The 72,089-nt window shown below is 34.5% G+C and overlaps 1 protein-coding gene across 2 annotated transcripts; it reads right to left on the reverse strand.

The window, feature by feature from the left end:
• Positions 1-17,227: 17,227 nt before the first annotated feature.
• Positions 17,228-52,374, reverse strand: LOC137398607 (nose resistant to fluoxetine protein 6-like). 2 transcript variants are annotated; one of them, XM_068084775.1, is made up of 14 exons: positions 52,171-52,374; positions 50,332-50,529; positions 44,671-44,834; positions 42,203-42,366; positions 36,832-36,995; positions 34,609-34,779; positions 32,963-33,164; positions 27,294-27,474; positions 26,019-26,098; positions 24,768-24,890; positions 22,175-22,304; positions 21,071-21,272; positions 19,492-19,634; positions 17,228-17,629 (listed from the first exon to the last, which is right to left on the reverse strand). In XM_068084775.1, exons 1-14 carry the CDS (start codon positions 52,298-52,300, stop codon positions 17,411-17,413), a joined length of 2,271 nt encoding a protein of 756 aa, XP_067940876.1. In that variant the 5' UTR covers positions 52,301-52,374; the 3' UTR covers positions 17,228-17,410. The 2 variants fall into 2 exon arrangements, with proteins under 2 accessions (XP_067940876.1, XP_067940877.1); XM_068084776.1 differs by having other exon boundaries at positions 17,487-17,629; positions 19,586-19,634.
• Between the last annotated feature and the right edge of the window lie 19,715 nt (positions 52,375-72,089).

The following is a 72,089-nucleotide window of genomic DNA, read 5'->3' on the forward strand; positions in this document are numbered from 1 at the left end:
TGTGTAGACACCTGCGACCAGAAAGGTACTTATTTTCTTCATATTTTGTTCCATGGTTTCCTGTACTTTCTAAAGAAAGCAATAGCCTCTTAATAACTTTGTATTAAGTAAATCTTCATGTAGGGCTAGCTGAATAAGGCCAAAATAGCAAAATATTACTAACCAATACAGATTAAATAACTTTAAAGGAACTAGATAGTTTTTGTCTGAACACTATCAAAAAGATTATAGAAAACAAAAAATTTTATTTTGTATATTTATTAAATTAGTGTGTGTAATGTAAAATCAGATGAAAATATTGTTATACGGCATTAATATGCGTGTTATTTAAATATCAAATAGAAGTGTTTAGTATGGAAACAGTACAATCATAATATAGCACAATAATATTATAATATACATGTATAATAATAATATAATACAGGTATTTGGTTTAAATTTTTTGGCTAACTTCACAACTATTTGCATAAAAACAAAAATATAAAAAATAATACAAATGTGGTATAAAAATAATAAAATGAGTTGAACAAGTATTAAAAATTTGCTTTTATCAAAAAACAATAATTTAGTTTTAAAACTTTTACTGTATCAGGTTTTACCAGAAATACATCAAAAATACATACGATCGATTTCATATGTTAATGTTTTGTTTATTTTTTTTCATGTGGGTGAGCTGCATTTGTTTTTGTCGACCGGTGAAATGAGGCTAAGATCAAATCAAATCAAAAACTGACATAAAAAGATTTTGATACTGCCATTTAAGTTGATCAAATAGTTACCATAATGACAGATAATATCAATATTGCTTTACAATATTGAACTAAACGTAGGGCTTTATTTTCTTGTTTTTTAATAGAGTGAATGAAAAATATTTGGAATCGTCTCCCTTGAAATACCAATACAAAACTCAAGCACTAACATATTAAAGGTTGTATGTTTTTATAAGTTTTTATTATGTATTTTTTATATTTTATTATATTTTACTGCTTGATGCTGTGCTGTATAATAAGGAAAAACTTTCTGTACCTTTTACAAAGCCTTTTTTGTTGTATTTAAACCGGTAGATGCAGTTTATTTGCAATTGTCCAATCCATTCCAAGATTTTTACAAAATCACCCATTTTATATTATTTCAGAGAAAGAGACAAAAAGTTTTCTTCAATATCTGTAGTATGATAGGTTTCTATCAACAACTTTTTTCCTTTTTCTTACAACTTTTACTCGGCTCATGGCCAATAATGGTAATAATTTTACAATGAGTTATGTAGAACACACATCTTCAATGTCCATTTATCTCAAGTCTTTCTTTTATTCTAGGCAGCAAGGCCTTTTTTGCAAAAGCGAACCAACTAAAATGTTTCATATGTCTAAAATAAAGTAAAACAAAAGAATACTTTTACACTAATATGAGCGCTGTCTATCTGTCGGTTCACCGATTCATCGAAAAGGTTAGATTTATGCTAGAAGATAGCTTTTGACACGTGATAGACTCCAACACATGATTTTCAGATCAGTAAACCGATACTCTAGCTAATTGCATTTATTATCTGTGCTTTATCGACACATCATTAGGAGAAAATGACACAACACAGGAATCAAGTCCTGATAGTCAATCCCTGACATTAAAGGTTGACTTGCAACAAAATTCACATTACAGTTATTTGATATCAAAAGATTCACCATGTCTTACTCTGTTGTGTTGTAGGTGCAAAATATGTGGAAATGTGATTGCAAGCTCTTAAAAGCTCAAAAACAAACAGTTAATCGCAGCCACACGAGACCGCCGTAGTTTGGATTCTCTTTCCAAAACGGCTCAAATGTGACGTATATAGTTGTGGTAGATGGTTTCTGTTAACTTTCCTGCAACCTTATTTGTCGAAATATTTTCACAAATATAACTCACGCATTCAATAAAACCAAGTCTATTGTTCTTACGTGTCTATTTTATCGTCATTGCAATGCTGTTTATTTTAGCAGCGATATCTTATAACTTACCGTAAAAATTCGTTTAATTTTTTAACCTTATTTCGAAGGAGTACATATCATTGTCTAATAATCATGATGAGCCTGTTGGTCACCTGTGATACTCGAAAAGTGCTGCAGAAATTATTTGCGAAGTATTGGGTCACATGATCAGATTACGACTTGCCGATTAGACCAAGCCAAAACAAAACTGTAAAGTAGCGAGCATCTATATTTGATACGAAGACTGCGGTGTAAAACCCGAGGTGTTTGTCATAAACTAGTGCTACGATAAGTTTTATATTGAGCTTTTTATTGGCCTTTCAATTCACGTGAGTACATCACGAGACAAGACAATAACCAAACTGTAATGAATACGTCAGAGAAATAAACAGATTCCAATCTACGGCTGCTTTTCGTTTTTGAGCTTTTAAGAGCTTGTAATCACATTTTCACATATTTGGCACCTACAACACAACAGAGTAAAACATGGTGAATCTTTTGATACCAAATAACTGTAATGTGAATTTTGTTGCAAGTCAACCTTTGAGGTTTGCAGCCAAGCGGGCTATCACTGCACTACTCAAACACCTTTCCACACTCAAAACTGATTGTGCACATAGTTAGGTATGAATTTTCATGGCGAACTAAGCTGCCAGGAAACTAGTATATATAATAGGTATAACCCTATACGCCTTTTTCTCACTCAACTACAACTAGAGGAAAAATAATACATTTTTATGGCTGACCAGAAGATTCGGATTATTCAAATCAAATTTGAGAACTTGGGCTGACTTCACATTATACGTCATGTAGAACTTTTTACGTAGTACAAAGCAATAACTTTACATAAATTCTATACGTTATGTGAAATTCATGTTATAGGAGCATCTACTGTGTATTGAACAAAAGAGGTCTCATCTTAAATATAATTTGGTCCAGTAGGCATATGAGCTAAAACCAATGAAAAGTTATTCTTTGTTCTGTAAGCTAACCTGCATGCTTGTTCATGTTTAAGATTAACTCACAAGATGTGCTATCAACTGTTTATAATTCATTTGTCTAAATCTTTTGGAACTTGATGTACTTATTATATGCTAGTAATACTCGGTCTGTTCATTGGGATATTTTGGCTGCTTATTTTAGCACAAATTTTTCATTCTGCTAACATTTTAATTGAAAATTTCTAAGTGTTTTGTCACTAATGTGATAGAATTTTCTTTGTTCAATGAAAACAAAAAAAAATCGCTGGAAGCAAAAATAAACCAAAGCAGCCTAAAGTACGCAATTCTATTACTTATTATAATGCATTATCTTAATTGGAGAATAAAGCATTGACAATAGTCTGGCGCATAGGTGATGGCTTAAAATAATATTTTTCAAGGTGCATGCAGTTTTGGATTTTCCGTTTTTTGGTAATGAGAGTTACTCTCCCTATAAAATGGAAAAGGAAACTTCAAATGTTTCAATAAAAATGCTCTTCAACTAATCGCAAAATCTCAACGGATGCCTTAGTCCGAGTGTCACTATGTATTGCGATGTGTAATCCACTTTTTACTATAAATGATGTCATCCAGTTAAAAAATAACTTATTTACTCTGCTTTTTAAATAAACACTGTAAGAAAAACTGTTATTAATTCTTAGGTTACAGATATGCTGGCTTAGAATCTGGGACCGGATGTTATTGTGGAGACAACTACCAAAAATTTGGAGCAACTATTGAAGCTGAATGTAACCAATCATGCAAAGGAAACATCTCTGAAATTTGTGGTGGTGCGTCAAGGCTTTCAGTCTATGCTGCTGACTATGACCAAGAGATGACGACACCAGCAAGTGTACTTTTGATCAACTCAAGTAATGGAGAAACCACAACAATAAAACTTGTCAGTGAAACACCAGAGCTGGAGGGGACTTCTACTTTAGCTAAGATGAGTGCACCAAAGTCTTCAAATGGTTGGTTTTAGTTTGTAGTTGTTGATTGAAATAATGAAATTATTTTTGAAACTAGATGAATTCACAAAGTGAGGCCAGTTTGTTAATCGTTACGTGTGGCACAACATCGTTGTGCAGCACATAATGATTACCAGCTGACTTAAAACAACAAACTTATTGCACTGCACAGCATTATTATTGGCTTCATTACATCTTAACCAATGTAATGACTATCTTTTCCATTATTAATGGTTATGCTCAGTTTAAAGTTGTACCCTAATGGGTAAGCTCGAGGCCTCCAAAACTGGAGATTCCAAGATTTAATCTAGATTCATTTGAACTGCGCAAAACACTTTTCTCATGATATGAAGTTTAAAAGCTAGAATGGTAGATGTTGCATATGGTCAATAAAAATAAATTTTATTTAGAAAAACTTTTTTGTTACGTAGACAACATGGGTAATCAGCTAGTTTTATCATAGCAAGGGAGATAGGGATAAAGATGGATATACAGACAGCCACCTAGACAAGTTAATCTTGGCGCTTAAGAAAGTGTATAGGCAGTTATATAGACAGGTGTTTAGGAAGGTAGAGTGTCAGGGTGGCCTAGTGGTAGTGTTTTTGCCTGTCAACCATGAGGTTGGGGGTTCGAGTCCTGCTTAACGCCGATTTGACACAAAGCTCTCCACAAGTTTTCAGCCCTAATAGCTGAGTCTTTCGGATCTAGACCATAACTTGGAGGTCCCGTGTACCACACTGACAATGTGGGCACATTAAAATATTCAGCTTTGTCCTTTCCACATTGGGCAAGTGAAATGGCTACCTGGCTCTGTCAGACTGGGCATATTGCAAAGGCATCCCTTCAGGTTAATCTGGTAGTTCCAGAAGTGGTAGATACTGCGAACTGGGTCACCTCTTCTCTACCATACTGCTTGACCCTTGCATCCCTAAGATGCTAGTCATTGTCAAATTCTGACAGACAGCAAGCCAGTAGGTAAATAAGCAGGTATATAAACATGCACACAAGAAAGCACATATGCATATAATACTGTATATGTCTATCTATGCCATAGTTAATGTAGGTACGTGAGAGGAGATGGTTAAGCAGTTAGCTAGTAAATAAGTAGAAATGGACAAGTAAGATCGAAATACGGGCAAGTACCCAAATACATACTATATAGGTATTTAAATTGTTACCAATTGATATATAGATATATAAACACAATTGGATTAGCAAGTATATACATGTAGGTAGGTAAACGACAGAACAATGAGGATTGGCTGCTTGGTAAATAGAGAGATAATTAGGTCGAACTGTACATGAACTTTTGAGATTTATTCAAGTATTAATTTTTTCAAATTCTTGGTGATCCGCTACTCGCAGAACTTTTGCAGAAGGGAAAGGAGTCTATCTCGGTTGCTGGAACGATGCAGAAGATCGAGCTTTGAGATGGAGTCAGGGAGCTGCAGGAAGCAACACTGTGGAGAGTTGTGTGGATACCTGTGCTCAGAAAGGTAAGAATATTTGCTTAAAGCAAACTGCTTAAATATCAAAAACTTTTTTAAATATGAAGTAAGCAAAAAACTATCAGAGGCAAACTTTAATTTAAATATACAGTCAAACATGAATAACTCAAACTTCACGGGACCGAGTAAAAGTGTTTGAGTTACCAGAGCATTCAAGTTACCAGGGCACTGTCATAAGTCCATGTATTTATTAGTAGACATATGTACATATACAAACTATAATATAAATCAAAAGCATGAATGGCTTGCTTCAAATTAAATGCTTCTAATGTAAAGTTTAAAATTTTTTATCAGAAAGTATAGAGATTTTTCTATCATTTGAGATTTGTTTGTTGTTTTATGTGATGCGACTGCCAGGACGTTTTTTATATTAAAGTCGGCAAAACTTGATCGCTATTGAAATGCTCAGAAGAAAATACATCTTTTTCTTTTGAGCAATTTAACCAAGATCGATTTGCCGATGTTTCTTTAAGTTTATGCGAAGGTTACTTCACTTTTCCTAGCCTTTGAAGGACTATCGCTAAGCGGATGTTTGGTATAAATCAAATTTCACCAAACCTTTAGAAAATTCGTTGACAAAAATATTTTGCCGATGATGGTAATAACGAAGCCTACGAACTATGAAAGTTGAGGTTTATCTCTATGGCTTGAAATAAAGTGATATTGTAAAGTGCTAACAACCGTCTCGGTAGTCGTTGGGCAAAAAATGTTTGAGTTAACGAAGTTAAGGTCGAGTTATCTGAAGCAATTTATCATTGCGTGGGAATGAACCAAACAAAACCGTTCGAGTTAACCATGTGTTCACGCTATCTGAGAGCGAGTTATCCATGTTTGACCGTACTAGTACCCTAGTAGTCTAGTGTGCTGGGAGAGACCATCAGGTGTGTAAATAAAGCACAGACAACAAGTATGTGCACACTTATTCAGAAGTACTGGGAGACAGCTGATTGGTGCATTTGTTAGAGGGTCGGTCCACAGAGCTGAATATCAAATGTTTCAGTTCTGCTGAAAAATTATTTTATGTAAACCACCAACCTTGGTTTTGAACAGATAAATAGACAGTCAGCCATGGTCTTAGTATTTTAAATATTGTCAGATCTGTACTCAAGGCCGTTTGAACATAAATATTTCATACTATGTGAAATTCTCCCAAATTTTTCACTTTACTTCTGAATTACTTTTCAAAAGATTACGTTTTAAAAAGTGTTTAAAAACCGCAGTTTTGTTTAAAAAAACAAACAGGATGATAAGATTTAAATAGAAATAAATAAAATTTTTAAAAAATTTATGCAAAAATGATGGTTCTAACTTCATTTTTTCTAAATGATTTTAACTTCGCTTAGTGAAAGTAGAAATAACCCATGCAACATACACATTGCCAAGCCTACATTTTTTATATTTCTAAAGTTAACTAAAAATAATAAACATATATCTATTAATTATCTTTATTAGTTTAGTTTTTATTAATATAAATTACTTTTTATATAGAGTTTTTCACATAGATTCATTTGATTAATTTGTTTTACTTCAATGTGAAATTACCTGCAGGTTTTACTGAAAAGCTATGATAGACTTATGAGCCAATTAAACAAAATTAATAAACAGCGAATTAAACAATTTACAGTGTATTCATTTAAAAATATGTAATTATACTGTTAATAATTCATTTTTCTGAATATTATGGGACTTGATGTGCATATTGTATGCTAGTAATACTTCTGATCATTGGGATATCTCTGCTTTTACTTTATTTTATCTTTCATTTCACTAACATTTTAATTGAGCAATTCTAAAATGTTTTTTACTACTAGCATGATAGAATTACCTCTGTTCAATAAAAACAAGCAAAGATAGCTAGAAACAAAAGTAAACCAAAGTGACCTAAAACTTCCAGTTTTCTTGCTTATATTATGTATATATTATATATAATATTATAATCTATTTCCTCTTTTGGAGCATAAAACATGGTCAAAATTTTAGCATCTATGCGATGGTGTTGAAATAATATTTTCCAACGTGCATGCAGTTTTAGACTTTTAGCTTTTCTTAATGAGAGTTATCTCCCTATGAAATAGAAAAGACAACTTCAAATATTTCAATAAAATCGTTTTTCATATAACCTCAAAATCTCAACGGATGTTTTGGTCCAAGTGTCACTGTGTATTGCCATGTGTAATCCACTTGTTACTATAAATGATGTCATTCCGTTAAAAAATAACTTATTCGCTCCGCTTTTTAATTAAACACTGCAAAAAAAATGTTATCAACTCTCAGGTTACAGATATGCTGGCTTACAATCTGGGACCGAATGTTATTGTGGAGACAACTACCAAATGTTTAGAGCAACCATTGAAGCTGAATGTAATCAACCCTGTAAAGGAAACATCTCCGAAATATGTGGTGGTGTGTTAAGGCTCTCAGTCTATGCTGCTGGCTATGACCAAGAGATGACGACACCAGCAAGTGTACTTTTGACCAACTCAAGTATGGTTGAATCGCATAATAGAGAAACCACAACAACAAAACTTGTCAGTGAAACAACAGGGCTGGAGGCAACTTCTACTTTAGCAAAGACAAGTACAACAACTCCTTCAAATGGTTGGTTGTCGTTTGTAGCTAGTTCTTGATTGAAATAATGCAATTGTCTTAGAAACTAAATGAATTCGCCTAGTAAGGCCAGCTGGTAATTGTTACGTGCTACACAATATCGTTATACCATATTTCAAGCAATATGATGGCTATCTTTATCATTATTAATGGTTATGCTCAGTTTAAAGCTGTAGTCTGATGAGTAAGCTCGAGGCCAGTAAAACTGGAGGTTCCAAAATCGAATCCAGATTCACTTGAACTGCGCAAAACACTGCTCATGATATGAAGTTTAAAAACTAGAATGGTAAATGTTGCATTCGGTAAATAAAAATAAATTTTCTGTGCACAAGTTTTTTTTACGTGGGCAACGTGAACGTGGGCATTCATCCAGTCTTATTATAGAAAGAGATATAGGAAAAATATGGAAACGCAGACAGTCACCCAGATAAGTACAAATGCTGGCACCTAAGAAGGTACATAAGCTGTTATACAGGTACAATCATCCTGGTGTTTAGGGAGGTAAATAAACAGGTATATAAACAGTTACACAGAAATGTGTATATGAATGTATATAGGTATCTGCGCCTTAGCTAGTTTCGGTACGTCAGTGGAGGTAGGGAAGTACTTGGCAAGTGATTTAGTAATTCGGTACAGGTGAACAAGTAAGATTGACATGCAGGCAAGTACCCAAATACATACTATATACGTATTTAAATACTTGTGAATTGATATATAGATATATAAACACAATTGGATAAGCAGGTATAAGTACGCAGGTAGGTGGATAAAAGGTAGAAAGGTGAGGATTGGCTGATTGATAAATATAGAGGTAATTCAGTAGATTTGTGCATAAATTTTGGAAATTTATTCAAGGTTTAATTTTTTTAAATTCCGTGCAATCCGCTGCTCGCCCAACTTTTGTAGAAGGGAAAGGAGTCTACCTTGGTTGTTGGAACAATGCGGAAGATCGAGCTTTGATATGGAGTCAAGGAGCTGCAGGCAGCAACACTGTAGAAAGTTGTGTGGATACCTGCACTCAGAAAGGTAAAAGTGGTTAATTAAAGTCAACTGTTTACAGGTGTCACAAACTTTTTTGTGACACCTGTGAACCGTTGTCACAAAAAGTATGAAGTGAGTGAAAAACTATCAGAGGCAAACTTTAACCTAAATATACTAGTACCCTAGTAGTCTAGTGTGTTGTGAGAGATTATCATGTGTAATAACTATGTGCACAATTATTCCACAATGTAACAAGATGGTTGTTATTATTAATACTAGTACCCTGGTAGTCTAGTGTGTTGTGAGAGATTATCATGTGTAATAACTATGTGCACAATTATTCCACAATGTAACAAGATGGTTGTTATTATTAATACTAGTAACCTAGTAATCCAGTCTGTCATGAGAGACCATTATGTGTGTGAATAAAGCACAGGTAATAAGTATGTGCACAGTAATTTTAAACACCAGAAGGCAGCTGATTGGTGCAGATGTTAGAACGTCAGTCTACAGAGCTGAATGTCCGAAGTTTCAGTCCTGCTGAAGAAAATTTTTTATGTAAACTCAGAACTCTGGTTTTGGGGAGATGGATAAGCCAATAGCCTATTTAGTATTGTAAATATTGTAAGAGTTCAGCTCAAGGCCGTTTGAAAATAAATATTTTATATTATGTAAAATTTTTGCAAACTTTTTGCTTTACTACCAAATTAATTTTCAAAAGATGATGCTCTAAAAATTTTGAAAAATTGCACTTTTGCTAAAAAAAAAACTAGCAGAATGATAAGATTTAAATAGAAATAAATAAAATTAAAAATTTTTAAACAAACATAATAATTCTAACTTCATTTTTTAAATTGATTTTAACTTCTTTTAGTGAAAGTAGAAATAATCCATGCAACATGCACATTGCCAAGCCTACATTTTTTATCTCTAAAGTTAACTAACAATAAAAAACATATATCTATTGATTATTTTTTATCAGTGTAGTTTTTATTAATATAATTTTCTTTTTATATAAAGTTTTTCACATAAATTTATTTGATGAATTTGTTTTACTTCAATGTGAAATTACTCGCAGGTTTTACTGGAAAGCTATGGTAGACTTATGAGCCATAAAGCAAATTAAACAAATTACAGTGTATTTATTTAGAAATATGTGATTCTACATACGAAGTGGTTTTTTTAAACAAACTAACCTCATATGTATAGGTGTTATTGAATAGAGAAATGTAGCATGATCACATGGCAAAATTCTAACAAGATCGACTAGAGAAGGAAAAGTGTTTGGACAAAAGTTTTGAGATCTGGTTTTCTAATTTCAAGCCAGAAACTTTATAAAATTTCAAAATTACAGGTTACAAATTTGCTGGGCTTGGAAAAGGGACATACTGTTTCTGTGGAAATGAACAGCAAAAATATGGAGCTGCAAGGGAATCCCAGTGTAACCAGACCTGTGATGGAGACAATTCTGAAACCTGTGGCAGCACATGGCAACTTTCAGTTTATGCTGCCATCTACAAACAGGAACCTACAGATGCTCTTACAATTCTTACAAACACAAAAAATGACGATAAATTTAGTAAGCTGTCAGCCAATTTTGTCTCTCCATGTATTGTAAGTTATAGCCTTTATTGACTATCTAGTATCTGTTCGTTTGAATGCTAGTATATTCTGGTTGATAGTAACTTCAAATAAAATTAGTTTAGTATTCCGACATGAGAATATGTTAGTTTTTTGAATAATATTAAGAAAACTCAAATAAAAAATAACATTACAGACTAACAAAAAATTGAGTGTTTGCCAGCACACTTTGGTGGTCAAGCTTTAAATAACAGGTTTTTTACATCTAGCAGTCAATATTTTCTGTTATAAATCTGTATATTTTGTTGCTCAATATATGGACATTCAATAAAACAAGATTAAATGTGAAAATTATTGAAAACTTAATTTTAAACATTTTGGTTTAAATAATTTAACATTTAATTAATGAGAAGTCATTTTAAGCCGCAGAAAATGCTCGATCTTTTTACTCAGTCTTATCTTACGTTTGTAAAATTGTTATAAGATGTATTTTTTTATTGTTTCAAATTTCAAATAGTGTCGCATATAAATTTGATAAAAAAAGAATTTTGTGCATACATCTAAATATTGAATGTAGGTCTGGCATTTCAACAGTACCTAAGGAGGTGCAAAAACACATAAATTAAATCAACTAGGGAAAATCTATTACATTAGAGTTTTTGAATGGCGTATGTCTGCAGAACATCTAAAACAATTACAGCTTCCAATAAGTAATAGAAAATAATTAATTTAAATCTTTTGGCAATTTTTTTATCGTTTGCTTTAATTTACTTCAACAAAGTTGGGATAATAAAAGTTTACTAGATATGATATCTATATTCTTAAATCTCACTTGGTCATTGTGTGTTTGTGTTTTTCTGTTCCTGTCTGTTCCTGTCTGTGTCTGTCTGCTTCTGTCTACTTCTGTCTTTGTCTGTCTGCGTTTGTCTGCGTCTGTCTGCATCTATCTGCATTTTTCTGCATCTGGCTGACTCTGTCTACGGTTTGTTTGTGTCTGTCTGCATTTGTCTGCATCGGTCTGTGTCTGTGTGTGTCTGTTTTGCCTGTCAGTATCTGTCTGACTTTCTGTTTTTGTCTGTCTATGACTGGCATTCGGTGTATGTTTGTTTATTAGTAAATGCTATGAGTTTCACAAATCTTTGCCTGATTTTATATAAACTTCCCAAGCATGCTTTGTGCCTTCCGCCTGGTAGATAAAAATAGTTGGTTTTAAAATAAAATTAAAAACTTTCTGAGACACAGCCTTTTAAGCAACCACCTGCATGCAGTTTTTCTGATTAAAAATTAAAAAGATTTTGGACATCACTAGGCTTAACACTAGTTAAATATATAATTATAATCAATATAAAAAATAATTTTTTCCCACATAGTTTTCTTTCTATATACTTGTAGAACTTGACCGAAAGTATATTGGTTGCTACATTGACCAAGGTGCAGGGGCCCTGGCTATGCCAGAGTTTCAACAACTCTTCATTGGAACCAATACTATTGAGAAGTGTTCAAGGACATGTGCACTCAAAGGTGGGTGTGTCCGAGAAACATGTGTGCTTAGAAATACAGGGTTTTGTTGTGGTTTAGGTGACACGCATAACAATACGAGAAGGTATAGACAGATATAATATCATGTTATGGCTTAGATGATATACATGCCAGTAGTCCCAGGTAAAGTATCATGTTATAGCTTAGATAATATACATACTAGTAATTATAGGTAGAGTATCATGTGATAGCTTAGATAATATACATACTAGTAACCATAGGTAGAGTATCATGTTATAACTTAGATGATATACATACTAGTAATTATAGGTAGTGTATCATGTTATATCTTTGATGGTATACATACTAGTAATTATAGGTAGAGTATCATGTTATAACTTAGATAATATACATACTAGTAATCATAGGTAGAGTATCATGTTATAACTTAGATGATATACATACTAGTAATTATAGGTAGAGTATCATGTTATAACTTAGATGATATACATACTAGTAATTATAGATAGAGTATCATGTTATAACTTAGATAATATACATACTAGTAATTATAGGCAGAGTATCATGTTATAACTTAGATGATATACATACTAGTAATTATAGGTAGAGTATCATGTTATAACTTAGATGATATACATACTAGTAATTATAGGTAGAGTATCATGTTATAACTTAGATGATATACATACTAAAAATCATAGGTAGAGTATCATGTTATAATTTAGATGATATAATTTTTATACTTATAGAAAGAGTGTGATAAAGTAGGTTATGTGATACACTTACTAGTTGGCATACACATAGCCAAAGTATTGCCGTAGTCTATTATATAAGTCAATGTTGTTTCTTAATACCATTTTTACAGGCTATAAGTTTGCTGGAATGCAGTGTGACAGTTGCTTCTGTAGTGACACGCCTGACAGGTACGGACAAGTGCATAATGATGAATGCTCTATCCCTTGCCCCGGCAAAGTTCTTGAAGAGTGTGGAGGATACTTGAAACTTTCAGTGTACACATCTGGTTACATGGGCAAGTCTTTTGTTGTCTAATCTGCTCTTCATAGTGTAATAACAGTCAGCAAAATCCGTATTCACCATGACGTTGTAAATCTAATTTGGCAAACAATTGATTCTAGCCAACTTTTAACCTACTCCCTTCGTTCTTTTTTTACAAAGACTGCTGATTTTTTTTGTAATAACATTTTGAATTATATTATTTGCTAGTTGATTGCAAATAATAAAAACCTAAAAATTTTGTACCTTTTATACAGAAGAGCTTTTCAAATGTGTTTGCCTTTTAACGATTCACATCATAGCACCATAAGCGATGCAGCCGGTAGTTTGAACATTTATGTGTCCTCTCTGTTACGTTTTGAAAGGTTACGATAGTTACGAGGTATATCATATTATATCACGTTATACCATATAATATAATAAAAATGGTATTTTATGCTATGTCATACTTTATTTTGTTATATTATATTTTATTCTATTATCGTATATTGTAATATATCATATCATAGTAAGTTAAGCTATACTATATAGTAATACATTATGTTACTGTTAAGACATTAAAACGTACGGCACAAGTATACTAAGCATGTATTTTAATGGTAAGTTTGCTACATTTGGTTATAGAGCTTTTTAACACGCTTTTATGAAATAAATGCTTTTTGCTATTAAATTCAAAATGCTATCAAGCCTTTAATTATATAAGTGGGATATCTTTTTACCATTTCAGAAAGCACTCAGTTCGGCATACTAAAGCAATACAAGTATCTGTGAGAATATTACATGACATTATTTCATTGTTATGCCATATATCAAATATTATTTATTATATATTAATTATTGTATACCTTAAATATTTTATTTATTAAATATAATAAAATTGTATATAATATTACATTATTATATATAAAATAAAATATTACAGTATGTTATTGTTATGCTATATGTTGCGCAATTTATGTATTACATAATAGTTATCACATTAATTATCTTATGCTGTTTATTATATATTATTTGTCATATTATTGATTATGATATTATTTCTCCATATCACCTTTATAAGTTAGTGTAAATAAGAGTGGTTGATCCACAACTGGCATCAATTGTGATAGCCATGTTTCTGAATTGTACCTCTATGAACTTGAAACTGCCAGTCAGATTTATCTGTATTTAAAGGTTGCTGGCAGGATAACGGAGACAGGGCTATGAGCTTTTCAGCTAACGAAAATGCTCCTGATCCAGCCATGACTGTGGAGAGCTGCGGAAAAACCTGTGCTAAGGCTGGTAAGCTAATAAAGTGTAATCTACCATTGTAGCAAGGCTTCTTAGCATTTCTAATTAGATCTGCCATAAATTGGCTTTTATCGTTGTCATTTGTCTAAATTGAATTAAAATTGACACATAATAAGTTAGTTATCACTACGTTTTCATGATGTGCATGATCCGCAAATTTGAGCCAATCCGCAAGTTAATGGTATCATGGAAATGGCATACATCTGCAAGCTAAGCGAATTTTGCGATTCGCAAAACTTTGTCAAATCCATCGTGCTTGGGAATCATGAAAACAGCACTCGCCAAAGATATACCGCGATATAAAATACCGCGCTAGCTATTAATTTAAACATTTCCAATATTTTCGTTGTCCTTTCTCAATCGAGTTTCACATGTTTGCGTCGCTAATTATTAACTTATAGCTTACAGTTCCTTACCTTTTTTCAACAAGGCGCCAGAGTCAATCTGCGCCATGTGAATGTCCATAGAAACACTTAATTCACACGGTAATGCAACTTGCACACAACTCCAAATTCTTAAATCCTGAATTATGAAAATTAATAAAAATTATAAAAAATTTTATAATAAAATTATAAAAATTACGGAAACATAGTGTATAAGGTAAAAGCTTCATTGAAAAATGAAATGAGTGAAAAACTACCAAAGCCAAACTTTAGCCTAAATATTCTATTACTTTAGTAGTATAATGTGCCATGAGAGACCATCAGGAGTGTCAATAAAGCAAAGGTAATAAGTATGAGCATAATAATTCTAAATAATGGAAGGCTGCTGATTGGTGCAGATTTTAGAGTGTCGGTCCACGTAACTGAATGTCAGAAATTTCAGTCTAGCCAAAGGGAAGCTTTTATGTAAACCCTAACCCTGGTTTTGGATAGATAGATAAATACTAAATAGATAGATAGACAGACAGACAGACAGCTATGGTCTTAGTCAGGCTATGCAAACCTGCTACAGGTAACACATGTAACTAGGTACCACCTATGTGTGGGTTGAGCTAAAGGCCCATGCACACTATCTTTCAAATCAGTGTTTAGCTGTTCGATGAGCTGCAACGATTAGCTGTTTTTTAACAATGTTTTATCACAAGTAATTAACAATTAGCTGCTAACCTCTGCTGTATACCTGGCAGAAATTTATATTGTTTTATCAGGAAATGGTTTGCTCATAGAAAATGGGAGCAGTGATTGAAGGGCATTTATTAGAGGCACAAAACAGATTTTAGAAGTTGGTCCCCACACATGCAGGGGGCTTCGTACTAAAGATGAGCTTATACAAAAAGCATCAATATTTTCTATAATTTGCAATAATTTTTGATGCTTGAGGTGATCCGACTGTCAGGATGTTTCATGATTAAAATACACCAAGCCTGATGATTAAACATCCCTCAGATAAAGCAAAAGTGTGATTATGACGTCTTTAGTTGCAAAAGGACTGACAGAATAGAGACGCGTAACGCTGTAACTTGAATGCAATAGCCAGTATCAACTATCGTGACGATAACAACTAGCGATGTCATTTCGCACGTAGTTTTCTTTGGAGCGTTTCAATCGTGTTAAAGTTTTCTTGATATTAATCTTAAAACATTCTGGCAGTCAAATCGCCTCAAAAATAAAAACAATCGCAAATGATAGAATGTTATTGATACCTTTTAATAAAATCTACTAAAATTTTGTGTAAGTTGATCTTTAAAGGGTGCACTGTCAATTTAAGATATAATTACAAATTTTAATTGCGCCTTGCAGAACAAAAAATACAAAAAATTTTTTTCAATACATACTATTAAAAGCGCTAGATGTTAGCCATAGCCAGACCGACAGAAAATTCAGTCCACACAACTTAGAATTTTACCATATCTGTTATCTGCAAATAACTTCAACCAAACTATTATCTGCTGTAGGATATAGCTATGTTGGCCTACAGAATGGTAACCAATGTTTCTGCGGAGATGACTACACCAGGCACGGTGAAGTCGCTGATTCAGGTTGTGCCTCTCCTTGTGCTGGATCGCCAGAAACAATCTGTGGTGGATCGATGAAGAACTCTGTTTACAAATTGTATGATCCATTTTACCCTGTTTATAAATCCATTGACTTTGATTTAGACAAGCTTGATGAGTTCTAAGTCTACAACCTGTTAATTGTTTTGATAGTTCTATGTATGGCAGTCGCATCACAAAAGTGAGCCTTCTGGTCAAAGTTTGCTAACATTTAGTAAAAATATATCTCTGGTAGTTGGTAAAACACAATAAAGTTTCTTAGTTGTGATTCTCAGTTACTTGGGGGGATGTACAAGTCGCCCATCAACCGACATGGTAAATCGTTTCGACAACATGCAAGTTAAGTTGCTTTTGTATCATGCAACTGTATCAAATAACTAAACTTAAAGAGTTTATTAATTTTTAATTTATTTCAGAAATTTAGACTATATTCAAATTTTTATTTTTAATTTTCATTGGTAATTATTGGTCACGCATTATAACATTATAACAACTATGCTCTACTGTTGCAAAAAGCTCACTTTAAGTTTACCGCGATTTCATTTTCAACCAAAGCGCCTGCAGATGGGGGTTCGAGAAACTGGTTTTCAAGTGTAGACATATTTTTCAACCAAACACTTTATCAACCTGGCAGAAGTCATGAAGCATATGGGTTTCAAGTTGGTATGAAATCGGGCAAAAATGTAAAAACACAACGTTTACACAGACAAACAGACAGACACACAATAACAAAGAGGGATTTATTGCACTAAATAGCTTAAAGTCAAGGACAATGCAAAAGTTACAACTATATATTATTTAATTTATATAAGATATAATAAAAATAAATCTATGGCAAAAATTTGAACTAAAATGTTTGGAAAAGGAAATTTTTTGGGAATTGAGCAAAGACATATCACTGTTAACACTATGCTTCCTGATTTGACCTCTTTAGAAAAAGCCAGACGTGTGAGTCATAGCCGTTCAATTTTGCGGATGCATAGCTCTTGAACCATAGAAGCATCACAACCATTCTATAGATTTATGCATCCGGTTTGCTATAAGTAGGTTCATCCACCATATTTTGGGCAGACGTGCCATGTGACCTCTCATCTGCAGAATGCCTGGCTGGTTTGTCACTTTTCAATGACCTTGGCGACAAGAATAACTTGTCAAGTCCAATGAAAGGATATTCAAAAAGCAAAGAGAAAGGAAAAGCTATAAGGTAAGCCAGAGTGATGATCAGGATTATGTCCGTCGCCTGTGAACAGAAAGAAAAAAATTGCATCATATAGGATTTGAACTTGTGACATTTAGTTTCAGAAAACCTAGTTCAGATCGGTAAATATGTGAGGAGCGATCGATGTACAAACAGAGACAACACTTTGATCATTCTACAGGCTGTATGGCCATGTGTCAGGGTGGTCCTTTTGACTATTATTAATAGACGTTGACCGCCGACACCGCCGAGGCAATGCAGAAACATTGCAGCAGTCAAACGTTTTTGATGTTTCACAGTGCACCCGATACAGCTCTTGCTGTGTGCACCATTTCTGCAATGAGAATTGGCTGTCACAGATTGGGTGACCTGTATTTCTTTTCATGATTGTTGCTGCTGAATTAGTATTTCAGCGACAGCATTGTATAAAGAGGACGATGTGTCGTAAACTATTCAACAATGTCAACGCAGATATGTTTGTGGTATTGTGAACAATTTCGTCACAGACGACTACCCATGTAGTGTGGGATTATCGCCAACATAGCGTATACCAGGCTTGATTGGTAATTGGTAAGGCACTTTGTCTACTGACTGTAGAAATCTTGTGGTCATGCTCAGAATAATATGTAAAAAGAGTAATGTAACCAAGGAAACAGGAATGGACCCCAGAGGCCTCCTTATACTTCCAGTGACATCACTATTTCCATACATTGCTTTGTGAAATTGTAGTAAAAAGAAAGAATAGCAAAGTTTTTAACTTTATGAAATTATGAAACAAAATATATTCTAAAGAGTAATTTTTAAGCTAACTACGAGCAACTCCATTTTGAGCAGAAAATTTAACTGCATGGTGTTTCTGTAAACATAGTTCATGCCAGAGCAAATACAAAAAAAGTAATGCCATTGGAAGTACACAGGAAACATAATATAACCATTTTTGTTCTTTGGGTGGCAACACTCTCTTTATTTAGTGAGATAGTCAAGTTTTTTTTGACAGCAACAAAATTGAAAATATTTTGTAAGGAATTAAATCATGAAAAGGAATGCAGGTCACCCAATCTGAATATTTTTTAAGGAAGAAATACAAAATTTGTCATTAAACTTGGTCAATCTAATAAATAAAATGCTGACATATTCTCATTTGCTGATATAAATTTATTGTTCTGTTAGAATGAAACGTAAATAGCATGACTATTACACGTGTGTAATCAGAATACAGTAGATGCCCCTGTAACATAACTTGTCTGTTTCAAGAACGCTTACGTGTTATGGATTTATATTATACAAAGCGTAAAATACATGTAATTGCCTAATGCGTTTAGAGATTTTTCAAACACTCTTTTTCTCCTTCAAAATAAGAAAACTAGACACATCCTTTTAATTTAATGGCTGCACAGAAATAGTCAAATTATTAATTGAGTTTTTGTTTTCTTTACTTGTCACTTACGCTGGTTTAGAGTCTATGATTAACGTAATTTTACATTTAGTTAAGGGAGGACACATGTTCGACGTGAATTTAAATCAATTTTTTAAACATGTTTTTCTTTGCAACAAGATCAATGCTGAAAAAAAAAATTTTAAATGCCTAAAATGAAATAAAAAATATAATAGATGATCGTATGTCATTTTCTCTCTCTTAGACAAGTGAAGGTACCAATGCAGCCACACGGCACCTCATGACACAAACCAAAATAAGATGACACATACCAAAGAAGTGACATGACACCTAATGACACATGTCAAAGGAGTTACATGACACCCACTGACACATGTCAAAGCAGCCATATAGCATCTAATAACACATGTCAAAGCAGCCATATGGCACCCAATGACACATATCAAAGCATCCACATGACACCTATTTGCACATATCAAAAAGCCACATAATGTCTCATTGCACATACCAAGGTAACATTGGTGTAATAAGCTCCACTTCGAGCTGAAAATACAAGAATGAACATGATAGGAAGGTGTATAAGGTAGGCACAGTATGTCAACCTGCTCAGTGGAACAAATCCTCTCCAAGACAGAAAGTCATTCACCCAGCCTAAAAAAAAACAACATGATAGTTGTTTGGTGGTATGAATTTCATATATTTTTTGTGTTTATTATCACTATTGATTACTTTAATAATTAATACTAAAACAATTTATTATTTTTAGTATTAATTATTGGCGGAAGATCAGCATGACCAGGTCAGGCTGCCTAGCTGACATCGAAGCGACCGACGTTATGACCGAGCCAAGCCTCAACTCTGCAGAAAAGACGCCTGCCGGTAAAACTTCCGGTCGGCCGCCAAAGGTCGGCTGCCAAGCCAGTCATGCTACCAATGGTGCGGAAAACGAAAAAAAGATATAAAAGGAGCGCATGAAGCGACTATGAGCAGAGATCTCTGTCAGTCTCTTGCTTGTTGTTTATTGTACTTTTACACATTGAATTACTTGTACTCTTATAAACAATATGAAATACACATATCTTATTGCCTTGTACTCAGTGGTTTTGGTTCTTGTGGAGCATGGCAGTTTCCTTTACAGTATCAGAAATACGAGAAACCTATTTTCTTAAGTAATGTAAATGGATACAATAAAAAACATGAAGCAATCAGATCACTGAATAAAATAATTTATGATCATCAATATTATTCAAAACTTAAAGTTTAATTTGAGAAACAACACAAAACTTAACTTTAACTCTTAGACTTAACCAATAATGTAGTTTTAAATTAATATTCGAACAAAGAGCTAAAGTTTTTACTGTGATTGAAAAAATAACAATATATCATTTAAAAGTAGGCATTTAACGGAGGAAAGAAATCATAAAAGTTCACTATTTTCAGTTAAATTAAAACTGAAACTTGAATGAAAATTTCAGTTAAATTATTAAAGTTATTATTAATTTAATTAAATTCAAGTATTTAAACATTTGATAGAAAAAGTTTACAGGCTTTGATAAAGCTTGAAAAAATAACTAAATTTGAAGTGTTCATTAATTTTTAATTTAATTTAAAAAATTAAACTAAACTAAAAAATTTTAAATATTAATTTTGAAAGGTAAATATTGATCAAGCATTATAACATTCAGTAGAGTAAGCACCAAGAACTGTTTTGGCTTATGATAGTTTTAGGCAACAAAATACCATGATTTTGTATTTCTATGGTACGAAACATAAACATTAATAAAGTAACAATATAAATATTTACACCGATGTTATACGCATTTCATAGCCTTAATTGCAGTTGACAAATATTTCTTGTCATTTCCAATTTGTAAAAGCGTTTATTACAAAAATAATTTGTTCAGCTGTAGAACTATTTTACCATACAATAAATGAGTCAAACAGTTTTCCATAAATATATTATTATATTGAAACAAGGCAGCAGAAACCATTTTCGTATGATTTAAAATAAATTTACTTTTAGTAGAGCCTAATAGCCCTGAAACACTGATGACAATTTAGCACATTGAAAAACAAGTTCTTCTCACCTCCATATCCTAAGGTACAGGAAATTATGAGGCAGGAGAGGCCGATAGACCATGTAACTCGAGATAGACCATTGTACGAGACAGCCTCTGCTAAGTGTATAACATGATGTCCCTGCTCAGCATCATATGTCCCATAGACAACAGTCATACATAGAACTATTGCCATAGACCATAGAACAGCATTCACAGCGAGTGCCACGATCTGCAACATTAAAATCCATTTACACATAAAATAAATTCGGAGTCGCTTAATAAATATCCTAAAAATGGTTTTAGGGCACAATATTTTTAGAAATACTAAATTTTTGGACCTAAATTTTACAAAAAAAAATCTTTTTAATCTGAAACAGACATCCAAAAAACAGATATTTTGGGTTTAAATCATCAAGTTTCATTTAATTTCGCAAATTAAAATGTTTTGTAGCTTTATATTGCACACAAATACTATATATAGTATTTATACATAAATACTATATATATATATTACATAAACACTATATATAATATTTATACACTAATAGATGAATGCTCAACATTTCACAAATAATAAAAAAGTCTTTGCACGGATAATGACAACAAATGCACAACTACGATGTGTTACGCGCAACGTCACTACAGCTGGCTCTCACAGCTCTTATTAGTAAGTTCACCAATATACTAGCTCACTCAAATTAGCCAATGCAACTACAGCACCTGCCACTGTTTTAAGCTGTTTTTATTAGCTCTACGATGTCAGGTATTCAGGGCGTATTAATTTAAAATCAAAGATAAAAGAGATAATATTCAAATAATGATTTTAATGCAATTATAGGGTACTTCAGCAATAGATAGAACAGTTTGTCAGCACAATTATAAAAGAAATAATATTTGATTATAATTTTATTTAGTTTTTTTATTTAGTAACAAAACTTTGTCTCGAATTGGCTTGAAAAATTATAAAGAATTTTATCATTGCTATTTGACGTAAGATTAGAAATGTTTTTGAACTTTGTTCAGAGAGACATTTTTATATGATTGAGAAGATAGCATAGACACGTGCACTATACTGGATAAGTTACCATAGAGATGACCTTGACCCTTTGTTAAGTAATGCTATGCACCAACCTTTGACCATTTTGATGCCTGATCTTTCAGTTCCCAAATAACATAACCAGCCATGATTCCCACTCCATAAGATTGATAGCGTGTCCAGGGCGAAGAGTAGAGACTTAATTCAAATGTTCCTCCTGATGTGCTGCAAAGATCAACTAGAGATATATGTCATACGTTATAATGCATATAAACAAAACAATTAAAAAGTAAAGAAATAAACAAGGAAAACAATAAAGAAAATTTATATATGTAAAAGCAAGTCTTTTTGGTTGTCATTGGATAATTAGGTGCAACATCACCTGCAAATCAAATATGGCTTGCCAAAATTCTGACTAAAGTCAATACAAGTTGCAGAAAAAGCTATTAGGAACGGTTTACATCTTGAGGCAATTGATCAAACTTACAGAATTTTAGTAAGACACCCAAGTTGAGTGGACATTACTACCCATTTGGATTAATCAGGGTGAAGAAGCAGTTTATATTTATATATGTACAGTGAAACTCGGATAAATCGCCCTCGGATATATCGAACACATGGTTAACTCGAATGGATTTGCTTGGTCTGTTCCCACGCAATGATAAATGGCTTTAGATAACTCTACCGAAACTCCGTTAACTCGAACAGTTTTTTGACAAACGGCTACCGAGACGGTTGTTACTATCGCTTTAGAATATCACTTTATTCCAAGCCATAGAGATAAACATCGACTTTTAGTAGTTCTTAGGCCTCGTTATTACCAACATCGGCAAATATTTTCATTGACGACTTTTCTAAAGGTTTGCAAAAATCAAGTTTTACCAAACATCCGCTTAGCGATAAGCCCTCCGAAAGCAAGAAAAGCGAGGTAAAATTTGGATAACTTTAAAGTGATATCGGCAAAATTGATAATGGGTTTTTAATAGTAAAGCAGTTTTGTAATAACTGACTTACTGCAAAATTGATCTTGGTTAAAACGCTCGGTAGAAAAAATGCGTATGTTTTTTTTCTGAGCGTTTTAACCGCAATCAAGTTTTGTCAATTTTAAACTGAGAACGCCGTGGCAGTCACATCACCTAAAGCAACAAACAAATCTCAAGTGATGGAAAAATATCTATACTTTCTGATTAAAAATATTTAAAACTTCACACGAGAAACCCTTTAACTTGCAACAAGCAATCTATGCTTTTGATTGATATATAGTTTGCATATGTACATGTATCTACGGATAAATACGTGCACTTATGACTGTCCTGATAACTTGAACGCTCTAATAACTCGAACACTTTTGCTCGGTCCCTTGAAGTTTGAGTTATCCGTGTTTCACTATATATAAAAAATATATTACTGAATGTATAAAATAAAATAAATATATTACGAATGCCTAAAAGTTGGTTGTTAGCATATGAAATAGAAACATTTTTACTGCAACTAATCTTCACCATAATAAAAATGTGTCCTTCCATATGTCCATAGCCACGGTTGAATGTTGGAAAAAATATTGCATGATACAGGATGTGAACACACAACCATGACCTTCATGGACTTAGAAACTAACCTATGTACCAATTTTACATCTTTCATATTTTGAATTATTGCGCATATACTTATTCCTTGTGCTTTATTGATCCACCTGACAATATCTTACAGCCCACCAGACTGCCAGGATACTAGTGCTAATTAAAATTGAACAAAGATTTCACTTTACAATAATAAAGTTATGTAAAAGTATTATAATACTCCAAGTACACAACATATAGTTTATTTATTTTCCACAACACGTACAAGTATAATAGTAGAGTTGTGCAAAATAAATAAACTGTATGTATAATATATTAATATATATTTACATACTATATATAAATTACATAAATTATATGTAGATAGTTGAAGTGTCTCATTATTCTAAGCCTCAGTTTGAACATTTGATAAATAAATTAAAAGCTTTTCTAAGTATGCAAATATTATAAAATATATTTCCTAATAATTCATTTTTGATTCTGTTAGCCAAAGTTTTTAAATTTTTTACTTCTACAAGCTATGCTTGATTTTCAGTTTTAGATGGTCATTCTGAATAATATTTCAATGCTGCCTTTATGTCAAAAGGTTTATATAGACTAAAATATTATTTAATTTCCTAGTGCTTTGACTAACGTTTAATATACATTAGCTTTAGAAATTTTCATTTTGAAAAAATATATTTCATTACAACTAAAAACTTTAAAAATGTAGCCATAGTTTTTACAAACAATAAGAAACACTTTCTTTCATTATTTCTTAACTATTATTATTTATTTATTTCATTATGCAGGTGTAACCATATATATAATAGAAAACAGCTTAGCAGAACTTTTACAAATTTTTAAAAATTTCTGAAAGCTACATAATATAATAAAGAATAAATTTATTCACAAGTTGTATTTAGCACAACAAAAAATATTTTAATTTTTTAACTAGAGTTTAAGATAGTTTTTAGAATTTTAATTTGAAGAGAATATATTTCTGTCAAATTAAAAATTTTAAGGATGTAGTATTTGCTTTCATAAATAATCAGAAAATATTTTTATCAATGTATCAGGTGTAACAACCGGGTGTAACAAAACGAAAATAAAAAAGTTTTTTACTCACAAGTTGTATTTGGCAGATGTTGAAACTGTTATATAAGTGCGCTGCTCATCAGCAACGACGAGGGCTGCTACCACGCTGCCGAGTATAGAAGCAATTCCCATGATCAATCCAATCCATTTATTCCTGAAAATTAAACAGACATACACTGTAAGTGAATTCTTAATAATAACCAAGCTAAACATGAATATAACACACTACTATCTATGAAGAAGCTAAGAAATATGTATTTATATAAAAATTTTGTATAAAATAATTTGTAATAATAATTTGTATAAAAGTATTTATGACAAAAAGAAACTAACTTGAATCATCTAGCTAGCTTACTTTTGTAAATCTCAGCATTTATATATTTAACAAAATTTGTTATATTAAATGTATTTTATTCAACAAGTTTATAAATTAATTAGTTTAATGCCTGGTGTTTCAGCGCCTGGCGGGGCAATAAAAAATATTTTTGCACAGAAGTTTATTTTTAATCAGCATATACAAGGTTTATCGCTCTAACTTTTAAATTAAGGTGTGTGTTTATTTCTGTGTGTGCAATAAGTTCAATTAAGTTTATACTATATATACAAATACATGTATTTATAGCATTTTAGAGGAAGTCTAGGCACATATTTTTCGTTTAGCAAAATTTCTCTTCTACAGTGCTAGATGAAGCATTAAGATGGGGGTTTTAACCAAATATTGGCAAGTGTAATAAGTATGCGCACAATTATTTCATTATGTAGCATTGTGACTGGTTGGTGTAGTGGTTAGCTCGCCTGTCTACCAAGCTAGTGGTTCTAGGTTCAAATCCTGTGTGAAATGGTTTTGTTCATTTTTTTCGCTATAAGGAGGCATATAAATAACAAACACATTTATATATAGATGCAAAGTATACATATATATACATATCTATATGTGTATATGTATATATATATATATAATTATATAGTGTTATTTGTATTTATTTTTTATGTGTTTTATAAAATATATAAAAAATAAACTATAAATTTTTTATATTTTGTCATAAATTTTATAAAATATATAAAGCTTTATATTATAAATTTTTATACATTTTATGAAAAAGATATAAAAATTTAAAATTTTTGAAAATATAGTTATTATAAAATAACTTGTTTATAGCATTGTTTAGCAAACCCGGCTTGGGTATGACCAACGGCAATTGGTTGCAAACATATAAGGCTAGTTTGACTTCCGATAACCACTCCTTTAGTGATCTATGTAACAATGTCGAAGCATACTCACAAGTAGAGAAGATAGACAATAAAAGGAGCAACAAGGAAGAACTGTGTATCATTTGCTAGATACCATCCCCAGCCAGCACACTGCAATAAAAGTACATTGGGTTAGCAGTCGTAGCCTCATTTCCCTTTTTACAAAGCCGTTTCTGCTAGAATAAAAATTCTTGCAGAAACTGTTGATTATCTGTAAAAAAAAGACTAAGACCACCATTCTGTATTTAAAAAAAATTTTGATTTAGCTCAGCAGAATTTACCTATATTAAAAGACATAAAACCTGTTAGTTTCTTTACTTACAATGTAGTTTCTATGACAATAAAAGTCTTTCTAATATAACAACCCACTAGTAGAGAATAGTAAACACTGCCGATTTTGTTGCTAAAATCTTGCGAATTCTAACAGCCAGCTTAGTACAGTACAGCAGCATGTTAGAGCTGTGTCTCAACACACAGTAAAATTTTTAAATCTGTTAAATGTTTGTGGAGCATAAATAGGTTTCTGATGTGAAAAGTAAATTAACTTAGACCAAGTTGGTTAAATTACTGTCGGTACAAAAGTAATTACTTGAAGAGTCCAGCTCTAGTTCAAGCTTATATTGGGCTAGCAGAATGCAGTTGCACAAGTAATAAAGTGGTTACCCAATGAACTTGAGTAACCTACCTCAAAAGCTAGTTAGTAATCTTTACTAAAACAATTGCAGTGTTTGCAGACGGATTAATATTCGTTCCGTTATGTGGAATGATCAACTGTGCTAGTTACTAACCCCAAGCGTTTTAAAGGTGAGTATTTTAACTGATCTAATCACAAGCACTCATCGCTTGGGTATCGTGGAGTAGTGGATAAGTTCGCCACACTATATACCGAGTCGATCTGAGATTAAGAATATTTATATATATTTACATGCATTTAAATATATTATATGTAAATACATATAAATATATATTTAAATACGTATAAATACATATTTGAATATATATAAATATATACTTAAATACATATAAATATACATTTAAATACATATAAATATTTAAATATATATAAATATATATTTAAATACACATAAATATATACTTAATTACATATAAATATATACTTAAATACACATAAATATATATTTAAATACATATAAATATATATTTAAATACATATAAATATATATTTAAATACATATAAATATATTTTTAAATACATATAACTATATATGTTATAGTACCATATAGTATTACACAATATTATGTAATACTTATATAATATAAGGTGAATGTAAAACGGTTAGAGTACCTGGTGTTGGGTGTCAAATAAATTGTTGACATAAAGGATGTTGAGGTACCAGTTTTTAACGCAGCTTTGGTCCATTGTGTGATAAGGAGGGCTGACAGGGTTGGGCCACTCTGGTCCATTAGAGACATACCAGCCTAGGGTTGTGATTATTAGTATCATAAAAGCATAGGCTGGAGTCAATCTGAAAGTAAACAAAACAAATAATTACTGATGGTAGAAAGGTACATGGTGGGTTATTCATTTATATACTTATGTATTATTTATTTATTTAAAAAAGCCATCTTAAATATATGAATGTATAGCATAATATAAAGATATATATAATAATAATATATAAGTACTTAGCTGTTAATTTATCGCTACAAATTTGTTTCAAGCAGATACGGGTCTGATGATAGTGAAAAACAATATATATATATAATATGTATTACATATATTTATTATATATTATTATGCATGTATCTAATGCATTATAATATATAATAAATAATGAAATATACCGTAAAACCTCTATTTGAACGCCAATGCACACTATTTTTAAACCCTTGTCCTGTTGTGGCATTTAATTAGAGGTGACGTTCAAATAAAGGGTGGCGCTGTATATTTCAACTAGCTCTTCGGATTTTGGAAAAATAAATTTAACCCTTTTGAGAGACAAAACGATGCAAGTTTCGTCAATATTTTACACTCTCTTTTGGACAAATTGACATTAATGCCAACGGTCTCGGCATTTTTCTAAACCTTTTTTATATAAGTCAAATTATCAGACTGAGGTAAACAAGAAACTACATTGATTATAAAATAGTAGCTTGGTGCTGTTAAGTATTTTGGTGTTGCTTTCAAAGTTTTAAATAAAAAAATTGTTAAGATTTGAAGTTAGGAAATTTGCATAACGTTTTTAACTTTAAAAGCCGCTTTTAACATTATAATATTAGAATACGCTGTAATAATGACTGCTATTACATTGTACAGTGTTATAGTAATCCAAAAGAGTATTCTCATTGTTTTACAAAGAGGTTATTGAGTTGAGATTTTAAACGGCATTATGGACAAATCTGAAAACAATAGATATGATTTAGAACTAGGCGACTTTGAATTAGAGCTGGCGTTCAAATAAAGGTTCTGCGGCATATCAATAAATCCCACATATCGTCTAACTTTTGCACAAACATGCTCGATGCCTTCTGCAACCAAAATATTTGGTTGCAAATCTTCATCTGGTTACTAAAAGCCAGCCTTTTAAACCCACCTGTAGGCTATCCAAGTGAAAATGAAAAATTAGCTAGCATTTACTGACAGCCTCAGATCACGGCATCAAACCCTGCAAGTTTACTTACAATTTCATGTTATTTTTCTAGCTAACAGAATTAGCCAATAAAAATATGAAATACATCAAAGCTCCAAATAAACACAAACGTTTTGGACATTGTTTTAATCTTATTGGATGCATGCTTTAAACACGACAGCACCTCTACTGCAACATTACTAACACTGATCCAAACTGATATAACTAATAATACATAATATTCATGTATAATACTATATAACATGTATTATATTATTGTATGGTATTACATAATAGAATATTATGTGATATTATAATACATTAAGTACCTTAATAATATTATATTATTATATATTAATATATTATATATACTGTATTATAATATTATATAGTAGTAATAATATATTATATATATTAATATAATATTAATATAGTATTAATGTTAATAATATTATTTAATTATTAAATATTTTATTGATATTATATTAATACATTAATATCATGTTAATATATTAATATAAAATCATTAGGCTATCCTGTAGGCTATCCTACCTGTAGGCTATCCAAGTGAAAATGAAAAAACCTCTGGCATCATCGAGTTTACTGATAGTACTAAATAAATTAAAGTACTTCCAGAATGCCAACCAGAGTGTTGACTGAAAACTGAGGTACAAATGAGCATTTGTTTAATAGATCTATAAAAAATAGATTCATGGATAATACATCTATGGATAATAGATCTATTTCAAACACACAATACAAACTAGAACTTTGTTCTGGTGGAAATGTTTTGCTAGTCCTGACCAATGAAAACTTGATTGAGTCTTTGTGCAAAATTGCGTTAATTTTGTTCAATTTAATTTAATGTTAATCATTCTAAATATTTTAATATACTTGAGGGCGCTAGACACAATCTAATTTGTTGAAATTTAATATTTTGGCATTGAATTTTATTACCATTCTTGCAATATAAATTGTATATTTTTTAGTCTTCAATTTTTAAATCTTGATTAAAAAATTTTCATCTATATTGGTGGGATGTTTTTTTTTAAAATGTGGATCATATACTATAACTTAAGCTGTATTCTCTTGGTATGTTTGGGTTTTGTCTTTGAACGTACTAGCAGCAAGCTCAAAATCTTGGGTTTTTCCACTTTCGATCGTATAACCTGCAAGTGAGGGTTTAACTCTTTCACTACCGTGAGCCGATGTATCGGCAATCGCGGTTATAGAAGTACAGACCGTAAGACGATAAATTGACTAATCAATAAGGTTTTACTTTTTTCTCATTACACATTAGCTAAACCAATAAAAAATTTTCTCCCACGAAATATTCCAAATATTCTTGTTTCCAATCACGTGCAACCAATTAAAAATCTGTTCGCTAAACAATTCTATTTCTAATCATTTTTCAAAACGGGCAAACCAGATCGCTATTGTCATGGCAATAAGAAATTCACTGCGTTCGTTCAAAGCAAAGGAAGCATCAAAATTTTTGCGAGAGTGGTATTCATTAAACAATTATACACTTATCTTGTAGAAAATGTTGTTCTAAATAACATGCATGTTACAGTAAAACAATATTTGCATTGATTTTCAAGATATTGCATAAATACTAGCAATATTTCGATTTTTCGAAAATCCATTTTATTAATTTGAACAGAATAGCGCAGTAGCAAAAGAGTTAAGAGGCTGGTTTCCAGGAACCACAGGAAGTTTTGAAACCTGATGCCTAGCGACTTGGCGTAAGGCATGGACCATCCGCGTGTCAAGTTTTGGCAGAATCGGCTCGAAATTGTGGAAGAACACAGTGTTTACACAGACTCACAGACAGACGGATAAATTCTCTGATGATCTGATTGCCAATCATGACAAAGCAGCAGACAAACATATCGAACATTCCCTATACATGCAAATTAGCTAGCATTCACTGACAGCCTCAGATCACGGCATCAAACCCTGCAAGTTTACTTACAATTTCATGTTATTTTTCTAGCTAACAGAATTAGCCAATAAAAATATGAAATACATCAAAGCTCCAAATAAACACAAACGTTTTGGACATTGTTTTAATCTTATTGGATGCATGCTTTGAACATGACAGCACCTCTACTGCAACATTACTAACACTGATCCAAACTGATATAACTAATAATATATAATATTCATGTATAATACTATATAACATGTATTATATTATTGTATGGTATTACATAATAGAATATTATGTGATATACATTAAGTACCTTAATAATATTATATTATTATATATTAATATATTATATATACTGTATTATAATATTATATAGTAGTAATAATATATTAATATATTATATATATTAATATAATATTAATATAGTATTAATGTTAATAATATTATTTAATTATTAAATATTTTATTGATATTATATTAATACATTAATATCATGTTAATATATTAATATAAAATCATTATATAGCAATATATTAATACCAGGAATCCTTGAATGTTGAAACGTGACAACTGGAAGCCATAATAAAACAACTTATATTTCAACTTTCTTGCTTCAGTTTTTAAGCTGGTAAATCAAAGCAGCTAACCAAAAACGCTGATCAACTAGCCTTTAGCTGTGCCATCTATTGCTACTCTGACAATGTTATCTGATCAGCGGCTCCGACTAAACCAAGAGATAAGCCTAAGATAGCTACATATTTTAGGTCTACAGTCCTGTTTGCTTTACAATATGCATTCTCGCCTACCCCAGCCACCCCTAACTGCCGTGAGCTAGTTTTAATGAACTAAGTTTATTAAAGGCTAGCAATTTATCTTTGTGTAGTTTCAAGTATTCTAACGACAAAATCTAGCAGTTGTTGGCTATAGCCTTAGAGCTTAACCTAGTAAGAAAACTAGCCCTAGAGCTTAAAGATGAACTTACATAAAATTTAAGTAGATTTAAAGGCTGGCTCCCGTAAATGCCGCAAGCACCGGTGACAGCACCACAGGCTATCAGCGGTGAAATGTGAACCTACGCGCCGAGTATTGCCAGTAGTGGCCGGCGAATACCACAAGAGTTCAACGCTGTGCAACTTTTGCGGAGAGTCGCAGGCAAAAACTTTCCTGAAATGCATTGTACAGGTGAAGGGCAGCATTGTCGAAATGACATAGCGAGTGAACATTTTTTAGAGATTATTAGTGATGCAGCTTTATGTGAACAAAAGCCGCCGAGCCTAGCGTCACGGGTGTTTTGCTGCGCAAGAATACCGCCGGGGTCTTGCAGCTGATATGGAAACCAGGCTTTATCAGAAAGTATCAGTATTTCTCTATCTTTTGCAAGGACTTTTGATGTTTAAGGTGATCAGACTGCCAGGATGTCTCACGATTAAAATCGCCAACACTTGATCACCGTTAAAATGCTTAAACAAAAAATATGTGCCAGAATGACATCACTAGTTGCGCAGCCGCTCATCTCTCTCCTTATTGATATCAGCTATTGCGTTCAATTTGTAGCGTTACGAGTCTTTGCTTTGTCAATATCTTTGCTACTATATGCATCGTAATTGCACTTGCACTTGATTTGGGTGTTCCAAGAAAAGATCTCATTCAAGCTACTGTATTTCTAGACGGTGTAAGTTTATAAAACTAAATTTACATCACATTGAAGCTTAATGTATTAGCTTTATATTGATATAATATTTTTATTTGCATTTTCAATAGTGTAAGTATAGTAATACTGTAATATTGTAGTTCACAAGTGTAGCTTCAATAGTATAAGTTCACCTCTAAAGGTGAACATTAATGAGCCAATCAATCGCAAATTAATGTTCTAGAACACTGCACTTATTATCCTTGTTTTTAACAGGTGTTCTAGAACAATGTACTATTAGCATGATTTTTAATTAATGTTCTAGAACACTGTGCTATTATCCTGATATCTAATGGATGTTTTAGAACGCTGTACTATTATCCTGATATCTAACAAATTTTCTAGAACACTGTACTATTATCCGGATATCTGATGAATGTTCTAGAAAACTGCACTGTTATTCTGATATCTAACGAATGTTCTAGAACACTATAATATTATCCTGAGATCTAATGAATGTTTTAGAATGCTGTACTGTTATCCTGATATCTAGTTTGCGCTCTAGAACACTGTACTCTTATCCGGATATCTGATGAATGTTCTAGCCTACAGTACTATTATCCTGATATCTGATGAATGTTCTAGCCTACGGTACTATTATCCTGATATTTAATTAATATTCTAAAACATTTTATTAATACCTTGATTTTAATAAATGTTCTAAAATAACTTACTTGTATCCTAGTAAGTAATGAATGTTCTAGAACAGCAAGTTAAAACAAGCTTAAATCAGCGTTGAATACTAATTATGCAAATATTACCTCACATATCTATGAAGATAGATGACTGGAAGAGCCTGGAGAAAGCCTATTGGCTGAACTTGTCTTCTGTGGAAGTCTCGGAGAAAGAGGTAAGCTACCAAGAGGCCACTGAGCACGAAGAATGTATCAACTGATAAAGTTGCACTGAATATTGCTTGAGTTGAGAAATTTTTCATTAAGTCTAGTGCAAATGTACCGTTGTCTACAAATATTCAAATTTTTATGTCAAACATTTTATTTTTAATAAAAATCCAAATAAATTAGCTAAAAATTCAAAAACAATCAATTTTTCATAGACTTTTTAGTAGAACAACTGAACCAAGAAAGTTCTGTAGCGGATTCAACCAATTAAGCTATGCAATCTTGCAGTCGAGTGTTCTTATTGGTGAAACGCACTCGCCGTCTAGAGTCAAAACCAAGTCTCGACACGAGAGACTGAGGGTCTAAAAACCCTACTGGAGTCGACCCTAGAGTCAACCTTAGAGGCGACCCTAGAGTCGGCCCTAGAGTCGAACCAGAGGCGACGTCAGGTGTGACCCTAGAGTCAAACCAGAGTTAAGACAGATTGACAATTTCAACTCACATCTTTGCAATGAAAATGTAGCTCGTTATTGTGAATACAGCTACTAATTAAAAAAATTGGTCTTTATGGCGACGATCACCAAAAATTTTGAGCTACGCTTTCTTTCGAAGGTAGAGCTTATGTTACCAGTAAAACTGAGCAGTCATGGGAAAACAGGCTCCGCCTAGGATTGGAGAGCAACGCAAATTAAGCAGAGTTGAGATAGATGAACAAACTCAATTTACCAAATCAGTTGCTACTTTGATATTCAATGTTTCCATGACAAGATGTGGCAACTCTACATGCTTGCGTCATCCACAGGATGGAAACAGCAAAAATCCGCAAATTAAATTTTTACCAAATTTTTAATGCTTGTAAAAGATATAAACAGCACTTGTGAATGATGGTATTCTAAAGTTATTCCATTTTAACATCAACTGTTTCTATTTTGATTTGAGCAGTTCCGAATGCACTATGATGACCTCTGGCATAGAATCTGTGTTTTTAATAAAGCGTCTAGATTAATCTACAACATGCGAATGTCCATTCAAAGACGTTTCACTGTGCGATGGACCACAACGACTAGCAGCTACATGTATGACTTCATTTTGCGATGAGCGTGCTATGTAATTATTGTTAGCGATGATATGATGAACGTTCAACATGTTAAACTTTGACACTGATAAACGCAACAGTTAGCATTTTGATAGACTGTTTGTGGATCGCATCGGATTCAGTTTTAACAGTTGTGAAGATCAATCTCATTCGGCAAGCATGACAAAAAACTACGCTCATGATGTCGCAAAAATCTACGAAAAAATAACAAAAGGACTCCCAATATTGAGAATACCAATTCATAATTTCTATTGGTTGCCGGTTAGAAGTCATCGACAGTAAATCGCTCATAGTGTGTACACCATATTGGTTGTCATGATGTCACAGCAGCTAATCATTGTGGTCTATCGTACAGCTAACTGTTAATTTTAGTGAATGTACACGAGCCTTTATCGCACAGGAAGTTAATGTGAGCACAACTCCAAATTCGTGTCATCTGCACAATCGAAACAAGAGATTTTAGACTGACCTAGTTTTTGAGCGCTGTAGAAAATGATGCAGTGGCCAAGGATAACCCAAGTCATGGAGAAGAACCTGATGCCATGAAGGCAGGTTATAGCACTCTTAGGCTGATCTGTGTTCAGAATGCTGGCAGCGTTGTTGTAGAAGGAGAAAGTTAGAATCGCTTTTGTGAGCACCCCTAAAGAGAATAGAACCATGGCTAGCACAACTAGTTGCAACATAAGATTGTAGTGGCAATAATAAGTATAAGGCTTAAAGCCTGGTTCACACTATATTGCCATAGGTCCGTGTTTTCCTTTTGGCGTTCATCGTCAATTATGTGAACTGTAAACCGATGGCATCGATGAAGCAATGCGGACACGTCGGGAAAGTTTGCGGCTGTCAAACTTTTCCGATATTTCGCCGAGCATCGACAATTGCTTTTCAAATGTATGCCATTTCGGCGATAGTATTTTGCGGCTGCGGATAGCGTGATTAATTTATTTCCGTTTACGACCGTTACTGCGGGACTAGTATTTGATTTCAGGGAAGCGAAAACAAAGAAAAAACAAATTCGCGAAAGAATTTTCTTTGTGAAACTTTAAAAAGAAAAATGAGAACACTATGTCACTGATGCAAATAGGGATGAGTTTTTGATAGTGTGAACATAGTTATTATTGACAATCACCAAAGTATTGTGGGATCTATGGCGAGATACGGCGATATAGTGTGAACCAGACTTTAGAGATTAAGAGATTGCTTTCTCCCAAAGATCTTTCCGATTGTACATTAGTTAACAAAGATTAAATTTAAGCCCTCAAGTGTTAAGTTCAACACAAATTAATAAACTGCTTTTAGAACAACAATGTATTCATAGAGGTCAATCGCCTTTAAGGCTGGTTCACACTGTATCCCCGTATTTCGGCGCTGATGCCACAATACTTTGGTGATTGTCGATGATAACCATGTTCACACTCTCACAAACCCATCCACGTTTGCATCAGGAAATACTTCGTGTCATAGTGTTTTCATATATCTTTTTAAATTTTCACGAAGAAACCCCTTTTGTTTTCACATGCTGGAATAAAAAACTAGTTCCGCAGCAACTAACATAAACGAATATGAATAAATCGCGCTATTCGTGACCGTGAATTACCATCGCCAAAATGGTTCACATTTGAAAACTGGTCATCGATGCTTGGTGAAATATTGGGAAAGTTTGACAGCTGCAAACCTTTCTGACGTGTCAGCGATGGTTTTACATCGGTTTACGGTTTACATACTCGATGATTAACGCTGAACGGAAAAAGCCTGATTAACGGCGATATAGTATATGTGAAGGCGCATTCTTGAGTTTCAAATCAAATAGATTGTAGAACATTTATATGGAAAATGAAAGTTCTAAGATTATCAATTGAGCCCGGCATTGCTTGAAATAAAACTACGTTTACACATTAAAGAAACTGTAGTGAGTCTACCCTTATAACTCTTCTCTCAGTTGAGAATTTAATAACGTCACCACACCACTCTTATTATAGCATGGATTACTGTGCAAGCTTTAGTAGTGTAGTTGGTAGAATTTCGGTCCAAGAAACTGAATATCAAGAGTTCATGACCTGCACAAAGCAATGTTTTATAAAATGCTGCAATTACCAACCGTATTATTTCTTCACCGTGATGATTTCAAACAAAATCAGAGTTTAAAGCATATATATATAAACTTTTCAAGTATAAGTATATCCATGGTTTTTTTGATGTCACCAATCCGTTTGCACATGCGCTCGTTCGAGAAAACGCCGCCATATTTGTAGAAAACGATCGTCATCCTCTTATTTAATAGTATTTTTAGCGTTGTTTTGATATAATAAAAAATTAAAAAGTTGCAAATGAAAGCATCGTTCATGAAAATTAATTGCAAAAGCTTCTATTTTTCAATGATAAAAGTTGTCTACAAAGATGGCGGACAATGATAGAATGGCGTCACAAAAAAAACGAAAGATAGGTATATACATGTAGATAGATCGACAGAATTAAATGGCAAAAGTGTGTAATAATAATTGTTGTGGATAAAAAAGATTATGTACTAGCAATATAATGATGCTTATAATAATAGAGAGCAAAATATACAACCTCATATAAGATTTGACTAGGCAGATTTGGCTTTGTCAGAGCCACACTTACGTCGAAAGAAATGCATGCCATTTTGCACTTACAACTAAACCGTATCCTTACTGTTGGTGAATGCACTGACCATTTTCTGTTTGTTTGCTAGCATCGGGAAGAAGAAATTCTGTACCATCGGCGCCATTAGTTACCAGAGTATCATTGCTGCCGCACCATGTCTGTATTAGCTGAAGTCCTCCTTCATATATAGTTGCAAACAGGCATATTGCAATCATCAAAATCACCACAACCCTGAAATAAATTGCTTATCGGTTATGTTATTCATCTTGCGACTCTGAGTCTGATTATTGTTCGTGTTACCACTACTACTGCTACTACTACTACTACTGTTACTACTACTACTGTTACTACTACTACTACTGTTACTACTACTACTACTACTGTTACTACTACTACTACTGTTACTACTACTACTGTTACTGTTACTACTACTACTGTTACTACTACTACTACTGTTACTGTTACTACTACTACTGTTACTACTACTACTACTACTACTGCTACTACTACTACTGTTACTACTACTACTACTACTACTACTACTGTTACTACTACTACTACTGTTACTACTACTACTACTGTTACTACTACTATTACTGTTACTACTACTACTACTACTGTTAGTACTACTACTACTACTGTTACTACTACTACTACTACTACTACTACTACTACTACTGTTACTACTACTACAACTACTACTACTACTGTTACTACTACTACTACTGTTACTACTACTACTACTGTTACTACTACTACAACTACTACTACTACTGTTACTACTACTGCTACTACTACTACTACTATTACTACTACTACTGCTACTACTACTGGTACTACTACTACTACTGCTACTACTACCACCACTACTTTTACTATTACTACTACTGCTACTACTACTGGTACTACTGTTGCTACCACCACTTCTACTAAAATATATATCATGCTAGGTGAATGCCCGAAATTGCACAGCTAATTTGCATTGCTAATCTGAGTAAGCTTGTATATTGATAAACTTACTAACAAGAGCTGTGAGAGCAAGCTTTGGTGACATTGCGAATAAAACAGTGTCGTTATGCATATTTTAACCAATCTTATGAGTATCGGCCTAACGAATTCATTGTATCCCATGTAGCTTAATGAGTTAGACGGTCACCCTGTGAACAGGTGACTCGAAGTTCTAAACCAGTGTGATGTGGATTTTTTTGTTGCTGGATTTTAAGCTGATTTCATAGTTTTCAGAGATAGATTTCATAGCTGAACACACATACACACAACACACAGACTTTGAGACTTATATATAGATATAACATCTATTGAAAGGCGAAAGATTTGTTTATAAAATTATGCTCATGCACATACATAAACCGACTGAAAAAGAACAGTTAAAGTTTAATGTACTTGTTAAAAGTTAACATTTACTATTATAAAGCTGATCAAAAGTAAAAAATGAGAAAAGGTGGAGAAGTACATCACAGTGTAATTAATCTACCCTAGGACACTTATGTATTCGCGGCATCTAACTTTCGCGTTTTCGCGGCAACAGCCTCTCGCGAAAATTTCATGAGCGAAACTAAACTATCATAACGAACGAGCGAAAATAAATGGCTTTCTTCATTGATATTCACAATAAAATCATCATATTAGAAATGCAGGCAATTTTCGTGTGTGGTTGGCTCATTGGACAAGTTTTGCTAAACTCATTATAGCTAATACACCGACTGAGCAGCTTGGCAAAACAAATTAAGATAATAAGTTTTTTTTGGAAAAGCCTAGACAAATGAAGAAGATGATGATATTAGTTTAGTCATTGAATTTGTAACTGATGAGGATGACAGTCTGGTAGGGAAAGTCATAAAATTGAATAATAATTATTGTGGTGATGAATTTTATTACCAACCAAAAGCAATAACAACCCGGGGCCATGGCCATACCTGCCAATTCTCACGCATTGGGCGTGAGACTCACGCAATCACCCCAAAGAAAAAATGAAAATGCGTGAGAAATGCGTGAAATTTTTGCCCCAATTTCCACAATTTTATATATACTTTCATTGATACATTAATTGCCCCAAAACCAAATCTCACGCATTGCCCCACTCTCTGGTTGGCAGGTCTGGCCATGGCCACCGCGGCACCGCGTGCTATAAATACTTGAATTCTAATATTGGTACAACATCAGTCACTGCAGCAGGGACCTTGACGTCATTGATAGTCCAGGAGACAAACTGCAGCAAGCGATCAAATTGCATTATTGATCTCGCCTACACATTCCTACCTGCGGTTCACAAATACAAACTACCGTACTTTTCAGACGATTAGCCGCTACTTTTTTCTGATGATTTGAGCCATGCAGCTTATAGGTAGGCCTACAAGGGTGCGGCTAATCACTGTGGCTTATTCTGTGGCTTTTTCTTTCACCGCTAGGGCGCACTAACGGGAATCTCCAATTAGTGCACTTCTAGCTGTGAAAGAAAATATGAAACAATGCCTCACGGTACTGTCCCGTTAGGCACTAAGTTAAAAAGCGTTGGATAATACGAAACTGTGCCGTTCTGCACTGTTCCGTTTTAAATGGCAAAGTTGCTGCCACGTTAAAAAGCACATTCCTTAGTTCTGCGGCCTATAGTAAGGTGCGGCTTATGTATTGTTTTATTATCGTTTTTGGAAAATAAAGCACATGCAGCTTATATAAAGGTGCGGTTTATAGTCCAAACAGTACGGTAGTCCCAAATTGAAAAATATTTCGTACCAGTGAACTGGACCTGAGGAATCTAATGTTTGTTCCACTGCATTTATTTTCACATCACTATATTTTCGCACTCATCAGAGCTGCGAAATTAAGTTCCAGCGAAATTTTACTCTGTATGCTACTCACAAAACTAAATACTAGCAAAATATAAGTGTCCTACTAAGCCAGTGGCTTACTACCAAGTACAATGCTTATAAATGGAGGCTCAAAGAGGAGTTCATTCAACGATGGAACCGTTTCATTAATTTATCTGAATAACTTTTAATTTAAACTACCACGGCCAGGCAATTGTCCGATGTGATCATTTTTGTCCAAAGAATGACCATTTTGACCAATCAATCATTTTTTTATGTCATCAAGCCGTGTGCACATGAGCATGTTCACAAAAAAGCCGCCACATTTGTAGAAAATGATCGTTTTTCTTTTATTCAATAGTACTTTTTGGTGTTGTTTTGATACTATAATAAAAAAATTGCAAACAAAAGCATTGTTTTCAAAAACTCATGGCAAAAGATTTGTTTTTTTAACGATAAATTGTCTATAAAGATGGCCCGACAACGATAAAGCGGCTTCTTGAAAAAAACGAAGGATAGGTGGTTCTTGCTACAGACGACATGAGCGATATGGGAGTAGGTTTCCCTCATGTGGCCCCTCATGTGGACGGAATGTGTGTGGGTTTGTGATTTTCAACAAAATCCTTAACACAATTCTTAACATCAGGATCTTCAGAACATAACTCGCCTGCTAAATGAAAAAAACTCATAGCTCAACCATTTTGTTAACTTACAATATAAAATGTTATTGCGCCTTCACAAGCTTACAAATTCTCAGGAAAAATCTTGGCATCTGGTTGAGAAAATGGAATCACTATATCTTAGCTAGTGGAAAGCAGTACCATTGGTGCTTCTATAAATACAACTTACATGTGTATATAATTTCGAGGTCTTTGACTGTTTTACTGTTTTACTTTAGCGTCTTTGAGTGCTTAATGGCGACCTGACAAAAAGCTCTCAGCAAGCTTTCAACCCTAAATTGCTGGGTCTTTCGGGTCTAGACCATAACTTGGAGGCCTTGTGTACCGCACCGACAACATGGGCACGTTAAAGATCTGTCCTTCGCACTATGGGCAAGTGAAATGGCTACCTGGCTCTGTCAGACTGGACGTGTTGCAAAATGCATCCCTTCGGGTTAATCTGACAGTTTCAGAGGAAGCTCTTGATAAGTGTTATGACCACCCAAGGTAGCCTATAAAAACTAATCCTGGCAGTGTGTTTCTTTACTAGAGAACATGAGATCACTACCAAGCATTGTCACTACATGACAGAAGCATGCCATTACTTTTTACATGTATATATATATATATATATCTAATCATACTATAACCAGTATTATTACTGTTTCTTTTTTAAAGTGTCACTCACTTTAAATTTTAAAAGATGTTATCAGAAAGTATAAATGTTTTACTATCGTTCGAGATTTTCTTTGCTGTTATATGTAATCGGACCGTCAGGATGTTTAAAGATTAAATCGACAAAACTGATCACAGATAAAACGCTCAGAAGAAAAAGACGGTTTCAGACTTCTCCAAAATGACATCAACAGTCGTGTATATTGTTTGTAAGTGAGAAATATTCGGCCTCATTGGTATCGGGTACTCATATGTTTACACAACATTTAGAGAAAAACATTGGGACAACTTTTAAGCAAATTATTTTTAAGACATTTGAAACATATAAAGCAATCTGTCTGAAACGATACTCGAAATGTTATTCTGACAACCATGAGCAGATACAAAATAAAATATGTCAAGTGAACTATGTAACACTGCAATTGAACACAATAACGATGTCATAATGAAAGGAAAAAACAGAAAATACGGCTATTAATATATTTTTTTAAGATGCCTTCTCTTCTGAGCACATTAATCATGATCAAGTTTTGCCGATATTAATTTTCAAAGATTTTGATAGTCAGATCACATTGATAGAAAACTGTTAAAACTTTCTGATATAATATTCTGAAATTAGATATGAGTGATCCTTTAACAGATGTTAAAAATATGTTCGTTTGCCAACAAGTTATTTGGCAGCTTTCAAAAATTATGCTTTAGGATTAAGCTACCTGATATGGACTGCTATGACCAGCGTCTTAATGCTGAGAAGCTAAATGTGTTTTTAATATTTGCTGTTTAAAATCTCTAATTTTATCTCTAACTTGCCTGGCTATGCATTACATTCCTACATCTACAAAAAAAATCATTACACCTTATACCAGACACCAGTACCTTGTCTATTCACATTATAAAACAGTGTTATGCAAAAAGAGCTTCTTCTTCTAATACATATAATTTACTTAACTATTTTCTGTTTTTGTCTGATGGTATGATTTGCTCTAAATGGTATGGACCAGTGTGAATAAAGTCAATATTTATCTATCTATTACCATTTGTTATCTGATTAGAAATGTTTAGTGTGTTTAAATACACATACATGCAAGTTTTATCATTTGGAGTACATGGTATAGTTTACTGCTCTGTAATTACACGCTCCGTAGTAATGCCCAATTCACTCGCAGATGAGACATAACTTACTTTAATATATTGGTTTTTGTTGCTTTGTCTCATGGTCTAATTTACTCTGAATGGTATGGACCGGTGTAAATAAAGTTAATATCTATTTATAACTTACAGCGCTACCGTGCTGCCGGCATTTAGAGTTCGATTCTGGTCTTGACAAAGAGCACTAACATGTGGTACTAGATGACCAATGGTTGTGTTGAGAAGCCTTGTAACATCCCAGCTGCTGCAGGCTTTTGGTACACAAGCTCCTAGTTGGAAGGTAAGCTGCTTTGACTGCAAACCAAAAATATTATAATAAAGAAGGTTGTGGAATGATAAAAGGCTAAAAAGTGGTGAAAAATAAGCATGACAAAAAAGAAAAAGATAGAGTGACAAAGTTGTAATAATGTAATAATTTAAAAAAGGTTTAAAGTGGGTAAACTAAACTGGAAGAAATATTACAAGAAAAGAGAAAGAACTAAGAAAGGGCAAAACAAGAAAGATTAGGATACTAAAATATTAAAACAAACTATGGAAAAAAATAAACTAGAAATAGAAAAGAAAATTTGAAGAAAAAAAATTTGGAAACTAATGTTATATTAGATACTTGGTGGGAGCATGGATGACAAAAAATTAAGGTATGTAAACTTGGATAGACTGCATATTGAACTTTAACCTTCAGCAACTGTTGATAAAGTCAATCAACAGAGTTTACAAAACTAACATGTCAAATTCGAGTACACTACAACATCTTGCACCAGGAATCGTTGAATGTTGAAAAGTGAAAAAACTAACTGCAAATTTATATACATGTGCAAATGTATATAGATATATAAATCTAAATGCTTGTCTGTAATCCATCTGTCGTTCATCTGACAGTTGCCTGTGCTCCATTCGAAGTCAGTTGTCCATTCGTCATCATCCGTCCATCATTTGCCTGTCACCTGCCCGTTGTCCGCCTGTCTGTAATCTATCTGCCATCCATAGTACATCCATCCTTTATTCGTCGTCTGTTCTTTGTCCGCCCATTGTTTGTACTGTCACCGTACCGTCATCTGTGCGGTGTCCGTTCGTCATCATCATGTGTTCGTCATCCATCTGTCCATCACCCGCCCGTTTGTCATTCGTCTCTGGTCTGTCGTTTGTTCAGCACCCATCCATCATCCATGGTCCGACTGTACTTGTTCGTCTGTCTTCCAGCCATCCATCATTCATCTGTCCGTCACTCATTCATCATTCCTATGTCATCCGCCCGTCATCCGCCCGTCATCTGTCAGTCTTACATCAGTCCTTTGTCTATCCGTTGGTCATTCATCATGCGACTATCACCCGCCTGACACCCTTCCATCATTCGTCACCCATCCGTTGTCCGTCCGTCATGCATTTTCCATCATATGTCTGTCATTTGTCCTGTTATAACGATTAAAATCTAGGAGCAAAAACCGCTTCGCACTGAAATTGAACTTGGAAATACCATCTCTGCAGACAGGCGTGGTATCCACTCCACTATATGGCCACCTGGTTACACTATGAAATAATTGTGGTCATACTTATCACACTTGCCAACCTCCAATGGCAAAAAACGAAATTAGGTGCCCAAACACACTTCACGCTTCAGCTAGCACTCTTGAACTACTAAATAATACGTCCCCATGTTTTCATAAAACGCTAGAAGACATGTATAGCTAACAGAAATTTAATTAATCCTATAGCACACACAGAAAAAAAACATCATTTAAAAGTTAGAATGATAAATGTTGTATATGTTGATTAAAAACAAATTTCTGTGCAAAGACCTTTTTTATTACCTGTGCAACACTGGGTATTGAGCTAGTCTTTACTATAATAAGAGTAATGGCTGCCCATCCGCCTCTCCATTCAAAGATAGGGTTAGAGTTTGGGAAAAAATTCACTACACTATATTCACGCCTTGTTATACTTCCATATGAAAATCTACTTATGCTTGATGTTACACCAAAATTTGATGATGTACTTATTTTGATGTTGTGTTTACACTGGTGATACAATTACACTTGATGTTATAAATGTATCTTCATTTAATGATGTACTTACATTTGATGTTATATTTACACTGAATGATGCACTTACACTTGAAGTTATACCCAAATGTGACAATGTCCTTACATTCTATAGTATACTTGTACTTGATGATATACCTTCATTTAATGATGTAATTAGACTCGATATTCTATTTACACTGAATAATGTACATACGCTTGATATTAGGTGTGCTACACTGAATGATGTACTTACAATTGGCATTATACCTGAACAGGACGATGTTATATCTACACTGGCTGATGTAGTTACACTTAATGCTATACTTACATCTGATGATAAACTTTCAACTGATGTTATGCTTACATTTGTGGGTGTACTTACACTTGACGCTATGTTTACAGAGAATGGTGTACTTACTCTTGATTTTATTCCTACGATTTATTGTGCATACACTTGATGTTGTACTTACATTTGATGATGTACTTTCACCTAATGTTATACTAATATTTAACTATGTACGTACACTTGATGTTATATCTAAAGTTGATGATGTACATACACGTATGTTATGCTTACAAAAGGTAAATAGGCCGTGCAGTAGTTAGTAGTAAAGTCATCAGGCATCAGGTGTGTGTAGTTTTGATTGCTGACGCTTATATTTAAGCATTCATCATAGTTTCCACGGTATTTCATCCTTCCTGTCAGCAGACCAGAACTTGGTTTTCCCCAAGAGTCTACCACTGCAAACAAATACACTTATTGCATACTACATGGATAATTTCTTTAGTTGAGTTATACAAAATTACTAGCATGTTAGCGCGAAAAGAGAAAATTATGCATATGAATATATTGTTGAAATATATTAGGAAAATATATGCCTTGATACTTATCAACTTTTATATCATAATGAATAGCTTTATATTTAAATTTTTAAAATTATATATACAGAATATTGAGCATACAATTTTTACATATAATATACCGTGAAACCTCTAATAGAACACCATTTTTATTTGAACGCCACCTCTAAATGACTGCCACTATAGGAGAAAGGGTGAAAAATAGAGCGGCCCCTTTAATTGAACGCCACCTCCATTTGACCGCCACTTTGACGTTCTTTGATCTTCACAAACCCATAATAGCAAGTGATCAGTAAAAAAGTGTTCACGGATTCGTACTAATAATGACTCGGTTGCATCAATAACATTTAATTCTTTAGTTTTTGCTGTTTGTATCAAAAACCGTTTTTTAACTTCAAGGTTTTTCGGTTTTCTTGTGGAAAATTTGAAAGCAGCACCATAAAAACAGTTAATAGCTAAATCAGGCTAATAGTATTCCTTGTTAACACAGTCTTGATATCTTGAAATATTTCAAAAATTGTTTATATTTATGATAGTATATGAACAAAAAGTTTTCGGCTAAAAGTGGTGCTTAGCGCCCATGTGGCTAAAATTTTATAATGATTTGGGTGCAATGCAACGTGTACAAGTTTTGCTCTGCCAAAAAAGTTGCTTGAACGCTAATATCGACTAGTTCAGCAGTACAGAAGAAGAGTTGAAGTCAAAAAACATTGTAAAAAGTTAACATTGAAAAGTAACATTGAACAACCAGAAAAAACAAAATACTCCAAACAAAAGCCTCAATTAGAACACAACTATCCAAGCAAACGATTCAAATATTTTTATTTCAAAAAACGCTAATTTTTGTTTCTGCATATAATTTAAGTATGGTTTGTTCATGTCACTTTTTCTTTAATATAAATTTGTAGCATTTGATAAATCTGTACATATATTTTTCAAAGTTTGTGGTCCGTCCTTTAATATGTCCAGCTAATAAAATTTTGGATGTAACATTTCCACTTTGCTGGACTTCAACTCACAAAGATTGCAACAGCAAGTTTCTAACCACACCCTTAACCACTGAGCTATACAAGCCTTATCAATCCAAGCCCTTATCATATACCGCATACAGCATGCACACTTCAAATTACGTATTATTTGAGCAGTTGGCCTACGCGTTATCCGGTTATGAAATATTTTTTTGCCTAACTCTATGAAACATGATGCTTTTTCATATTTTTTTCGTTGGGGCAAAATCTTTCTGCCACACGATATCAACAATAAATTTTTTTCAAAATAAAAAGTTGGTGATTTGTTTACTGATCATATAGGTTATTAAAAGATATAAGTTGCTCGCCATGGCAAGTTCAGCGTTATCCGTTATGATAAAAATAGATTCACAAACTGATAAAAGATAAAATTTTAGTTAACAGTTGGAAGTTTACTAAAATGCATACTTAAACTTCTTTCAAGTATGTTTTCGGTAAGCTAAATTCATATACGTTAGATTCAGCGTTTATGTTACATGTTTGTTCTGAAGGTAAGAACTCTGCATGTCGTACATTGTAATGTTACCTTTTTTACAGATCATACCTAGAAAATGCACTAAAGTTATTGTAGGTAACTATAGTTTCTATGGTTAGCATATTAGTTTGTTACTATTTTTTAATGATGACGATTTTGAGGATTTTTACCAGGCAATGATTACATTAGATAATTACTATGAGTTTCTATATCAGTATACTGCTTTGCCTATATGATATTTTCACCTTATGATGTCAACACTAAATGAACCAAAATCATATACCAAAAAAATTTTCATTGTAATCGAAGCAAAACAGACTATATTTATTCATTACTTGCTAATTATTTCACATTAACATTTAAACACCTTTACAGTTTTATTTTTCCGCCTGATTTATTTCAACAAAACACTTCCTCCGTGATGTGAAATTTAAAAGTTGCAGTTATTTGAAAATGCTTGAAAACCTTTACAATTGTTTTATTTTTTTTCTTAATTCATTTGAACTGCACAAAAAACAATTTTCTCATGATATGAAGTTAAACATTTAGAATGGTAAATGTTGTATATGTTAAAAAAAAAAATTTTCTATCCAAAAACTTTTTTATCACCCTCCTCAACAATGGACATTTAGTTAGTTATCATTATATAACTTATAAATTTGCAGATTTATAGCATATTATTTGATAACATCATTGCGGTTATATAAAGCTTACGACGCTTATAGCTCATCTTATATATCATATGAAAGGCTAGTTTTGAAAGCAAGCTGTAGAAAACATATTAATGAATGCAATGAGCTGTTATGCAACATTGCTAAATATTGATATAAAATAGAAAATTCCCCTGTTATACAGCCCACGACCTAAGTGATATTGGAAGAAAGCGTACTGCTGGTTGAGAAATGCAATATTAGCAGTCAAATGGCACTGCAGTGCAATAGGATAACTGCAATCGTAGCTGCAATGGTAGCTGTAATGTACTGGGTGTTATAATAACACCCAGTACATTGTTGTTTGTTGTACATAATCATTATGTACAACAAACAGCAATAATGAAAGGAAAAGATTATATGTTTATATCTTTCCCTTGCAATAGGAGAAATGCAATATTAGAAGTAAAATGGCAAGCTGCTGTGTAATATACACAGTTTGAAAGTTGGTTGTGTTGAATGTAGAATGGTTTTGATAGCGGTCTGTAACAGAAAGCGAGCATCAGCGTTCACGCGTCTGGAAGTTTTCTGCAAACTGCAGCAAAATAAAAAAATGTTTTCATCATAAAGGGGCATTGTAGTTTGGCCTTCGGTTGTACATAAGATGTAAAGAATTTTGGCTAACGTTCTAAATAAGTTAACGAAGCCTTCGGTAATTGAACAAAAAAACATAGGCTGGTAAACTGTGTACCACAATTTTGTACATGTCAATCGGTCTACGCCTCAAACGGTCTACGTTTATTACAGAAACCTTCGGATAAATAAATTCGAATGATTATTCTTATAATTAAATCTTATATTAATTTTATAAAATCGAATAATTATTCTTATAATTACATATTTTTGCAAGATATTAACAACGGAAAGATATTAGAAACCTTCGGCAATTGGACATTGCTATAGACTAGTGAAATGTGCACGTTTTCCTCGTGAAATGCGCACGACCTAATGGTTCTGCTCTCGGTCGCACGGCTTTATCGACATTTTGTTAGCCGGTCTTAATTTTAATTAAAAAAAGCTTGTCAGGTTTTAATAGCGATTTTAGGCCAAATTAACCTGTCTAGTTATGTATACTATCCGATCAGGTAGATAAGGTTTAAGATATTGTCAACAAATTTCAAAAACTTGGTAACATATTTCAATAGGTTTATATGTGTTTTGTATCGTTATGATACTTAAACGATTCCATTGAAAAAGGGTTAAATTTGTTGATGAGATTTCGGTACAAAGGTTTGCAACGGTGTTCATGAATAATTTTCATGAGTTGTGTGCACATATGCGTTTATCATAAAGCTCAAAAACAATCGCTTCGCTCATGTTTGGTCGTGGGATAAGAAATGTCCTTCATCAAATTTAGAAGGAAATAAAAAGTTGAAAGCTCCAACAAATTGTAAAGCAGGGCGCAGGCTATAATATTATTTCATGTTGACTACAAGCGACAGATATCAAATGGAAGAGATATTTTTCAACTTACCAACGCATATTTATTTAAAGATCTTTGAGAAGTTCGAGTAAAGTTAGCAGATGTTTTGTATCAAAAAGAATTAATGCCGCTCCACCCAAAGAAGGGTGCAAAATATAGGCGACACTCGCTTAGCCCGTAAAAGGGTTAAATTTATCTTTCCAAAATTCTGACAAACTATATGATAAATATAATGCCAGCCTTTAGGAGAGAGGGGAGAGAGAGAGGGGGAGAAAGAGGGTGGAGGGAGAGAGGGGTAGAGAGAGGGGGAGAGAGAAGGGAAAAGAAAGAGAGAGGGGGAGAGAGAGGGGAGAGAGAGGGGGAGAGAGGGAGAGAGAGAGGGGAGGAGAAAGAGGGGGAGAGAGAAAGAGGGGGAGAGAAAGAGGGGAAGAGAAAGAGGGGAGAGAGAGGGGTGAGAGAGAGGGGGAGAGAGAAAGAGGGGGAGAGAAAGAGGGGGAGAGAGAGAGGGGTAGAGAGAGGGGGAGAGATAAAGAGGGGGAGAGAGAAAGAGGGGGAGAGAGGGGAGAGAAAAGGGGGAGAGAGGGAAGGTGAGAGAGAGGGGGAGAGAGAGAGGGGGAGAAAGAGGGGGAGAGAGAGAGGGGGAGAGAGAGGAGGGAGAGAGAGGGGGAGAGAGAGAGGGGGAGAGAGAGGGGGAGAGAGAGAGGGGGAGAGAGAGGGGGGGAAAGAGGGAGAGAGGGGGAGAGAGAGGGAGAGAGGGGGAGAAAGAGGGGGAGAGAGAGAGAGGGAGAAAAAAGGGGGAGAGAGAGGGGGAGAGAGAGAGAAGGGAAAAGAAAGAGAGAGGGGGAGAGAGAGGGGAGAGAGAGGGGGAGAGAGGGGGAGAGAGAGGGGGGAGAAAAAGGGGGAGAGAGAAAAAGGGGGAGAGAAAGAGGGGAAGAGAAAGAGGGGGAGAGAGAGAGGGGTAGAGAGAGAAGGGGAGAAAGAGAGAAAAAAGGGGAGAGAGAGGGGGAGAGAGAGGGAGGGAGAGAGTGAGACAGAGGGAGGGAGAGAAAAGGAGAGAGAGAGAGAGAGAAGAAGTGAGAGAGAGTGAAAGAGGAAGTGAAAGAGGGAGTGAGTGAGAAAGGGAGAGAGAGGGGAAGAGACAGGTAGAGAAAGAGATTGAGAGAGTGGAAGAGAGAGAGGGAGAGAGAGAGGGGAGAGAGAGGGGGAGAGAGAGTGGGAGAAAGAGAGGGGAGAGAGAGAAGGGGAGAGAGGGGGGAGAGAGAGAGGAGGGAGAGAGAGGGGGAGAGAGAGAGGGTGGAAAGAGAGAGAGGGGAAGAGAGGGAGAAAGAGAGGGAGAGGGAGAGAGAAAGGGAGAGAGAGAGGGGGAGAGAGAGGGGGAGAGAGAGTGGGAGAAAGAGAGGGGAGAGAGAAGGGGAGAGAGGGGGGAGAGAGAGAGGAGGGAGAGAGAGGGGGAGAGAGAGAGGGAGAGATAAGAAGAGAGAGAAAGGGAGAGAGAGAGGGAGAGATAAGGAGAGAGAGCAAGCAGGAGAGCAAGAGGGACATAAAGATTAATAAAGAAGTAAAGTGATGGGGAGAATAATTTGAGGTTGAATTCTCTTCTCATCACCACCAGTAGCTCTTTCTGGGATTCAAGCCTTAACCAGATACTCACAGATAGAATGCTTTAGACCACTAGGTCACGAATGATACAGATTTCGAAGTCAGGGGCAGCCTTGAATTGTCTGTTAAGCCTTCAACAAACCTGCTTCAATTGGAATGCTGTTTCCTGCCAAGCTTAAATAGAGCAGAAAGGCAGATGAGTTTTTGCAACTCTCAGAAACCAGAGGATCAGAAGCGGCTATTTCAAGTAACTCTTTGATGTCAAGGTCTTGCAGCGCTGCATGAGTCTCTTCGTGCTCCAGAGTGAAGGGGGAAGTGTGCAGGTTAGCTAATAGTTGTACTGTAAACAGATATTCACAAAATGGCAACAAATAGCACAAGATAAATTCTATATATAACGTAATAATGACTTTCATATTCCATAGCGGCAGATCCAAGAAATGCGTATAAAAAATTTGTTATTGACTGAGCTAGCGATGAGCAATTGTTTAGGTCTAGGTGCAATAATAAACCAAGAGTTATCTTCTCCTTGCTAATTTTAACACGCAAAAATTACTCTACTGATTAAAGTGAGACTAATGAGCGAATTTAATGACAAATAGTTTTTAGAATTTGCTAAGGGTGTTCATCATTTTAGAATTCAGTTATCATAACTTACAAATGATGACTACAGCCATTTTTAGAGTCTCAAAAAGCTCGAAAGTTATCTTAAGTGGGTTGGGCAATAAACATTTGTTTCATACAGTTGACTCCCGTTTCATACAGTCGACTCTTGCTTCTTTAGACGTCACTTCCTTAAACTTTCAGTTGCTTGGACAACGTATGGAGCAAAGATGATTATCCGCTACGGCCATGTCTGTATGAAAAATGACAACTTTGACCAAGAGACGGATTTCGCAACAGACCACGTAAGCGACGGATGCACACGAGTTTCCTGTCAGAGTGTTGTACTGTAACTTTCGTTTCTTAATGCAACGGCTATTAATATTATACTGTGCCTTATTCCAGGTATACTTGATGCTTGCATGCATACTATATATGCATATTGTACCATAGCCTAAGAGTATGTGTGCAAGACAGTAAAGGCTGTTTAATGTCTGTCTATTGGGACATTCACAAATTTGGAGTTATCTTCTAAATGTTTCTTTCAGTGATATCTAATCAACACAGTGATTAATCCCTTGATGAATTTCATAGAACGTTTGTAGCATACACCAAAGGCAAGTATAAGACAATGCTTAGTTATCATAGACAGGCATAGACACAGCCAGGATGCACTGATAGTTTATTAACGCACGCGTAGCGATGCATTGTTAAAAGTTGTGATCGAAACTTTTTATAGACATTGTAACGTTTCAAGGCTAACTCAGTGTATTTCTGAGAAGGCACCAGTTCTCCTGCGCTTGCGAGCTTAAGGTGATTGAAATACAATTACCTCATGCATGCTCCTATTACCTACTCATGCATGTAGGTAATCTTAAAATATCTTAAGTAGTTTTCCAATTCACCCAAGTTTTTGCTGTCCCAGTTCTAATAGAACTCACAACGCCTCCTTTGTAAATCTGTTATATAATCAACTAAAGTGTCCAATTTCAATAGATTTTTTAGTCAGCAAAAGTAACAAAGAAACAGTAGTAACAGAGTTGCTGCCATTTAATAGTTAGATGAATATACAGTTTGGTCTGTCTGCAACATTATTCTCTCAACACAAGTCAAATGCTTGTAGAACTTGCTAGCACAGCCTTAAAGCAGCATTGCTGCCAGTGTGCCAGCTCATCATTTCTTCGAGGCACTGATTCATGTTAGGCTTTAAAATTCTACATTAGATATCTGGAAACATTTCACAATGGTTATAGCCTTTCATGGCATTCTGCCGATATACCAGCAAGCTTAGTAGCATATGCTAAACGCTGTCACACATATTTCCTTATCGGTTTACTGAGTTTTCCAAACCATAAGGCCAAGTCATTAGCGCACTTACCTTGGTGAAGACTGTGTTCCAATCTGTAGGCTGGAGTGACTAAATCATTGATATGTTCGTCTAGCTCCACCTGGCCTAAATTAATAGTCACAAAGGAGACAGCGTAAATCATTCGCAATAGAGATTTCATCCTAGCGGTTGATCTTCTAGGCTGTTTAGCCCGGTGAGTCCGTTAGTAGAGGCTGCCTTAGTCAATTCAACGTTAACTAGCCGATGGAAGCGATGTGAGTAATGGGAAATCAGCTGCTCCTCGAGAGCGAGCGCACGCAGCCAATGCACACACTCACAATGCATGTTTGATAGGCTATTGACCAGAAGACCTTATCACAAAACAGGCCTCGTTATTGACCTACATGGTAGGGCTTCTTTGTGTGCCAGTCAGTCATATGACCATGACCAGCGTGCGAAGTGCAATCGGTATTGCGTCATTCAAGGAAGAATATAAGGACAGTTATAGGCGCTTTATATAGAACATAATAAGTTTGGCACGTTTGATTTTTGCTAACGCAAATATGGATTTGTCTCCCGTGGTTGTGTTTTAATTTGATATGTTAAAAAGCTGATGTTTGTGCAGATAACTCTCTGAATATAAAGTATTCTAAATACGCTTGTACAGCAAAAATTGAGAAACCAGGTTACTTCAATATTTTAGTGCAGTTTAAAACCCTCACATGATCTTTAAGCTAGTTTACTAAAAACTGAAGTATAAGTTATAATAAACTAGGATTGTGTTTGTGGTACATGGCCTTTCAACTACAACCTATTTGAAGTAATTTGTTATTAATAGATGTGAATTATTTATTTTTATTGTTTAATGCTTGTAGATTATCAACATAAATTGCAACACTGCTTTCTTAACAAACCATGAATGTCCTCATTCAGGGCAGTTGTCCTCGCGGCATCTGAAGGTGCAGTACTCTATATTGAATGGGTGTTCAAAAGGCTGTTTCTCACGAACTCGATGAAGCCGAATATTTCTAGGGATCTGGGGGTAGGTACTCAGTAAATGGATGTGAAGTATGAATGAAATCAGGCACAAAATGTAAACATGCAGTGTTTACATGGACTAACAGACAGACATATTGACAAAATGGAAGTTTTTAATTTTACTTACAATTTTATAATTTATAAATAAATTTTAATTTGGTTAAGATTTCAAGTATTGCGATAACTCCATGAATTTACATTACTGATGGAGAACAGCATGTGATAGGCTTAGATTCTTTGTCAATGATAGCAGAAGGGGTGCCATGACATCAGTCCATTATTTATATTAGATTAGTACCCTGGCAGTCCGGTGGGCTGTGTGAGATCTCTGGTGTAGTAAGTAACTGCACAATTACTCCAAATCATGGTAACACAGTTTATCGTTGCAGGAGATAGAGTGTTGGTCTAACAAGCTGGAAACTGTGAGTTCAAACCTTAATGGAAGTCATATTTCCTGAGCTAACAAGTTTGGTTTTGAAAGATTAGATTATCATATAATTATTATAACATTATATGTAATATTATGTTATTATATAAGCACTTCTTACAGTAAAAATATTTTTCACTTCGTTTTCATATATATAGTTTATATACTAATTATATAAAATGTGATTATGTTATAATTTAATAACATAGTTATAATTCTGTAGCTTAATTATAAAATTATGTCATAATTCATAGATAATATTTTTCATAAAAAAATTCTCGTAATGTGTTACTGCTATGATACAAGCATGCTAAGTGATTCTTATAAAAAATCAAAAAACCCTTCGTTAAGCTTGAGTTGCTTGCCCATGACTGTGGTTTATCTTTCACATTCCATAAAGAATGACAGTTTTCTATTATGGATTAGTAGTCTTCACATGACATCACAGCCTTCACATGGCAGTGCAAAAATGTGAAAAATGCTTTTCCTATATCTTACAAAGCATTATCATTAAGATAACCCTGAGTGGTGTGATGGCACTACGTGACAGTTACAGTCATGTGCTTGTGACTAGAGCAAAGTACATGTTGACAAGTGTCACTCAGAGACAAACGTAGACCGGTATAACTTATAAAGCAAGAACTAAATAGAGCTGAAGGTGGCGGTTTTCTCAATCAAGTCCATTGATGAAATATTTGACAGCAGGCAGCAACTGCGAATCCATTGATGTAATCTTTGACAGCAGAAGGCAACTGAAGAAAATGAATGATATGACAAAGAAGCTTTTTGGTAAATGACAGCCATGCTGGTTTAGGGCTTTAACTTTATAGAGGAAGTCTTCAGTATGAACCAAACATAACAATGGTGAAAAAACGTAATGATGTTATAGCCACTTTGTTTTAGTGCTTTGTTTGATTTAAGCGGTTGTTTCATTTTGTCAAATTCTTGTTTGCTTGATGAAAGTTTGCTTAGCCATTTCTTTATATTTTAGGGGTTATTTCAATTACGGTTTTAGATTGGCTGCTGTGTTTATGTACATATAGTATGCTGTTGCCTGGTTTCAGGTAGGCTCTGTGCGTAGGTATTGTCAAGTTGAAAGTAACATTGGAAAAATTAACGATACTTTGATTACAAGTTTTAAGTAGTGATCTCTGAAGATCTTACAGGTTAACTTTTTAATCTTTTCATTTTTTGTTGATTTCCTTTACACGCCATCATTTTTGTATAAACCAGTACTTGCTGTTAGATCATTTGGTGGTAGAGAAAGTAGATATATTCCAACTAGCTAGCAGGGTTCAGCTTTATCGGAGCTGCCCATTGTTGTGTGCTGTTTGAGCTTGGCCAATGTGGTACATGTAGATAGTACATTTAGTATCCTGTTTTTTGTGTGATTTATTTTCATCAACAAAATTAGTTAAACAAAAGAAAAAAGCTGGAGGAGTGATGAAGACCATAATACGCAATAGCATAGCTAGTTGTGGCGTTGGGCTTGTCGTCATCGTGTAATCAACATCAATTTTTATGGGTAATTAGGTTTCCTTCACCTGTTAAAAGATGCAACCTAATTTTTCTCTTGAAACTGGTCATCTTCTCTATGCCTTTAATAGAGTTAGGGAGATGGTTCCAAAAAGGGTCTGTTGGAAATCCAACCTGCGATGGCCTGCACGGGATAAAGATTGTGGGAGATTTAGACAGGAATTTGAGAACCAGGTATGATATATTGTGTGAGGGAGGTAATTACAATAAAATTCTTGATAAGCTAAAAGTATTATGCGGTATGAATATAGTGAACTGATAGGTAGTATGGATGATGATTTGAAAAGAGGTTTGGTATGGGAATATGTATCAACGAAACTAAGTTATATACAGTGAAACATAGATAACTCGCCCTCGGATATAGCGAACACATGGTTAACTCGAATGGATTTGCTTGGTCCGTTCCCACGCAATGATAAATGGCTCTATATAACTCGAACTCAACACTGTTATAACGAACTGTTTTTTGCCCAACGGCTACCGAAACGGTTGCTATCGCTTTAGAAAATCACTTTATTCCAAGCCATAGAGGTAAACCTCAACTTTTCGGAATTCATAAGCGTCGTTATTACCTCCATCGGCAAAATATTTTTGTCAACAACTTTTCTAAAGGTTTGGTGAAATTTGATTTATCCTGCTATACGATGAATAGCACGGGCTAGCCGGGTCACGCGCGCAAGGATTTTCGCCACGCACATACAAAACAAAAACAGCATGTTGTTTTTATTTTGTATTTGCGTGGCGAAAATCTTTGAGTGCGTGACCCGGCTAACCCGTGATGAATAGTTTTCCGACGTTGATTCCGTGTTGAATCAACGTCGGAATGTTGAATGTTTAAAACGTCTTTAAAATTGTTGTAAGTAATTAAACGTATACGTTGTCTTAGCTAAAAAAACTATTCATCGTTTGACCTAAACACAGAATACGTGTGTACATTCAATAAGTATCTATTCAAAAAGCGTGAGTGATATACAATGTACCGTAAAACCTCGTAAAACTTTTAATTGAACTGCCTCGGAGTGTTGCTCTTAATGAATCCCAGGTAAAGTAAGGTAATCTTTGCATAAACTTCAAGAAAAATCGGCAAAATTGATCGTGGGTAAAACGCTCAAAAGAAAAAGATGTCTTTTCTTTTGAGCATTTCAGCAACGATCAAGTTTTGCCAATGTCAATCTAAAAAACGTCCTGGCAATAACATCACCTCAAACAACAAACCAATCTCAAGTGATAGAAATATCTCTATACTTTTTGATAAAAACGTTTTAAGCTTTACATTAGAAGCATTAAATTTGAAACAAGTCATTTGTGCTTTTGATTTATATTATAATTTGTATATGTACATGTATCTACTAATAAATAAGTAAATACATAGACTTGTGACAGTGCTCTGATAACTTGAACGCTCTGATAATTCGAACACTTTTGCTCGGTCCCTTGAAGTTTGAGTTATCCGAGTTTCACTGTATATATAACTTAGTTTCGTTGATAACTTATATATATATATATATATATATATATATATATATATAAGTTAAGTATATCATCAGAAAACACAGGTTACTACAGATATCATCTGCAGTAATCATCAGATGCTAATGTGAAGTCCACATTAGCATCTGATGATTACTGCATGCAGTATGAAACTTTTAGTCATAAACTGGTGCTAAAAACTTTTTCCATCTTTGTACTTATATATATATATATATATATATATATATATATATATATATATATATGTATATATATATACATGTATATATATACATATATATATATATACATATATATATACATATATAGGTATATATATATATAAAATTGATTCCTCACCCCGGTTAACCCGTATGGGTGGTAGTTTCTGCTCTAACTCGGGTCTCCTACCAGAGACCTGGGAGTTTGAGCACTCGCCTTAAGATCTTAGCTGTTCCCAGTAGCGCACTTTTTTGCAACTCACCTGAGTTGATTGCTGTTGGTATTTGGGCAAGCCACATTTTATGCGCCGGTGTTATTGCGCCTTGCGCCCAGTGCCCAGTATATATATATATATATATATATATGTATATATACATACTAGCTATGCTACCCGGCGTTGCCAGAGTATTAAAAATCTATATATGCTTCTCAGTGTTGGTGTGTATGTGTGTCATTTGCATTCTATGCAGGGTGATTGTTTAATGCCACAGAGACGAATAGCTCTCATTAGTAAGCTTACTCAAATTTTCCATTAAAAAGGTGCCAGGCTAATAACAAGTGGCAGGCAACTCTCATTACTTCTCATTGTTCATAAGTTGATTTTTAATACCCGGGCAACGCCGGGAAACACAACTAGTCAGCATATAAACAATGGGAGGTAATAAGAGTTGTATGGCACTTGTTATTAGCCTGGCACGTTACCAATGGATAATTTGGGTAAGCTTACTAATAAGAGCTATTCTTATGACATTACGTCATCGCTTTGCGTAGCGACCGAAAGCAGTAGCCTATTTGCTTCGATATAGCGACATATATCGCCTTACAAATTGATCAAGCCGGCGCGGTTTACTCAGTAGGGTGTTCGAATGGCGAATGGAAAGTACTGAGATCAAATATTCTGCTTTACAAATTCTTTATTCCAAGATTTTAATAGCTATATCTGAACACGCATACACACCTATACACATTCAAACTTCGAAAATACATGTATATATATGGATGTACATATGTATATACATATAAAAAAAATTGTTTCCTCACCCCGGTTAACCCATATGGGTGGTAATTTTTGCTCTAACTCATGTCTCCTACCATAGACCTGAAAGTTTGAGCACTTGCCTCAAAATCTTAGCTGTTTCCAATAGCGCATTTCTGCAAATCAATTGAGTTGATTGCTGCCGGTATCAAACCACATCTTATGTGATGTGGCAAACCACATCTTATGCGCAGGTGTTATTGCGCCTAGTGCCCCAATGACTACTGGAATGACAGTTGTTCTTACATCCCAGTATTTTTCAATCTCTTCTCCAAGAGGGAGATATTTCTCTACTTTTTTCCTTTTCTTTGCTAGCTATATTGTAGTCATTTGGTGCTGCTATATCTATTATAGTAGCCCTCTTGTTCTTCTTGTCCACCACCACTAAATCTGATTGATTTGCAAGGACATGCTTGTCAGTCCGAATGTAGAAGTCCCAGCGGATCTTAGCGTGGTCATTCTCATTGACCTTATCAGAAGCTTCCCACCAGCGTTGTGGTTTATTAAGGCCATACTCATCACATAGACTTTTGTACACAACACCTGCAACATGATTATGCCGCTCAGTGTATGCGTTTCCAGCTAGCTGCTTACATCCACTGATGATGTGTTGAATGGTCTCAGGTGCATCTTTGCACAGTCTTGATCTATTATCATTTCTAGTGTGATAGATCTTTGTTTGGAGTTGCCTTGGTGAGAGCACTTGCTCCTGGGCTGCCATGAGTAGCGACTCTGTATTAACCATTAGGTTCCCTTTGTTCAGCCACATCTATGTCTGGTGGAGATCACCGACCCTTGATATATATATATATATATATATATATATATATATATATATATATATATATATATATTATGCTCCCTCACTTCGGTTTGGTTGAGCACTCTGTGAGAGGTGCGGCACTATTAGCCTTTGTGCAAAGCTCATCAATTTTGTGATTTGAGCACTCTGGTGCCAGCACATTGACTTTCTTAAAGTCTGTGAGGCAACCTAGTTGTTTCATGGCAGGAAGTCAACTCTCATTGGTAATGGGATTTGTGTCCCTTGCCTAAGCTCTGAGCTGCACTGATGAGGCTTCAATAGCCGAAACAGTACTGTCTGTAGCATGAGTATTATGCTCCCTCACTTCGGTTTGGTTGAGCACTCTGTGAGAGGTGCGGCACTATTAGCCTTTGTGCAAAGCTCATCACTTTTGTGATTTGAGCACTCTGGTGCCAGCACATTGACTTTCTTAAAGTCTGTGAGGCAACCTAGTTGTTTCATGGCAGGAAGTCAACTCTCATTGGTAATGAGATTTGTGTCCCTTGCCTAAGCTCTGAGCTGCACTGATGAGGCTTCAATAGCCGAAACAGTACTGTCTGTAGCATGAGTATATATATATATATATATATATATATATATATATATATATATATATATATATATATACATATACACATATACACATATACACATATACACATATACACATATACACATATACACATATACACATATACACATATACAGCACTCTACGCTCTGAGAAGTGCGGAAAATATAACTAACTAGAGTGTTGGAGTAGGTTAAGGTTACTTATCTTAAAATCTAGGTTGTCGATTCTCTCTGGGGTCACGACAGGTCTGTTTCGTGTTTTTGCACTCAGGTCAGGTGACTTGTTTTATAAATAACGCAAGTCACCTGACGATTGCAGAAGCATGAAACAGACCTGTCGTGACCCCAGAGAGAATCAACAACCTGGAATTTAAGATAAGTAACCTTAACCTATTCCAACACTCTAGTTAGTTATATTTTCCGCACTTCTCAGAGCGTAGAGTGCTGTATATGTGTATATATATATATATATATATATATATATATATATATATATATATATATATATATATATATATATATATATATATATATATATATATATATATATATATATATATATATATATATATATATGAATAACACTCCGCACTTTTCAGAGCGTAGAGTGCTGTTATCAGTAGGTCTGACTACTTATCTGTTATAAAAAAAATATATATATATTAATATATATATTAATATATATATATATTAATATATATATATTATTATACTTTATATTTAAATGTATAAATATAAAATATATATAAATATATTTATATGTATATTTATATATGAATAAATATTATACATACATATTTTATATTGTCTATTTTGTACTAATGGATTTAACTGTCTAATTATACATGCTATCCATAAGCTAATAATACCGTGTAAGCAGGACCAATAGCTAAGGAAGGATGAGCTCTAACAACAGATCTGTTGAAGTTCCTTTATAATAGATGTGCGTTTTATTGATATAGAAGTTAGCAAGCAACTGACTAAGAATATAGGTCAGGCAGCGTTGTCATTCACAAGGGCAAAAAACAGAGAATGTAGGAAAGGTCAAAGGGTAACTATATCCAGAGTATAGCATAATGCACTAATGAGCATAAAATGAGATGCTAGCGACACAATGCAAAAACCATGAGCTATAGGCTGAATAATTTCAACACTCCCACATAGATCATGCATTTTTGCGACACAGAAGTAAATGACTACCAAATGTACATAGGCCTACATATAGACATAATAAACACGGTAATAGACGAGCACATTAGACTGAAATACCTAACTGGGCTCGGAGATAAATGAATCTGTCCTTGGCTAAAGGCTTGGTAAATATGTCTGCTAACATATTCGCAGTCGGGCAATACGTTGTAGCAATGGATTTGTCGGCTATCGCTTCGCGAGTGTAATGAAATTTTATGTCCATGTGTTTGGTACGCTTATTGTTTTTGGCAAAATTGGCGATGGATATTGCTGACTGATTGTCAACTTGAATAATTGTGGGTGCAGAAGTTGTTTGTGTAACATCTCTGTGCAGATGGCGTAACCACACAGCTTCTTTAGTAGCATTAAATAATGCTATGTACTCGGACTCAGCTGTTGACAGTGCCACTGTGCTTTGTTGTTTGCTCATCCAGCTAATACTCCCACCATTGTTCATGAATACATACCCAGATGTAGAGCGACGATTATCATAGTCATCACCCCAGCTTGCATCTGAGAAGCCTTCAATTTCACCTTTTGACTTGTGGTAAGTCATTCCATAATCAGCAGTGTTTTTCAAATATCGGAGTACACGTTTGGCGGCTGTCAAATGCGTTTCTGTAGGGCATGAGTTGAATTTTGATAACACTCCCACAGAATGTGCTATATCTGGTCGAGTAGCTATAGAGGCGTACAAAAGACTCCCTACAATAGATTGGTAACTGACAGGATCTACAGGTTTGCTTCCATCATCCCTTTGCAGTCGAACATCAGTGGCCGCTGGTGTTGCAACAGGTTTAGCATGTTCCATACCATATTTCCTAAGGATCTGTTCAACATAACTTTTCTGACACAACTTTAGAGTGCTGCCTTGATGCAGAACATTAATACCTAAACAGTAGTGAAGCTCTCCCAAGTCTTTCATCTGAAATCTGTTAGCAAGTGCGGTCTTGACTTTCTTCACATCACTCTCCAGGTTAGCAATGATGACAAGGTCATCTACATAAACTGCAATAATTGTCTTCTGCTCATTATTGTTGCGAATGTATACACACTGATCTGCATTTGATTGAGTAAAGTTCAGAGATTTGAGAAATGTATCTAGCACTATGTTCCAGCACCGCGGGGACTGTTTTAGACCATAGATGGATTTGTTGAGTCGGCATACCAAGTTTTCCTCTCCTGGTTTCACAAAACCTTCCGGTTGTGCCATGTACAGTTCTTCATTAAGGTTACCGTTTAGGAATGCAGTAACTACATCCATTTGATGTATCACCATCTCGTTAGCAATGGCATAGGACAAGAGCGTTCTCAAAGAGGAATATTTTACGACTGGTGCATAGGTTTCTTCATAGTCAATACCTGGCATCTGTGCATAGCCTTTTGCTACTAGCCGGCCCTTGAATCGCTCGACCTCACCACTGGCAGTGTATTTTGCTTTGAACACCCACTTGCATCCAATGGCTTTGCGATTCTTGGGCAACTCCACTAATGACCATGTTTCATTTTCCATCAGTGCCTGGTACTCAGATCTAGCTGCATCTAGCCAATGGCTCGATTGAGGATTGTTTATTGCATCCGCGTAACTTGATGGTTCGATTATCTCTCCAGCTAAACATGCAGAGTGATGTATAATACTGCTTGCGTACTCATCAATTCCGTAGCGTTGAGGAGGTTGGTGATGCCGTTCTGAACGTCGGAGTTGATGTGTCACTCTATCCAAGGAGCTATCGAGCGTAGGCGGCGTTGGTGTCACATTTATATCTATACTCTGAGCTGGCTTAGGAGTTGTCTGCTCATCTAGGAGGTCAAACCTTTTTTCGTGAAATTGAACATCTCTTCGGGTGACAACCTTCATGGTACGAGGGTCATAGAGTCTGTAGCCTTTAGACCTTGTGCTATATCCAACGAATACCATACTCTCTGCCTTATCATCCAATTTTTGGCGAAGTTGATCAGGTATATGAGCATAGCAGACACATCCAAACACTTTTAGGTGACTAATTGCAGGTTTCCTGCCATACCACATCTCGTGCGGAGTTGTCTTCATGGCTAGGCTACTCGTAGGTAGACGATTCCTGACATATACGGCGGTTGCGATTGCTTCTGCCCAAAAACGTTTAGGTAGACCAGACTGATTTAGCATAGCCCGACCTGACTCGCAAATGGTACGATTGTACCGTTCTGCCACTCCATTTTGCTCAGGAGAATATCGAATGGTCAGTTCGTGATGTATACCCTGTAACACTAGATATTGTTCAAAGTCACTATTGACATATTCACCACCACCGTCACTACGTAGTGTGCCAATCCTGAGCCCAGTTTGGTTGGTCACTAATGATTCAAATTCTCTAAACCTGTCAAAGACATCAGATTTTTCTCTGAGAAAATACACATGTACAAAGCGGGTATAGTCATCAATGAAGGATACAAAATATCGGCTGCCACCTATTGATACGTTTTGCATTGGACCACAAACATCTGAGTGTACTAACTCTAGAGGCCTAGTACTTCTTACAGGTACAGATTTAAAAGGCTTGCGAGACATTTTACCCATGATGCAAGGTTCACAAATATTTGCATGCACATTAGATAGATCAGCACCTAAGACTAGGTTGTTACGGTAAGCATGTTGGATAGTTTGCATACCAGCATGAGAAAGGCGTTGATGCCATAGGTCAGTTTGCGCAACGGAAGCATTGTGATTCGGTGCTTCAGTGTCTAGGTAGTACAGTTTATCAACCAAAGTCCCCATAGCCTTGACTTTGCCATGTTTGTTCTTTAGCCAACAGCGCGTATGACCAAATTGTACCATGGTATCTCTCTCTGCAGCAGACCTCACAGAAAACAGATTAGCTTTCAGGTCAGGTACATGTAGAACATCATGTATGGTGCATAAATTGGTTACCTTTCGACTGGTTTTGACAAGAACTTCTACATTTCCTGCCCCAATAGCGTCAACTATATGACCGTCTCCAAGAGCAACTTTCTCTGGTGTACTGTACATGGTGTAGCTCTTGAATTTCACCCTATCAGGAGTCATGTGTCGAGTAGCTCCTGAATCTATTAGCCAACGATTAGGCTTGGCCGTATCAGACTGTTCACAGCTACCAGCATTCATCATGAAGGCAAAATCGTCATCCTTCACCGCAGCTTGTTTGGCCTTATGTTCCTGAGTTCTGTGACCGATCGATTTTTGGGTTAGCCTTGAGCAATTACGTCTAATGTGCCCAAGTTGTCCACATTCGTAACAAGTGAGACTCAATTTTCTGCCATATCTACCTGCTGTCAGGGCGACATCAGGAGTAGTCTGTCTTCTAGCATCAAGATCATTCGTAGTGGTAGGCAGATTTTTCTCTCGACGTTGCTCTTCGTTCAAGAGTGCTTGCTGTACGCTAGTTAGCGATAAGTCGTCTACGCGAGCTTCTAAGGCTGTTACTAAGGTTGAGTAGCTTTCAGGTAAGCTTCCTAGCAGTGTAACCACTTGATCCTCCTCAGATATCGGAGCTTTGATTGCGCCAAGCTTATCTGTTAGCTCCTTCATGTACTTTATATGTTGCTCGATTAGTGTTCCTTCTTTCATAACAGTTCTAAAATATCTTTTCTTGAGATAGAGTTTATTTGCTAGGGTGTCCCTTTCAAAGTGAGCTTGTAATTTCTCCCATGCAAGCTTAGGTGTTGTGCATTCTGTGATCAGATATAGAAGTTCATCACTGACTGCTAGTACTATTGTTGACATAGCCTGGTTGAACTTCTTCGTGTATCCATCCTTGACACCTTGCTCCGCTGTGCTATCAGGTTCTTTTATGCTGCCGTCAACGTATCCATACAAGTCTTTAGCGATGAGTAGATGTTTCAGTCTAAATTTCCACGTTGTGTAATTGTTACTGTTTAGCCTCTCAACTGTCCACCTTTCCTCAGCCATTCTGGATTCAGAATATCGATATCAGAGTACAGTGTGTGCAGTGTCTGGGCCCATAACCTGTTGAAGTTCCTTTATAATAGATGTGCGTTTTATTGATATAGAAGTTAGCAAGCAACTGACTAAGAATATAGGTCAGGCAGCGTTGTCATTCACAAGGGCAAAAAACAGAGAATGTAGGAAAGGTCAAAGGGTAACTATATCCAGAGTATAGCATAATGCACTAATGAGCATAAAATGAGATGCTAGCGACACAATGCAAAAACCATGAGCTATAGGCTGAATAATTTCAACAAGATCTTGATGCGAAAATTAAGCTAAATTGAGATAGCCAAAAGCGGACCACCTTAGACAGTCTATAAAAACAATGCTTCGGCTTAACGGGTCGGAGCAGAAGGAACAACATCAAAGACAATACCTTTAGTCATCAACTACTAGTCTCTATGTCTATGTAGTTTGTGATTTATAGAAACCGAGCTTTTACTGTTGTCTATTAAATTGCTAGCATTGTTGTCCAGTTACAGCTATTCGAATAATAGCTATAGCCGGAATGACAGACAGACGACAGACAGACGACAGACAGACGACAGACAGACGACAGACAGACGACAGGCATACTTTGAGAAATATATATATATAGATTATTAGTTTTTTATGGTTTGTTTGTTTCTTGTATGTTTTACCTATATGTGTCATTAGTGTTTTACGTGTTTCTGTTTATTGTATACGTAGCAAAATCTTCCAAATAAACACAGTACACAATCAGTGCTGTTGTCAAACCCCAATTCCATTCCATCACACTGAAATATTGCAACTGTTAAGCATAAATTGTCCAATGGTAGGCTGTTCTTTCTAATTGAGGCTTTTGGACTTCAAAGCTGTAGTTATCCCTGTGGAACCCAGAACTAGAAATAGGGCCACAAACGTTTTTTCTCCTCGGGTTTCAGTCTATTAAACTGTTATTTAACCATATTCTGCTGAGACGCATGTGAGATCAGATTATAATTGCTGATCAGTTAACAATTTGTGAAAAGTACTGGAATTTTTGTTCGGTCAGTTTTGTTGACGATAAATAAGCACATGCATGGTCATGCAGTAATAAAGGCGTGACCTGGATCTTTATAAACATTCTAAAGATTTTAGGCTATGATAGTAAAATTCTATAAAAAATTTGTTCGATGTGCGTTACAAATGATTTGCTGAATTTCTTCACGAATCATTGATGGAATGATTCCCATATAACCAAAAGCTCAATAAGAGGATAACTCTAAGTTTGTTGATGTTTTTAAGACTAAATTGTTACTCTTCGAGAGTATGCAATCCAAAAGCATCATTTGTTTATTCTCTGTAGCTTTAGTATGGTTCATCATGCAACCATTAATAGTATCTTTAACTATGCAGCTAGACAGATTAGACATTAAATATGTCACCCTTCAGCTATTTTTCACTTCATTGGGTCAAGGTCATCTCTATGTAGTGTAAAACTTATGCAGCTGGAGAATTGTGGGTGCATGACTCTGGTTGAAGTTTCTATTTTACCTCTAAATAACAATATATAATAATATATTATATTATATATATTAATATTATATATATTATATACATATTGTATATACTATATACTATTATATATATATATTAATAATATACATATTATAATATATTATATATATAATAATATAATAGCAATATTTTGCATAATGAGAATCATCAGATTTTGGAACCTCTTAAGATTTGATTGAAAATGTACTTTAATATGTAAATGTACAAAAAGTTCTTTATTTTTATAATCACCACATTTTATTTTAATATAAACTATATAAAAAATAAATATTACTTTGAAAATGAAATTAAAATAAACGTTTTGTTGATCATAGAGGTCATGATGGTAATGTGGTGTCCGGATGTATCATTTAGTTTTATTGGGTTTTATCTTTGGATAAAGGCAAAGTATGAATTCTAAAATTTTCTCAAAGTAAAGTAACACAACTTCTAATACAGTTTAAATAAAATTCACAAGCCTTTTAATCTCAAAGCACCAGTTTTACAGGTACCAGGCTTAAATACAGTGTCATGTTAGTCATTAAAGTATGCCGCAATCGTAAAAGGTTCACTTGTAAAAGTCTTATAATTACCTCAGAACTCAAACCAGAAAAACCTTTAAGTAAAATAGATAAATATGTAGGTAGGAAGAATAGATAGGTAGGTAGGAAAAGTAGATAGGAGAAATAGATAAGTAGGTAGGACGATAGGTAACAGTAATAGATAGATAGGTTGGTAGGAAAGGTAGGTAGGAGGAGGAATAGATAGGTAAGTAGGATAGGTAAGTAAGAGAAATAATTAGGAAGGTAGGATATGTAGGTAGGAGAAATAGATAGGTAGGTAGGATAGATAGGTAGGAGGAATAGATAGGTAGGTAGGATAGATAGGTAGGAGAAATAGATAGGTAGGAGGAATAGATAGGTAGGAGGAATAGATAGGTAGGTAGGATAGATAGGTAGGAGGAATAGATAGGTAGGTAGGATAGATAGGTAGGAGGAATAGATAGGTAGGAGGAATAGATAGGTAGGAGGAATAGATAGGTAGGAGGAATAGATAGGTAGGAGGAATAGATAGGTAGGAGGAATAGATAGGTAGGAGGAATAGATAGGTAGGAGGAATAGATAGGTAGGATAGGTAAGTAAATATGTAAAATAGAACACTTTTAAGATACAAGTTTGACACTTTGTGCAAGTTTTAGCAATAATAACTGGTGTTGAAGCATCGGCATTGCAAAAGGATTTAGACCATGAACATGACACTCTTATTAAACTATGATTATCACACAAGCAGCTTTTATTTAAAATTATCCCGGTCTCATTTTCAACAATGAAAAACAGACTTACATACTTTGTTGTTAAAATAGAATATCCTGAAAACAATTGTAGAAGGGGTGTTGTGAATTGCTCCCTACTAGTTTCATTAACATAGACTGGCTTGACGCTTTTATAAATATAATAATACTTATGAGGGTATGTATGAGCTGAGGCGATCGTCCCAGTCGTTACTTTTTAGTGTGTGTGTGTGTGTGTGTGTGTGTAGGTAATTATATTTCCATTAGTGATTTGTGATGTGAATAAATGCCAAAACTGCTAGTAAGTTTTTGTTTAAAATAAAATTTTATATTATATACTGTTTACTACATGCTTGCCTTACACTAATAAATAAGTTAATGTGCTTTTGAGATAATCTTGTCACTTATTAATTTGCTTGGTGAGTAACGATAGACAGTGAGATAATAAATAACGATAGAGAAAAAATTAAATAAAAACACTAACAATTTCGTTTTTAACTATGTGAATATAAATATTGTACCGTTTCAAAATTCTAGTATATTTTTACATAAAATATTGAGAAGTATACTTTAAATATGATATCTAACAATTATTTCTTATTAATTTTTAATGTATGATGTATTACGTGACATTTATTGTTCATTCGATTTTAATTTGCCATATACATTTATTGTCTAATATTTATAAACAATACAATAATTATTATACTTACTAATTGCCTATATCTACAAAGCTATCATTTTTTATGGTTATAAAATCTATAATTTGTTGCTGGGAAGAAAAACATAAATTTTAAGGTTATCTGAACAGTAGCTGCCCCTTTAATTTCTGCAAATATTTAAAAATATTTAAAAGGCATGTAGAAAAATTTTAGCATAGCAGACACTGTAGCACATAAAACCATAGCTGTAAACAGGATGTTATTGTCTTCTCATTTATGTTGAATTCTTTCCGATCTCTCCTGCGCCGCGCTACGCGAGTCGCGTATGCAAAATAATTATGACACGTTTCGTACTTTAGCAAACATATTTATAAGCTTCCTTATTTATCATGCAAGATTGAAGTTAGTCGACTTTATGCCAATGTCGTGTTTGTAGGTGTTTGTGAATGTTAGTGTGTCTTCCAACTCTAAGGTATCTTTGTATTACTTTTTTCCTTTTACCTTTTCTACTCAGGGAAGTCGATCGTTCACGGTAACAGATAAATCCAAGCACTCAAAGGCTTGGTGGTCAACAAGTTACCCCTAGTAGCTTTTAGCCTCAGGTGTCAAGATTATGTTTGGTACTGGTATAAGTCAAATAAAAAAATCTTTATCAAAAATATATATTTTGAAAAAATATATTTTCTCTTGTAGAACTACTTTATTTGTTAAAATCCTGACAACAACTGACTGCAATTGGTCACACAGACAGTCAGGCAAGGAGTGCTAATACATAAAAAGGCATACAAGGTAAGCTAGAGATGCAGGTGTAATGGCTAAATAAACATGAATTAGCTTACTAAGATATCAAGTATCTCAACCCCTAAGTACAGTAGGGGGCAATAATGATGTCAGGTCAAAAATTGGTTACAGTACCATTTTTCAACACATTATGAACAGGCCGAAAGTGTTAGAAGTAATTTTATTTTTCCGCATAGAGATGGCTTAAACTCTAATTGATCATCCAGATCGTATTTTACTGTATTTGCTTGTAATCTTACTCAACAATAATACTTTAATCTTATAATTTTGGTTGAAGCCATCACACGGAAGAAATAAAAGATGTTAACTAAACTAATTGATAAAAGATTACTATGAAAGGGACTCGAACTCGTGGCATTTGGCTTGAGATTCCAGCTGCGCCAATCTAACTGCCACTAAGCTTTGTAGAATAAGCATAATTATAATAACAGTGCTGTTCCGTGACGTCAAAAAATCTTGTATGAAAGAATAGCTGTAAGGCTTATTTGATGCCCTCTTCAAGCTATGCCAGGCTCAATTGGCTTTCGTAGAACTTTCATTTTCCATATAAATGTGCCACAATTGATGAGAAATTCAACAATGCCCCTTCACATACATTAAGGACAATTACCTTAAAGGTTGACTTGCAACAAAATTCACATTACAGTTATTTGATATCAAAAGGTTCACCAAGTCTTACTCTGCTGTGTTGTAGGTGCAAAATATGTGGAAATGTGATTACAAGCTTTTAAAAAGCCCACAAACCAACAGGCTCCTCATGGTTATCAGAGGATAATATGCACTCCTTCGAGCTAAAGTTAAAAAATTAAACTAATTTTTAGGTCAAGTTTTGAGATACTAGTGCTCAAAGTGACAGCATTACAATGATCATGAAATAGACACATAAGAACAATAGACATGGTTTTATTGAATGCGTGACGTATATTTGTGACAATATTTTGACGAGTGAGGTTGCCTGAAAGTGTAAACAGAAGCCATCTTGTAACAACTACGTCCCATTTGAGCCGTTTTGGAAAGAGATTCTAATCTACGGCGATCTTGTGATGGCGGCGATTAACTGTTCGTTTTTGAGCTTTTAAGAGCTTTCAATCACATTTCCACATATTTTGTACCTACAACACAGCAGAATAAGACATAAGGAATCTTTTGATAGCCAATAGCAGCAATGTAAACTTTGTTGCAAGTCAGCTTTTAACGAACACGCACATGGATTATTGTTGTGTAATGGCAGTGTAGCAAGTTACATTGAAAAATGAAGGAGATCATGAGCAACCCGGTGATTGAATTGAATGACAGTGCACTAACCACTGAGTCACGGCTGATCTACAGCTGCTCCATGACAGCTAGTATTATTATGAAGCTAGGAGCATTTAGGTTCCTGACAAAAATCTCAGTTCTAATTCCTGAGAGAGAAAAAAGCCAGGTTCCATTCGCTAAAGTCCAATAAACATCTGAGAAACCTATTATCATAAACAGATAATAGAGTAGATGTTCCTACAACATAAATAATCCATTCTAGCAAATTTACATTATACAAACAGTAAATTATTTTACTATAGTAAGAGCTGTGTCTGTAAATTTGTCAATCTACAGCCAAAGTAACAGCGTTAGCAAAAAAAGTTACCTCACACAGAGATTGAACTCAGACCCTCCGTGTTGCTCTAACCACTACACTACTAAGTCACCTTACCAATGCACTCAATAATCATGCAGACAGTGATTACTCATGATGATCTCTCACAGTGTACAGAACTGCCATAGTTACTAGCACATATAAAATGCCTGATCCATTCCGGGATCATCACAAACTAATCCCTTTGGCCCTTTAAATACGAAAAAACCTTTAAATTTAATGACTGTACAGTAACTGTGGTATTATTGATTATATTATTGGTTTTTATTGACAACTTTTACTTTATTTTAACACTTTCACTCGATTTATTTTGAAAAATATATTATTATAAACTATCTTGGTAAGTAAAACTCACAAAGGCAAACAGCTCTCTTGAAGGAGACAGAAGTGATTATAGCCAGATACCTTCAGTTAAAGGAAAACAGTCTCTTAGCTTTTGCTTTCAGGTACTATTTTTGCTATTAATGTGTGTGTGCGTGGCGCATGGTACATGTGAGACACTTTTGCTAACAATGTGTGTGCACGTGTGTGTGCGTGGTGCATGGTACGTGTGAGACACCTGCTCAGTGAAGCTTTTATTGAAGGTGTTTTAGAATTACTTACGTGTAAGGATTGTGCCGTTGGGGCACACATAAGGCATTCAATTCTAATTGCATTTCCCCTCAGAGTTGGGCAATAAGCATTAATTTTTTGTTTTTATTTGGTGTATTAGGGCACATGAACTGGGTAGGGCCTGTTGACAGTCACTGTGAGTAAGGTACACAGTAAATAACAAATTATTCTAATTTCTGATTATATTAACCATAGCTGTTTTGGCAAGCTATCTCAAGTCAGCTACATCGACGTTGCCATAGTCCGAATGAAAAATAAACTTCAATTTCTAATTTTGTTCTAGTAATCTGAACATTGGTGTTTACAAGAAACATACGCACAAACACATACACAAAATTTTACAGATTGAGCCAGAAGTGAATTATAATATTGGAAAATACATGTATCTGTTCATTCAAAACCATATTGGTAGTTGTGTTTCCAAGACTGTAATTGTAAAAACAGTAAACCATACTGGGAATTGTTTTCTCGTAAAGGACTTGCTGGCCATATCAAAACTAGACCTTCTTAAAGAACTCATTAATGCAAATTTTTACTATAATCTTTACTACAAGAAGGACTGTATCTATCTGCCCATTTTTTCAAAGTCAAGCTAAAAGTGTCAGAAAAAAAGATTGCCTCATGCAGGGATTGAACTCACATATCAGGATTCAAAGCAGCTCACCCTACCACTGCACCACTCTATCACCTTTCCATAGGAAGATAATTGCCCATAACGATGGCACATGATAATCTCTCACAACACATGGGACTGCGGCTGTACTAGTGATGAATAAATTGTACTTGATTGATTCAACTGATCAAAAGTTTATATTGGGAGTTGTCCTCTTTCAGTCTTATTTCTCAGATGCTTATAAAATACATGTTTATAACACAAAACTATTAGTAAAAAATGTATTAAAAAATAACTTCGAGCATTTTATCATTAAATATATTCAGATTTTAATTTGCTTATTTTGGTAAATTTATTATTTAATAAGTATAAATATTAGTTAAAGGTTGACTTGCAACAAAATTCACATTACAGTTATTTGGTATCAAAAGATTCACCATGTCTTACTCTGTTGTGTTGTAGGTGCAAAATATGTGGAAATGTGATTACAAGCTCTTAAAAGCTCAAAAACGAAAAGCCGCCGTAGATTGGAATCTATTTATTTCTTTGACGTAGTCATTACAGTTTAGTTATCGTCTTGTCACGTGATGTTCTCACGTG

The sequence above is a fragment of the Watersipora subatra genome, chromosome 6, assembly GCF_963576615.1.
Source record: "Watersipora subatra chromosome 6, tzWatSuba1.1, whole genome shotgun sequence".
In the NCBI taxonomy this organism is placed as follows: Eukaryota; Metazoa; Bryozoa; class Gymnolaemata; order Cheilostomatida; family Watersiporidae; genus Watersipora; species Watersipora subatra.

Bases quoted from the DNA above. Each gene is read 5' to 3' on its own strand.
- LOC137398607 (XM_068084775.1), bottom strand. From the start codon at position 52,300: ATGAAATCTCTATTGCGAATGATTTACGCTGTCTCCTTTGTGACTATT. The intron at 24,891-26,018 runs GTGAGTATGCTT...TTTAATTTTCAG, and splicing joins ATTGTCTATCTTCTCTACTT to GAATAAATGGATTGGATTGA. The intron at 17,630-19,491 runs GTATGTGCAATG...TTCTGTTCACAG, and splicing joins ATTACACCAATGTTACCTTG to GCGACGGACATAATCCTGAT.